We start from the raw sequence: 72,089 nt of genomic DNA on the forward strand, positions 1-72,089 counted from the left end.
CATTGACATGTGCTTACTGCTCAAGCCTGCTGAGGCTTCTGTGCTCGAGAAGTTTTTTGTTTTTTAATGGTGTAAACCATAGTGCAGGGTTACCCTGTCCTGCTGCCAGTAACCCGGACTATATGGCAATAGCAAGGATTTAAAAAGGATATCACACATCGAGGTTGGCCCGGAGGGCTGAGGGTCCACCCTATACCCCAGATCAGGGATGCTGTGACTCAGGAGTCTATGTACAGAAGAAAAGACAGAGAAAGATTGTGGGGAGTCTGTCTAGTTTTGTGGAGGCGGGCTGGGAAACTCCATAGGAACTGACGGGCATATTACCAAGGGCCCTATCGCTGCTTTAGCGGCACTTTTTGCCACTAAAGCAGTGATTTTTTTTATCGCCATATCAGCAAGCTGTCGCTAACAGGCGTTAGCGACAGCTTTCTGACAAAAGCAACCGGTTTGGGTGCTGCTTTGCATGTCAGCGATATTTATTGCTAATGACATGCAAAGTAGACGTTCCCGACCAACAGACCTGATAAACAGTCGCTAACAGGCTTATCGCCTATTAGCAAGGAGGCCCTGGCCCTGGTTAGCGATGTAAAAAGTCGCGCTAACCGGGATCATCGCCGTTTTTTGAACACGTGCTTATTTCATGACTAAGCAATACCTAACATGGGGAGGTGGATTATACTGATACGACCACAGGGTTGTATCAGCAAGGTTTTGCCCATTCCCCATGCAACATCGCTGGTTTTGTCGCGATGTTGGCCCTTCCCTCCCGCTATCGCTGGAATATATATCACCATAGCGCTAATTGTTGCTAATACAGTGTTAGCGTGGCAATATATTCCAGCGATAGCTGGCGATGAAAATGTTCGCACTAAGGGCGCTCTGCGATATTTTTCGCAGTTTCTTGCTAATATGGCCTTAGGAGTGTGCGAAATTCGCGTCAGTTGCTATTGGGTAACTGCGTAAAATTTCAGGAAGATTCCATGAAACCACTTGTAATTACATGGAATGCAAATCCAGCATTTAGCGCAATATTTTATCACAAAATACACTTGCATCCATTTTTGAGGTGAGAATGCATGTCGGTTTAAAAAATAGACCAAAAATCACTAGTCTTTCTCGCAATTGTGTTCTGGCTGTTCATGTTACTCCAGCGCTCCTGGCTTTCTTTTTGTGATGAACTGCAGCGTAATTATGCAGCATGGTGCAATGGCATAATTTTAGAACCGTCACATAACAAGCAGAATTTTAAATGTCCAAATTTACACAAATTATGCCAGCATAATTACAATTTTGCCCTAGTATAGTTATAACCTTTTACCTTCAGTCAGACAAAGCTGTGAACTCGAGGTTGATTTTGCTGCCTGAGGCCTGGGCATTTAAGTTTACTTGCACATGGATTGTAAGCAACCTTCAATTGTCCTAACACTGATCAACAACTCAAGGCTCCTGGGGCCCGATTCACAGAACTAACATAGGACAAAATCCTAAACTTACTACCATTTTGGTATTCACAGAAGGTACTTACTCATTTTGGTATTCACAGAAGGCACTTACTCATTTTGGTATCCACAGAAGGCACTTACTCCTTTTGGTATTCACAGAAGGCACTTACTCATTTTGGTATTCACAGAAGGCACTTACTCATTTCGGTATTCACAGAAATTAGGACTCCTAACTGTAGGAGTTGTAGAGTGATCTTGCAAGATGGCCGCCTGGTAGGAGCTGCCTGAAGGAGCTCCCCGTGCTTGGGATCCCTCAACCGGGCATATCCCTGCTAGCGGCAGCCATCGAGCGTCTCTGCCACAAGAGTAACAGGATGAACACCTAAGAGTAACAGGATGAACACCTAAGAGTAACAGGATGAGCCAACTTCCACCCCGAGGATCACAGTTGTGACTGGCCAGCACCACAGCAGAGGAGTCCCAGCGGCAGCGGAGGGCTGAGAGAGGTTCGGGACGCTGGTCGTTGCTACCCCGAAACCTTAACTACCGGCACCGGGATCAAAAGGCGGAACGAACACCGGAGCCCTCCCCCCTCCCGAACAGAAGCAGATGCTGGTTGTTACTCCGGGACCGAAGGGGGTCGAGTCATCGACAACGGACCCCCTCACGACAACGGCAGCAGAGGACACTGATAGCAGCACCGGGACCAGCGCGGGACGAGGCCCCTCCTCCCGCTCGCTCCGCAGCAGAGGAATCATAGCGGACAGCTGACACCGGGACCAAAGTGGAACACCGGACCCCTCTCCCACTCCCGACGGCATCAGAGGACGCTGATCGCAGCATCGGGACCAGCGCGGGACGAGGCCCCTCCGCCCGCTCGCTCCGCAGCAGAGGAATCATAGCGGACAGCCGACACCGGGACCAAAGTAGAAACACCACCGACACCAGCCGACACCGGGACCAAAGTGGAACACCGGACGCCTCTCCCACTCCCGACGGCATCAGAGGACGCTGATCTCAGCATCGGGACCAGCGCGGGACGAGGCCATGACAACAGAACTCCCCCCCCCCCACTCCTCCCGCCCGCTCCGCAGCAGTGGAATCCTAGCGGTTGGAGGGGTTGAGAGGGGCTTGGGGACGCTGGATGTTGCACCGGGAGCCCTACAGACCTGGGCGGAGGTGTCACAATCTCCCGCAGCGGAGCGCGAGAGCTAATGCGCAGTATATGCGCAAAAGAGGTACTCTTTTTAAAAGTATATACGCAAAATAGATTCTCATTTTAAATCTCCATTGTACAAAATGGCGGGGGTCTAAAAATCTAAAAACTAAGGCAATAAATCACCTCCTGTGCCTCCAGATGCCCACGAGGCTCCTTCAAGATAAGACTCCCACACAGCAATGTAGAAACTGGGCTAGCATGAAAGTGAAACTGCCCTCCCTGCTCACAGAGCAACTACAATAAACAGAGGACTACTGTCTCCTTCTCCCCTATGTGGCGGCCATTTTTGTCCAGTCTCTCTCTCGGGTGGCCATCTTGGACTAGTCATTTTCGCTGGGCTACTCATTCATTCTGTCTCACTATCTGAACTGACAATAAGATCTCACCACCTTAAACTAAGTTCAACCACCGTATTTTTGGTACACACATATTTGTATCATGTAACCAATTGTCTGCATTTGTATTCTGCTCTTATATTCTATCAGAATTATATCTCCAATTGTATTCTGCACTACTCTGATCAATTGCAACCTGCACCCAGTCTTCACTTTTCTATCCTGTAATTCATCGACTGCTACCTCATATATTTTGGTCGCTCACTAGTGGCACTCCTGCTCCCTAGGGTCATTTTTTGTTCTTGTTTGATCTTTTGATCTATGTAACTTGCTGTTTGCATTTGTATTTGGCATTCAGCACATATATGTAACCCGCACCCACTGCACTTTTCTCTCCTGTATCGCACCGATTGTACATCTTATATGCACTTTTCCTCCCGTAACGCACCGATTGATACCTTTCATTTGCTGGTTGCTCACTTATGCCACTTGTGCCCGCTAGTGCCATTTGTGATCCATGTAACCTGCTGTGTTTGCATCTGCATCTTGCTCTGGCATATCACTTTTATTCACCCTCCCGAATCACCTATACCACCATACCAACATGGATCCCATTGGCAAGCACACATATAAAATCAACTACCCCCCGCGCTCACCAAAAAAGCCGCTAAACGCTTTAAACACAACTTCCTTAGGTCCCACCCAGAAACCCCCTTTGCCGACACCTACTTCTCATCGGTCAATGGACCCTTGAACAACGATTTCATCTTCCACACCACACGCAGAGCTCAATGGAAAAAAGCGTTCCTCACCCTACTCACCGTCTCCACCACCAGGAAACACGCCCATGGCATAACACATTCAATCACACCATCCCAACTCTTCCCAGGCAGAACAACCATCACTATTTACAATAACGGGATTGTCCTAATTCAAGCGACAGACAGGAACCTGGAATTACTTGACAACCTGTTCCCCACTTTCAAAGAGCACCTATCCAATCCTCGGACGTACACTCATATCACCCCCAGTCCTACCACTCCTGACGTCACAGCACCCACCCTTAACGCTCCAAAACCAGCTCAACACCAGAACGACATTCACCTCACCTACACACCCAGCACCCTAGTCAATTTTTCACCGGCTGCAGCTACCCCTCCCCACCCCTCAATAACAGACACAGATCTCGCCCCCTCATACACCGCCCGCTCCCCCATCCCCCCACCAACACTCCTACCCCCGCTCCTCATCCCATATCCCCCCCCACACCTTGCACTCCCGCCCAGTCCTTCACACCAATGTTCTCAGAACACCCCTCCTCCCCCAACTACACCCCACACAACATGACTCTCTCTCCGCCTATGGCCCCCCCCACACCTAGCACTCCCGTCACGCCTAGCCTGACCACCTCCTTCAACCTCTCACCCCCCACTCTCACTCCCCACTCTCCCACCTCCAACCCCGCAACAGCCAGCCTCCACACCGCACCCATTTACCCTGCCCCTCCTAGCACTGATGTCCTTCCCAATAACGCCAACACCAACCCTAACACCAATTCTCTCTCCAACACTTCCAACCCCCCCACCAGCTCAACATCTCCACCCCGATTCCCCCCCTTCTCCAGCAACCTATACGCCTGTTCACCGTCAGTACCCCTCCCCAACTCAGCACCCAAAACCACGCTGGACATGATTATGTCCACCCTCCTCCAAATGAAAGAAGAACTACACTCCATCAAAGAGTTGCTCAGCACACACCCCAGACACCCCCATCCCACCACCACCTTTACACCCAATAACACCCACCCCTCACCTTCTACTCGCCTTCCCACACAACACTCCCCACAATGGACCTCTCGCAATACCACCAATCGCAATACCAATTGCAACCGCAATGCCACCAGTCGTAATACTCCCTTTACATCTAACAACACCTCCTCCTCACCTCCTACTTGCCTTATTACACAACACTCCCCACACTGGACATCTATCCCCGCTCGCAATACCACCAATCGCCCCAGACGCACTACCAATACAATCTCAGACCATGACATACACACCCTTCTCCACTCGTACATCCCAGCTCCCCATAATCGCCTAGCCACCAACCATCTGTCCATCCCAACGATTATCTCTAACCCCCTCAGGCACCAAAAGGATAACAAAAGAGGTGCCGATCCCAACAACCTCACAAATGTACCCCTTACTTTAGAACCTGCCACCACCCTCTGCACTCCTAGCCTCAAATGCATACTTCTCAATTGCAGATCGGCCCAAAGACATTCCGCGGAGGTCGCCGATCTCATCACTTCTCTGGAACCGGATCTAACCATTCTGACTGAAACATGGTTATCTGAGTCGTCTACACCTATCATGGATATCCTAGTACCACCTAACTACTGTATCATTAGACTTGACAGGGCTAAAAAGACAGGCGGTGGAATTGCCTGTATCTACAGAAGCAACCACTCAGTTATTAAAGCGTCCGCCCCATCTCTTACTTCCTGTGAATACCTCTGCCTTGATATCATCAACGATAGCAAACCGGTATGTTCACTACACATCATATACCACCCACCTGGGGACAAGCTCTCCTTCTTCCAACAACTCATGGACACAATTTCAATCAACTCAGGACGGCAAAACACCCAAATTTTCCTTAGCGACTATAATCTCCATTGGAATGACAGCAGTGACACAGTGGTAAATAGCCTCAAAAGCTTCCTCAACGCCCTTGATCTCACCCAAATATGCAATAGCCCGACCCACAAGAAAGGCTCGACCCTCGACCTTATCATCTCCAAAGAGGACGCTATTCAACTTGAGTCAATCCAACCTTGCGACTGGTCAGATCATCATATTGTCTCCTTCCTTATCAATTAAAAAGTTAAATTTAACCCGGTTCAACCCTCTAAGCCCAAAGTCTGGAAAAGAGACATGAAGAAACTCAACCCAAACTCCCTATCGCCTAACAGCTGCAATCTCCTACTTCCCCCTTCCGGCGCTACGGACGTTCAACTCCTGACTGACCATTATCTCAATGCTATGTCCACAATAATCAATGAGGCTGCACCCTTGCAACTGAAAAGAGTGTTGTCCAAGATCTCCAACCCATGGTATGACGGGAGCCTCAATAATGATAGACGGGCCATGCGAATGGCAGAGCGCACCTGGCGGTCAGCCGCCTCTGCACTGCACCTAAAAACCCTGAAGAAACAGAGAAACGCCTACTTCAGGAAAATAAAACGCTCAAAAAGAGATTTCTTCAGCCACCAGCTCGCCCAAGCAAAAAAACGCCCAAGAAAATTGTTTGAACTAATCAGAACACAATCCAAAGAACAACCCCAGACACTCAGCACCTTGGGCGTTACACCTTCTTGTGAAGATTTCTCTGCTTTCTTTAACCAAAAAACCGACAACATAAGAAGCGATCTTCTCAATGACGCAATCCTTTTCTCCAACCCCCAACACACAGCAGCATCTGAACGAAAGAACAATGCTACATGGTCGTCCTTTAGCACCTACACCGAAGAAGAAATTGGCAGACTGCTCAACACTCTGAAACCATCCAATCACCTCACTGACCCCCTTCCTGCTAACGCTGTAAAAGACTTTACCCCTTTTCTCCTCCCACTCTGGACTAAGATAATCAACAGCTCTCTCCAACAAGGATCCATCCCTAACGCCCTCAAAGTCGGACAAGTCACACCGCTACTGAAAAAACCAACAGCAGACCCCTCTGATCTCAACAATTACCGCCCTATTACAAATATTCCCACTCTCGCTAAACTGTTGGAAAAACGCGTACAACTGACTAAACACATAGATAAGTTTGATCTCCTCAACGCTGATCAATCAGGATTCCGAGCAGGGCACAGTACCGAAACTGCCATGACTCACATAGTTGACGACGCCCTCCAAATACTGGACCAAAACAATACCTGCCTCCTCATCCTTCTCGATCTCTCCTCAGCATTCGACACAGTTAAACATGAGAACTTACTCGATCTATTAAACACAAGAATGGGCATATCTGGGACTGTTCTCAAGTGGTTCACCTCCTTTTTACACAACCGTTCACAAACTTTCAAAAGCAACAACCTGATGTCCTCCCCGGTACCTGTATCGCTGGCCGTCCCTCAAGGATCCTCCCTCTCCCCAACACTGTTCAACCTAGTTATGGAACCTCTCACTACTCTGCTACAAACATCCAATGTTCACTTTCACATGTATGCCTACGACACCCAACTTTATCTCAAAATACAATCTCCTATGGACATCATGCTTCTGAACACCACGATCAGAAACACCCAATCCTGGCTTGCCGAGAATCACCTCAAACTCAATGCGCTGAAGACTGAGTTCCTCCTGATCTCACCTCCCGGAAAAATCTCTACGGCTCAAACATGGCTTAAGCACTTAACGGCTTTAAATGTTCAACCTACCATAGTAGACTAGGCAAAATCTTTAGGCACAACACTTGACGCCAATCTCAACATGCAGCAGCACATCAGCTAGGCAACCAAAGGAGCGAATTTCCAAATCAATACCTTGAGGAAACTTAAACCCTACCTTCCAGCCAAAGACTTCCAAACTGCAGTACAATCTATAGTCATCCCGCACATAGAATACGGTAGCACCGCCCTCTGCGGGCTCCCCCTAACTACAACGGCACCCCTAAGAGCGTCTCTTAACGCTGCAGCGAGACTCATCACTGGCTCAAAAAAACACTCGCATATTTCACCTGACTTCAGATCCCTGAACTGGCTACCTTTTGAAGCCAGAATACATTTGAAAATCGCCTGCTTGACGCACAAGGCGGTACAGATGAACTCACCCGCCTACCTCACTCAAAAGCTGACTATTTCTGGGGGCTCTAGAACTACTAGAAGCACAAACAATCTTCTGCCGAAGCCTCGAAAATTTCCGAAGGAAAAAACCTATAAATGCTCCTTTTCAGGAATGGCACCCAGGATCTGGAACGCACTTCCTAGTGAAACCAGGCTCATCTCCTCCAACAAACTGTTTAAGAAAGAAGTAAAAGCGATCCTCATGGCTAAATACACATGAACTATTATTCTGCATTTCTCTTGAATCCGCTTTGTACTACCTGCCTGACCTTGGTTTATTTGTATTTCTTGTATTATCGTCTTATTTGATTATATTCTCTCCCTCCTTGTATATTTTTATATTGATGACGCACCTGTTTAACATTACACACCTTACCTACTCCACCTCAACTATCCCTACTCTTGTACCACTGATGCACCTGTGTGACTATACACCCTGCACACTCCTACCTCAACCTTGCCTCTATGCTATCTTCAAAAGCATTTTAAGCACGTTTAAACATGTATAGGCTCTTTAGTTTTGTACTTTTATGTTATTGGCGCAACGGTTTGACTTTGCTCCTTGTACCGACATTACCTCACCTGCGACCTACCTCTTGTATTTTGACCTACCTATGTAACTATGCACCTTGTACCTGTAAAGCGCTCTGATATCTGCAAAGATCTTGTTCGCGCTATATAAAACTTTCAAAATAAATAAATAAATAAGTAGGATTCCTAAATGCCTTCTGTGAATACCGAAAGTCTTAAAGTTAGAATTTTTCTCAGTTTAGGAGTAGTAAAGTTAGGACTCCAAATTTTAGGACTCCTAAACTGAGACAAATCCTAACTTTAAGACTTTCGGTATTCACAGAAGGCATTTAGAAGTCCTAAAGTTAGGACTCCTAACTTCTGTGAATCCCAAAATGGTAGTAAGTTTAGGATTTTGTCTTAAGTTAGTTCTGTGAATTGGGCCCATTGGCACTGAGAGAATACCCCCTCCTCAGACTCCTGTGGAAATGGGCAGCCCGGGCCTCTTTGAGCCTCAGTGAGACCCCATAGGCTTAAAAATAAAATAGAAGTGAATGAGTGAATTTTTTACATATTTTCAGCCACTGGTAATTAGTCTGGGACATCTCAGTTTATTTTGCTCATCATGTCGCGTGGCCCCACTCCCCAAGCTTTGTTAGGCCCTGGGGACCCCATCCCCAAGGCCACTCTTTCATCCTCATCCTCAGGAACCCGAATAGCTTGTTTGGGGAGGCACAAACCCCATCCCCCACGCGCGCCCCTCCCCTTCCCAGGACCGATTTCTGCACAGGAGACAAATGAACAATTTTTATGGGGGGGGGGTGCACACTGCCCGCCTCCCCTAGCCAAATTAGGCCCAGGGGGACCCGTCTCCGTCAGTATATTCAAGAGGTAGGGCCATGACCCCTCCCTCCCTGGGCTGATTTCGACCCGGCGACCCTTACCCCGGGGCCTGGCACTATATTGAATGGGGAGGGGGCAGACAGCCCATTCCCCAAGGTCTGGAAGGATAATAAAGGTGGAGTGGGACATGAGCCATCCCCTCCTCGAGGCCAAATTTAGCCCCGGGAATCCCATCCTCTGGGGCCTGGCACAATGTTTATGGGGAGGTAACAGGCAGCTTCCCTCCCTGGGTCAATTTCGGCCCCGGGTCCCCATCTACTGGAACTTGGCATTACATTCAAGAGAGAGGAGGCACGCAGACCCCCCACCCCCCCCAGGAAGGGGAGCATGTGTCCCACCTCTCCAGGCCGATTTCAGTTCTTGGGATCCCATTCCCCAGGGCCCAGCAATATATTGAACAAGAAGGGGGGCACATGTCCCCCTCCCCAGGGTGATTTCAGCCCCAGGGATACCATCACCCGAGCCCCGGCTCAATCAAAAGTGGGTGCCCTGGTGCCCACCCAGGGCACCAATCGCAATATCCCAGGGAGTGGAACTAAAAGGCCTCCGGGCCCCAGCCTGCTCACCACGTCTAGCGGAAGCCCGCATTGCTCCCACCTGCAGGGAGCAGCTAATAATGAGCTCTCTGCGGGTGGGAGCCACGTTTACATCTGTTCCCCTAACAGAGCTAAAGTGCACTCCCAGTGGGCAGGAGCATTTTTGAAGCTCCCACAAACTGGGAGAGGACTAGGTGTTTGCTCCCGCTTGTTGGAAGTTTTAAAAACGCTCCCGCCAAGCGGGAGCAAATGCAGGGTTCACTGCCCGCTCTGCTGCTGGGCCGCCCAGGACATAGTGTCTCAAATATGAAAAGTGACGCATCGCTGCGTGAAAACAGCGATGCGTCACTTTTCACTGCGCCCTCCTTGCGACACCAATGATGCGTCATATTTACAGTATGACGCATCATGGTGCAAGGACTTACAGATACGTCAGTATTTCTGATGTATCTGTATGGCGCAAAAGTGACTCACTGCTAGAGTGAGTCACAAAAGTGACGCAACTCCAGCAATGTGTCCTTTCACATGGGGAAGCCCCATGTGAAAGGGCCTGCGTCAGTCTTACGCCTGCTGTGAGGCAGGCGCAAGAAATTGACGCATTTGTGTCCTAGAAGTGGCGCAGTGAAATCACATAGATTTCACTGCGTCACTTCTATGACCCTTTGTTGCGTCAGAACGCCCCCTTGCATACATTATACCTGGAGCAGGTATAATGTGGCGCAGGGGTTTACAAAGTGACGCATCTACCTAGATGCGTCACTTTGTAAATATGGCGCAACAAGGTACATTTTTTACGCCACTGGTGCGTCACAAAATGTGACGCACTGGCGGCGTAAAAGTGACGCACAACCTCATAAATGAGGCCCATAGTTTCTGAGCTGTCCCCGGGGGTAGGCTCTCTGGGGCCAATAATGGCTCAGGGGGAGGGGACACGTGTCCCTCCTCCTGTAAAATAATCAGACATCGGGGTGGGCTCTCTGGGGCCTTTTTAGTCTCTGGGGGGGGGGGGGGTGCAAATTGGGACAGGCCAGACATAAAAGTATGGCTTGAAGCTTTAGTCCTACTTTTATGTCTGGCCTGTCTGCTTTTTGCTTTTCAAAATCTGGTCATTCTAGCTGTTAAAAGGTTAACTCTGCATCTGCTTACAGGCTTCAGGACAGTGACCATTTCTCCCCATATCAACAGCCACTTTTCTTCCACCAGGAGAGGTTGAGTGTCCTTTGGCAGCGGTAAAAGAAGAGTCGAGAAGCTACCGCTCAAAGTAAGCAATTCGCCCATTTCATAATGCAAGGCGGGACTACTTCATTTCTTTGAAATAATCCAAAAATATGAAATGCTCTTGATGTTTTCCATGCTATCCAAAGGATGGATATTGAATCCTATTCCCCATTCATACAGAGACTGCCTCCCCAAACCTACTCAATACTCAGAGGTAGAAGTGCAAGTCCTTTCACAAAAAGGGGTAATAATAATAATAATAATAAAACATTTATAAAGCGCATGGCTGCACAACTGTGTATCCCCGCGCTGATTGCTAAAGAATCTCTACCGAGGATCAAGTCAAGGGAGCAAGAGTGGCAAGTTATTGAGGGAACAGATGGGTTTTCAAATTAGCTCTGAACAGAGTTTCCGATGGTTCCATTCTTAAATGAATAGGAAGAGCATTCCAGTATTTCACTCCAAGATAACAAAAGGAGCGACCACCAATTTTTGCTTTGTGGATGCGAGGGAGTTTGAAAAGGGACATTCCTGCAGACCTCAGGTTTCGGGTAGGGCGGTGTATGGTCATCAGGCTCCTTAAATAGGTGGGACCCTTGTTGTGGGCTATCCTATGGGCATAGCAGAGGCTCTTGAATTTTATTCTCTCCTTTACGGGGAGCCAGTGCAGTTTGGATAATGCAGTTTTAGTAGAGGTTCTTTTGGGAAGGCCTAATACCAAACGGGCTGCTGCATTTTGTACACACTGCAGCCGGTGTAGGTGTTTTAGATTGATGCCTAAAAGAAGGGCATTCCCGTAGTCCAGGTGCGGTGTGATAAGAGCATGCACGGTGGTTTTCCTGGCTTTGATCGGTATCAGGTCAATAATTTTTCTGAGAGTTCTTAGAGTGCTAGTGCATTTTCCAATGATCTTATTAACTTGGGATTTACCCGATAGATCTGAGTCGATCATGATCCCGAGATTCTTGACTTTCTCGACAGGTCGAGGGTAATCGCCGAGGGATGTGGGCCACCACGCTTGAGACCATAGGGAGGTTTTGTTCCCTATCACTAACACCTCCGTCTTATCTCCATTAAGACGGAGGCAGTTACTGTCCATCCACACTGCCACAGCAGCCATGCACTCCGAGAAGTTTAAGGCGTACTCCTCAGTATTGGGGGTGAGCCTAAACATCAGCTGAGTGTCATCGGCGTAGCTAACAATGCCAACCCCAAAGTTCTCTATGATCTGAGCCAGGGGTTCCATATAGATGTTAAATAATGTAGGGCTCAAACTAGAGCCCTGTGGAACCCCATGGCTGACGATCCGAGAAGATGATTTGAAGGGCGGGCAGTGAAGCTGGAAAGTTCTGTTGGTGAGGAAAGATTTAATCCACGCCAATGCACAGTCCTTAACTCCGATGTCTGAGAGACGGGACAGCAGCGTGGCATGTGGCACAGTATCAAAAGCTGCGCTTAAATCAAGCATGACCAACGCTGCTGTTTCACCCTCGTCCACCATCTTGCGGATATATTCCGTGGAATACAAGACAGCTGTCTCCGTTGAGTAATTTGGACGGAAACCGGATTGAGTTGGGTGAAGTGTGTTTTCTTCCTCTAAAAACGCCATAAGTTGGATGTTGACAATTTTCTCTATTATTTTGGCGCATTGCGGCAGTAGAGATATAGGCCTGAGATTTTGGAATTGCGTGATCGGAACATTGGTTTTTTTTTTCAGGGGAATGACTTGGGCATTTTTCCAAGCCTCCGGGACAAGGCATTCTTCGAAAGAGAGGGTAATGAGTTGGTTTATTTGGTCCAGGAGGGCAATGTCCATAATGGCTTTGCATTTATCTAACGGGCACACGTCGTTGGGGGAGCCAGAGTGGATACTGTTGATTATGCTTAACAGTTTTTCTTTGTCGGGAGTAAGAAAATGGGTAAGAGTGGTTTTGTAAGGAGGGGGAGTTGTCATACTGGGTGTGGGTGGGGTGGAGAAAGTAGCGTGAATTTTTTCTATTTTGTTGACAAAGAAATCTGCAATTTTTTCGCATAGATCGTTGGAGAACGTGTCCTGCATGTCCAGGCTAGACGTGTCTGTTAGTTCCTTGTAGATCCGGAACAGTTCTTTAGAAGGATTTATGGCCTCTTCAATTCTATTTTGGAAAAAGTGACTTTTTTCCTCTCTTATAAGTCTCTGATAGGTCCTTAGTTCTTGTTTGTAGGTCTCCTTCAAATCCATGGAGTAGTTCTTTCTCCATTTCCTTTCAAGCGCTTTGCAACGAGCTTTAGCTACCTTTAATTTTTCTGAGAACCATGGTTCAGATTTTGTTCTCCTAGCTGGGGGCTTGCAGGTCCAAGGGGCAGTTTTATCAAGTGCCTTGCTAAGCCATAGTTCGTATGAGTTCCAGGTTTCTTGAAGGGACTGGCCTTGGGGAGGAGGGTGGATTTTTAATTCATCTATCAGACGTTCTGGAGTATAGTTTTTCCAGTTGCGTCGCTTAGCATACAAGGGTTTGTGGACATTATTCTTAGACCTGGTCTTGGGTATATTACACATGATCATATGGTGATCTGACCAAATCATAGGGACCGGGGGTAATATGTCAATACCTTCCCAGGTGGCGAAAATGGGATCGAGAAGATGGCCATGTTTATGAGTGGGGGCGGTGGATAGCAGGGTAATTCCCAAGGCTTGTAGGGCGGTCTTTAAAAGTTGAGCTTCCTTAGCCTGTAAATCTTCGAGATGAAGATTAAGGTCGCCTAGTATCATGAAGTTGTTGTGTTTGATAGCTAGTTGCGTCGCCATTTCTATAAGTTGGTTACAGAAAGGAATGGCATTGCCGGGCGGCCTATAAATGAGAATCCCGGTGATGGTCATGCCATGGGTCACTTTAATGGTGAAAGTGCCACTTTCGCTGTTGGTGATGGGCTTGTGCGTAAGGGTGCATTCCAGTTCTTTTTTAAAGATCATAGCAAGACCTCCACCGCGCTGTATAGGCCTGTCAATTCTTAATAAGCTATAATTCTGCAGGACTGTCTCCAGTATTTCTGGGGCTGAGGATTCTTCTAGCCAGGTTTCTGTTAAAAACATTACATCGAAATCATGCTGTAATAAGAGGTCGTGGAGTTCCAATTTATGCTTGACCATGGATCTGCAGTTAAGTAACATCACTTTAAGATTGGGTGCAGGATGGTTGGGGTTGGGAACATTGCCAAAACGAAAGTTGCAGGAGTTGCATTGTAATGACAGTGCATTGGGGTCTAGGGAGTAATAACATGATTTAGTGGGGGTCTTACCGATTTCAAGTAGCTTCTCGCGAGTGTAGCGGTATAGCTGATTGGAGGGCGCTGCCTCAGATGTTAGCGTAGAAGTAATATGACCAGAGTCCCCTGCCCCGCGTCCCGTATTGTCGCGGACGGGCGCAGACGGGCAGGACTCTGGCTTGACTCCGGCGCGCGAACGGCGCGCTCGCAATGCGCGTCCGCTGCGCGGAGCCATGTACGTATGTTTATAAGCGCTAGAAGCGCGACGTGCAGCGCGAGCCCTCACTAAGATGGCCGCTGCCTGACTTCCCTGACAAACAGATGTCCCCCCTGAGGCCGGTCTGAGAGCCGACCTAATCAAGAAGAGGAAACTCGCTAAGGGAGACTGTCCTAGCGCTGTAAGCGAGCAGCGCAAATGTAGTGGGTAGGTCTTTCCAATTTAAGTTTTAAAATAAAATAAAGAGCGAGGGGGAGGGAACGGACACACGGGAAAAGAGTAAAAACAGCAACACAATTAAAAGTGGCCTCCCGGCTCAAGCCTCAGGAGGAATAAGCAGCAATCAAGAGTCCTGCTCGCATTTCCTGTTTATAAGCGCTAGAAGCGCGACGTGCAGCGCGAGCCCTCACTAAGATGGCCGCTGCCTGACTTCCCTGACAAACAGATGTCCCCCCTGAGGCCGGTCTGAGAGCCGACCTAATCAAGAAGAGGAAACTCGCTAAGGGAGACTGTCCTAGCGCTGTAAGCGAGCAGCGCAAATGTAGTGGGTAGGTCTTTCCAATTTAAGTTTTAAAATAAAATAAAGAGCGAGGGGGAGGGAACGGACACACGGGAAAAGAGTAAAAACAGCAACACAATTAAAAGTGGCCTCCCGGCTCAAGCCTCAGGAGGAATAAGCAGCAATCAAGAGTCCTGCTCGCATTTCCTGTTTATAAGCGCTAGAAGCGCGACGTGCAGCGCGAGCCCTCACTAAGATGGCCGCTGCCTGACTTCCCTGACAAACAGATGTCCCCCCTGAGGCCGGTCTGAGAGCCGACCTAATCAAGAAGAGGAAACTCGCTAAGGGAGACTGTCCTAGCGCTGTAAGCGAGCAGCGCAAATGTAGTGGGTAGGTCTTTCCAATTTAAGTTTTAAAATAAAATAAAGAGCGAGGGGGAGGGAACGGACACACGGGAAAAGAGTAAAAACAGCAACACAATTAAAAGTGGCCTCCCGGCTCAAGCCTCAGGAGGAATAAGCAGCAATCAAGAGTCCTGCTCGCATTTCCTGTTTATAAGCGCTAGAAGCGCGACGTGCAGCGCGAGCCCTCACTAAGATGGCCGCTGCCTGACTTCCCTGACAAACAGATGTCCCCCCTGAGGCCGGTCTGAGAGCCGACCTAATCAAGAAGAGGAAACTCGCTAAGGGAGACTGTCCTAGCGCTGTAAGCGAGCAGCGCAAATGTAGTGGGTAGGTCTTTCCAATTTAAGTTTTAAAATAAAATAAAGAGCGAGGGGGAGGGAACGGACACACGGGAAAAGAGTAAAAACAGCAACACAATTAAAAGTGGCCTCCCGGCTCAAGCCTCAGGAGGAATAAGCAGCAATCAAGAGTCCTGCTCGCATTTCCTGTTTATAAGCGCTAGAAGCGCGACGTGCAGCGCGAGCCCTCACTAAGATGGCCGCTGCCTGACTTCCCTGACAAACAGATGTCCCCCCTGAGGCCGGTCTGAGAGCCGACCTAATCAAGAAGAGGAAACTCGCTAAGGGAGACTGTCCTAGCGCTGTAAGCGAGCAGCGCAAATGTAGTGGGTAGGTCTTTCCAATTTAAGTTTTAAAATAAAATAAAGAGCGAGGGGGAGGGAACGGACACACGGGAAAAGAGTAAAAACAGCAACACAATTAAAAGTGGCCTCCCGGCTCAAGCCTCAGGAGGAATAAGCAGCAATCAAGAGTCCTGCTCGCATTTCCTGTTTATAAGCGCTAGAAGCGCGACGTGCAGCGCGAGCCCTCACTAAGATGGCCGCTGCCTGACTTCCCTGACAAACAGATGTCCCCCCTGAGGCCGGTCTGAGAGCCGACCTAATCAAGAAGAGGAAACTCGCTAAGGGAGACTGTCCTAGCGCTGTAAGCGAGCAGCGCAAATGTAGTGGGTAGGTCTTTCCAATTTAAGTTTTAAAATAAAATAAAGAGCGAGGGGGAGGGAACGGACACACGGGAAAAGAGTAAAAACAGCAACACAATTAAAAGTGGCCTCCCGGCTCAAGCCTCAGGAGGAATAAGCAGCAATCAAGAGTCCTGCTCGCATTTCCTGTTTATAAGCGGCACGTGTTCCCTTTGAATGGGGAGGAGTCTCTGGTATTTTCAAAAGGGTAGATTCAAAAGGTGCAATAGTAAAGTATTGTCTCTTTCCCAAGGGTTTTGTGAGCAATAGATTCTTGGTCAAGAACAGGACCTTAACTTCCACCAGTCAGAAGTTTGAGATAATGCAAACAATTCATGCTATACCAACATTACAAAACGAACATGAAAATCATAATTCCGTCTCAGATATATCATTCTCCTGGGAGATTGGAAGTTGAGAATAAATTTAAAGCATGCATATTTTTCAGTTCCCATCTTTTACCCTCACTGGAAATGTCTCCTGTTCACAGGACAGGCATACAGGTCACTACTGCCTGTCTGTCTATTTCGAGTTTCTTGATATTTAACCAAACATCCAGAACACATGCGGAAATCAAAGTGCAGGGATTTTGAATGTTAATTTACTTGGAGAACACAAAATTCCTATCTTAGGTCTGGGAAAAGATGAGAACTCACATACCCATAGCCATTCACTTGATCTTGGGTTTTGTGGTGACTTGGTAGAAGTCTACCCTTTTCCATTTATAGAGAACAAATTCCGAACTTTTTGGTAAATTCTCAATAACTCAACTCCCTCTTCCCAAGCTGACCCTAATCAAAAGTGAGTTAAGGCAGATGAAAAAGCCTTAATGTTGTTTCCTTTTTTTTGCTATCTGCTTCTTTGTAAAAGGAAGGGCAAAATGTGTAGACCTATCATGCAAGGACAATTTTACAGTAGCCACATCAACAATTTGGGAGCCCCAAATCCAAAACTTTAGCAGAAATAGGGAAGGAACTGTGGGACTTCTTTGTAGGTTGTGGCATCTCTTTCAAGATGTAATGTCTTCCAGACCCCCCACAATATGATACCATATGCATTTTCCAGTCTGAACAGACTTTGGGATCATTTCTCAGTACACTCATTTGTATCCCATTTTACATCACAACTGGATGGGTTCTACAATTGGAGACTGGAAAGTTATTGCCTACTTACTAGGAGTTGCTTTTCTTGAGGTCTGGTCATCAGGCCATCTTTATACTTTTCATCCTTTTGTTATTTTCTTCAGGTGCCAAGCTCAGTTTTTCTTATCGCACTGTTATGGAGAATTGAACTAGGGGTTCACACTCTCCTTGAATTACCTGTGGAACGTCCAATTCTTCTTTCACATCCTCTGCTCCTCTTACTGAGTCCTTGGGGGTCACTCATGCGAGATCCTTTTTTTGGAGATCCTTCCATTGATGGCCTAGAACCTTTTGGGGCAGCCTAGCTTTTCCCATCCAGATTCGCCATCAGCTGCTCACATCATCCCCTCGCTCTGAAAATGTTGCTGAACTGCGTTGCGTGAAAGGGAGAGAGCACAACAGCACCATATTTACTAAGACGTGACGCTGCTCTGCTGTCTCCCGCACTGTGCACTTTTGGCTGGTATGCACCAATGCAGACAGCCTGGCATTATAGTGCAAGGAAGTTTGTGCTGTGTTCAGCAACGTTTTTGTGCATGAAGGGGTCCCTTCCTTTATAAAAAGTATACTTTAACCCCTTGGCTGCGGGGCACATTCCCCCGCTGTGCTGGGGGGAGGGTGGGGTGCGCACAGCGCCCCGGTGCTCATGACGAGCTCAGCTCGTCATGAGCCACGGTGGTCGTGTGCTCGTGACAAGCTTAGATCATCATGACCACACCGGTTTGTGTAGAACGCTCGCACAGCAGGGGAATTTGCCCAGCGTGCTCATGACGAGCTGAGCTCGTCATGAGCATGGGAGGGGTTACGGTGTTTCCCACTTTGTATGTGTGTTGTAGAATTCATCACACTTTTAAAGAGATAAAAACGAGAAGAAATGAAAGCATTTCTCCTTGTTGTGCCTGCCTCAGGGTGGTGCAGGATTTTGACACACATCCCCATCTATATTTCTTTGTAGATAGGGTTTGCATCTAAACTCCTGGGTGGTTGCATGGACACTCCGATGCTCCACCCTTAGTACGCCCTCTTGTTACAAAATAAAGCAAGGCAGCCAAATGCCCTGCGCTGCGGTCCTTTGGGTTACAAAACAGCGTACATTGTGATTTGGGTTGATTGCAAATACTAACCCAACATTTTGCATCAGATCTGCGATAAGAAAGTATCACAAACCTGACACAAAGTTTTCATAAATCTGTGCAAAATGATATAACTAGTATACAATATTCTGTGCTACACAATGATTATAGTCCTTAAACATTATACACTTCTGTTAGTGTGATTGTTACAACAGCTGAGGCTAAGGCAATATACACACAAACTAAAGTCCCACTCTGGTGCCCCACAAGGGAAGCCTGTGGGAGTCTGTAACGTGTACTCTGTGCAGCACTCACATCCCATTGCTGCGGATTGATGGTGCTGAGGATGGCCAGAGTAGCCGGGTGAGTAGGCAATGCAATGACTGCACTGAATCAACCTGTGCCAGCGAGCAGGGCTGCTTTCAGATTAATACCAGGACCATCTGGGTCACTGCACATATGATGGAAGCAGCTGCAGTGGAACATAAAACAGTTTTGAGCAAGAAACCTACTGGCCGGAGCAGTAGAGCAGGAGGGGATGAGGCCAGGCTGAATGATGGAAGACTTAAGCTGCCCTCTGTGGCTGGAGCAAGGAGCAGTGAAGTGTGCAGCTGTCAGGGGCACATGGTATATGGTGGGAGAGCCCTCTGCTGCAGGTGCAAAAGAGGATGAGAGAGCCCTCAGAGAGGGTCAGGGCTGGTGACGGTAACGTGGGCTAACCAAGGCCACATGGCAGAGCCCTCCTCCTGCAGGTACAGAAGAGGATGAGAGAGCCCTCGGAGAGGACCTGGGATGACGGTAGAGGTGGTTATTCTTCCCGGGTCTGCAATGCTCTTCAGTTCTTCTTCTTTCTTCCTTGAATCTGAGGAGCCAAGGCTTGCGGTTCCCCTAAATACTAAATTTAGGGGTGTTACAGGGGCGTGTAGGTCGGGACCAATGGGTACCTGCCTTGGGGTGAGCACAGCCCCTATCACGCCAGCCTCCAGTGGGAGGGGGTCATGAGCCTCTTCCTAATTGGTTGGGTCCCCTCATCTCCAAGATGGAGGGGACTGAGATGTGTGCTTCACCTCACCTCCCCCACCTGAGGGGTGGGGTTGGAACAGGTGGACACACCTCTCCTCCTAGCTTGATTTACCCGTTGATTCTCCCGCCCAAGTTGGGATGAGAACCAGTGGGAGCCTTTTGCTGGGGACAGCAGAAGGCAGGGACAGCTTACAAAGGTGGCGGGTCTTTGAATCACAAAGGTGGCCGGTCTTTGAAGCCTCCCCTTTCGTGGACCCAGCCCATCCTGCAGGAGGAGGTGTGACACCTCTGCCCAGGATGGGCTTTTATTCTGGGCCCAGAGAGCAGAGGCTCTCTACCCAGGGAAGCAGAAACCAGTCTGGTGGTGGTGATGAAGCAAAGCTTCGCATATTTTGCGGCTTGCCGAAATCAAGAACCTCATTTATGTGTAATAAGGTAACCCGTGTATGTTTTACTAACGTTTATATTAAGATTGAGTAAAAGTTTAAGACGCTTGCCTATGTGTATTTCTAATGAAATTAATCCATGTCCTCTAAAAATGGCCGCCGCTTGTATTTTAGTTACTGCGCATGCGTCAGCCACACTCACGTGTCCTGACGCGTCTGCAGAAGTGGAGGGAAAGTTATGCGCATGCGTAATTCATAGCTGTGCTTATCATGTGGTACTGCTCGTGCCACTGCTCTTGTGATTGTGTCAATATAGCTAACATTTAAATTGCATAAGTTTATTTCTTGATGATGAGTTAAAAGTACAAACCCTGCGATGTGTTTTCATAATGACATTATTATGTATTAATTTGTTTTCGCTTACTTTTCATGTACCGCGGGCAATGGGGGTCTGAGTGAGAGGAGAGCCATATTGGAGGTCCCTTCTGCGCCTGTGCGACATTCGGCAGCACGAGGGACCTTGGCTAATGGAACATAGCCAGCTGGCAGTGATGGGCGAGATGCTCCTGAGAAAGTCACCTCTGCCCTGCGAGAACAGCGAATGTGGCTTCTTATATGTTACATTGTATTGATGTGCTACTGTTAGCTCATGGGAACCCAAACATGCTAGGCGGTCCCAAAATATGTAAATGAAGGCTTCAAATCGCATATTGTGATTGGTGTGTTACCCAAATCCTACCTTAGGACCAATCGAAATTGAGGGATTCTGACACTTTGCAACATTGGGGGGTGGTACACTGTCCCAAAACTGTATATCTACCCTGGGTTCACCTAGTGAACCGTCCGACTTGTCTGGTTTAGCTGACCTGTCACTGACCCAACGCACTCAATAGGTGACTGAAGATACAGAGCGCTGCAGTGCACTCTGTCCGAATTTGACCATAGACTAAGGTTTTACTGAACCTTAAAGTGCAGACAAGGCACTTAGCTGGGAGTTCGCTGACCCAATCGGGGTCTTGATCGATATCTGCAGAGCGGGTGGAGCGCAGGCGTTGCTTCCTAACTGTGGGTTCCGGTCCTGTCCTGAAGAGGGTCCTGTCCTGAGGGTTTGCTGTCCTGTCCTGAGGTCCTGTCCTGATTCTTATTCCGAGGGTATCCTGTCCTGTCCTGGGTGTCCATTCTGCACCTGCTGTCCTTTGAGGGTATCCTTCCTTGAGGGTTTCCTGTCTTTAACTGACCCGTGGCCAGGGTTTGGTTTCCACACCTTTCTAGGTAAATACTGCTCTGAAATCTCTTGAAATTCTTGCACCTTCTGAATTTCTAACTTTTGCTTCAATAAAGTTCAACATTGCATATGTGATATTTTCCATGCCTTTCCGCAAATATTGAAAGTCATTTAAATCTTTGCAAAGTGATTCCTATGTCTTCTCATTTGTTAGAAATTATATTTTGCATAGCAGTGTGTCATTTCCTGATATGGTCTAGAATTTCATTGCCTAGGTTGTTCAAAGGCCCTTTCACCTTAAGTGAAGCGTGTTATTCATTATAAGTTCTTCTATAATCACACACACTTAGTCTATCACTGTTTTAGATAATACTGACTTGTATAAGTATCTTTTCTCGTTACATTTTATTAGTACGTTGATGATTACTCTGCCATTATTTCTTTATGCATATGTGATTTACATTTTCTTGGTTATTGATTGCCTTATTTTACTGTATCTCATGCAAGAAAATATTGAACTTTAGATAAACATTTTAAAACTTCCAGTTGTCCGTGGTCATTTACACAGTATTTGAATGTTATTGGTTGGGTTTGTATTTTGCTGCCTTTCTTTACAGCTAGCTCCCTGATTCATTGTGGTCATTAGGCACCCGCATCGGTGGATGGTAAGTCGGGTGCACTGAGAATTGGTAGCAGGGAACACACACACACCAAATTGGTAGAGCTCGTGAAGTCACCTGATCGATGTATATGGTGATTTGAAAAGTATATGGGCCCTGAAGCCGGAAACGGCGAAAACTATTGGTCGGGTGGCCTCGCGCGCTCTATCAGTTTTTCTGGTAGCTAGAGGATGGTTAGGGACTAGTTGAGAGTAAGGCAGGGACTAGTTAGACTAGTTAAGTCGGAAGCTGCTATTATATTAATGCTGCTACAAGAGCGGCTGTTCTGAGGGAACTGATCACTCTCTTGTGAATACGCTGCTGAAATTTATGAATTACTGTATTGTCATTATTCTTGTTCTTATATTGTTATATGTACTAATCCATGCATTTGTAAATCGACTCGTTAAGTGTTGTCCGAACTCCCCGGGGAATTGAAAGGGCAAGTGGTGAATAGAATCCATTGTCCTGAGGTCACAGGTTCGAGGAAAGTTAGGTGCAGGTTAGGATAACCGGGAAGCACTAACTAGGGTTTTCTGAATACGTGTGTGAATAAATGACAGTAACGGGGTTCATTGGCAAAATTCCCATAGTGGCGTAACCTAGTAAGGGTCACATCGGAAGAGTAGCAGGTTCCTCGGAGCTAGCGTGAAAGCAGAGGGGTCCGCTGAGAAACCTTAAACTCGGAACATATCCCGGAAAGAAGTGGATGAGTTTTAGGGGAATAACAGGTTCACCGATGCTAGAGTGAAGGGTAGGCGGAAGAGATCTGCCCGCAGCGAGTGAAAAGTAAATGGAAGTAGTTTACTTGCAGTAATAGAATTCTTACTCTGTCTAGACACTTGAGCACTGTGGCGAATGTGTATTTGTTGTAAAATAACCAAGCACTGAGCACTTTAAAAGTAAGAAAGTTTCCGTTACCTTGTGAAGGGAGGGAGTCAGTCGCGAAGCGCCTCTGACGTCACTCTGTGCCGCGCTGGGATTGGTAGAAACAGCGGGCGGGTAGCGGAGCTGAAATTGTAAAGGAGGGGTGAGCGCCGGAGCGTGGGAACTGTCTCACGAAGGGGCCGCGCACCCATTGGCAGAGCTTATTTTGTGTCGCGCACCCATTGGTTGCACGATTTTCTGAAGCGCATTCTGATTGGAGGTGGTTTGTAAACACAGTTAGCGCAGAAGTCGTATGTGGCACTCGCGGACTACAGAGACGCGACCTGATCCAAGGCATCTAGGGTTTGAAAGGGATCAGTGGAAGGCTAACAGATACGATATTATGTACGGAACCAAGAGAAAAATGTCCCTTGTAAATAAGGTGAAAAATTATTTTAAAACGGACAAACCGATTAAATCAAGGGAAGGTGTTCTTGTCCCAGCACCCAATACTCCCGCCTCATTCATGATGTTTGACCGAGGGTACAATACCTGTGTGTGGCTGGAGAATTGGGTGAAATATACAAAAGATGACGGAGTATTGGCTTTTCCGTTAGATGGTACTTTCAATGGTAGGATCTTATTTAATTTAAGAACCCGAATGAATGAACTGCATCCCAGACCGAGACTAACGCAGTATGAGGCATTAGAGGAATGGGAGATTGAGGCTTTTGAAAGAGAAAGACCCCGAATGGACAAGGGTTTGACCAAGTGGTACCCCAGGCTGAAACAGGAGTCCAGGGATAAAAGGATGAAGCAGTGGAGGCAGAGCATGATTGTTGAGGGTCTGTTTCCCATGATGCTGGCATGTCATAACCCTGCAGCGGGGGGGAAAAGTACTGAAAAATGTAAGCATTGGGGGGCCCTAGGGGATTCAGATGATGAACTAATAGATGACATCTGTACCAGAAGTCCGCCACCTTACAGTGAGGGAACCCGACCTGCCAGTGTAGGAGATGTTCCCCGACGCCCCTTCCTAAAAGAAGAAGACAGGTCCCTGGGACTGGGAGGGGGTGGTCAAGTATTACCCTATCCTGAGAAACCCGAACTGGCGGAAACAAGGGATATATATCCCAAAGTGCCCGCAAGTCAGGAAGAAAAATATTCACGTACAAAAACCTTTTTCCCCAGACCCTTGTATGAAAGCGAAGAGAAACCATCGAATTCAGGACTGCCTTTTGTTCAACCTCCATATGGGGAAGAGCGCAGGTCCTTTAATACTGGAACTTTATTCCCGAAACCAAATTATGGTGGAGGACCAAGTGAAACGCATCCTACTGCCCAGAGTTTTACTCCTCCGCCTACTGCCCCGAGTTTTACTCCTCCATTGACCCCACAGATATTACATGACACAACTCTAAGAAGGGTACTAGTGGAAAAGGAGCAAGAGGCTCTAGCTAGACAAAGAACAGAAATAATTCAGAAAATTTCTCAGATAAATACCAGTCCTGAGGCATTGACTATTCCAGTAACTATTGGACCGGTGGTCCCATTATACGGAAATGGTCAGGGAAATCCGATTACTCCAGTCATGACCCCAGTCATAGCAACCCCGAGACAGGAACCAATCATCATAGATGATCAGTCCAGTGAGTGCGAGTCTGAAGTTGCATTCTTGGAATTGCCAAACAAACAGACCGGAAAGGGAATACAGCAGAGGTATAATCCTTTTAATGCAAAAGAAATTAAATTAGAGACAGCAACAGGTACTAGGAATGTCTCTCTGGTAACTCCGGATGAAATTGAGAGTTGGAGTCGTGAATTAGAAAAGCAGACTCCGCAAACAAAGCCTTTAGACCTCTACAAGCTGAGGGTTGAAATAGAAGAATTAATGGCAGGAAATGTGGGGTTGGATCGATTGAATACCTACTCTGAGGAAGAATTGTCGTTCATATGTAAAAGCTTTACAAGGAACACCAGAGTGCTCCACGAAAAACTGACCGAAACAGCAGTTAGTATGGGAGTAGATATCTCAAAATCCAAGCCCTTACAGAAACCGTACAGAGCAGACTTCTCAGACAAAGATATAGAACACCTGAATGTGGCAGGGAAGAAGTTGCAGATTAAAGAATTAATGGGGGTACTGCAGAAATGGGGAGATGTGGAAAGATGGAGAAGCAGGTGGGCGAAAAAGAGGGAAGAGGTTCGCTCCCGACAAGTGACTCCCGAGTTTGCTTTAAGGGAGGTAGAAAAACCTGAGCAGTTATGCCCCATGCGCGAAGTTCCAGGAGGGAAATATGTGCATGTCCCCTGGTCTAGGCAGGATATTGTGTCCTTCACGAACGATTTTCCAAAATTAAGAGAGAAACCAGTTGACTGGTACCGGCAGGTGGAAAGGTTCGTGAAGGTACAGAAATGTCTGTGGAAAGACCTGGATGGGTTTTTCGACATTGTGGTTCCAGTAGATTTATGGACCCAGTGTAAAATAAACATAAATTGGCCCAGTGAAGAGTATCCCAGAGACAAGGACACAGGGGAGCCATCAAAGGAAGTCATGCGAAAATATGAGCAGGTAATTCAGCACTTGAAAGAAAAGGTGCCCGCCAAGGAAACTGATTGGACAAAAATAGATAGAACAACACAGGAAAGGGACGAGACAGTGCATTCCTTCTATGAGAGGTTGTTGCAGGTATTTAAAACATACAGTGGTATTGACAACATCGACCTGAAGGATATGACACACTTTATTTACAGGTTTGTAAATGGTTTAAGACCTGAAATTTGTCAGTGGATAAAAGACAATAAAATCTGTTGGCATACAAAAAAAATGGATGAGGTCCTGCGGTACGCTAAGTACTGCGAGGACGAGATGGCAGAAAAGAAAAAGGCCCTTAAGGAAAAGGTGATGTGGGCTCAGGTGAAGCTCGCAGAACAGCAGGAAAAACAATTGAGTAACATGGTTAAAAATGCTGAGAACAAAAGTCCTGGGGGAGGGGGTGGAGGAAAGCCCCGGCCCAAATTTAGCAGGGAAGAGGCTATGAAAAAATTTCCCTGCCATCAGTGCGGCGAAATTGGACACTGGCGAAACGAGTGTCCCCAATTAGTCGATGTTAATGAGACAACTCCTGATTTAATTCCACAGACGCAGAAAGAAAGACCAAGAAAGACTCAACCCCAGGTAAAAACAGTTCAGGTGCCTCGAGCACCCAAACAGGTATACAGGGGAAGACAGGCAGAAAATGAAGAGATAGAGGTTTGGGAAAGCGGGGAGAACAGAAATACAGCAACTTCGCAGTATCTGCTGAATGATACCTTCCTTTGTAATGATCAGGACTGACGGGGCCTGAGAGGGGAGGACGAGGAGTGCGTACTTGGCGCTTCCTTGCCGGTAGACCAGTCTGGACCATATATTGAAGGAAAGGTTGACGGAAATGATGTCACCTTTCTGTTGGACACTGGCGCTACCCGTTCTACTGTAAGAACAGTGGACGTTCCAAACCTGCCCCTCTCGGGAGAAAACATCCAAGTAGTAGGTGTATCTAATCAATTGATTAGTACTCCTGTTACCGAACCAATGGAGATTTCAATTGGAAATTTTAAACAGATGCATAGATTTGTAGTCTGTGACACCAGTCCAGTAAATTTACTGGGACGTGATTTGCTGTGTAAAATGAACTGTACCATCTTTTGCACACCAAAGGGTGTCGAAATACAGACCCCAGATGAAGACGGCATTTATAAATTATTGTTGCTTAGACCTGACTCAGAACTTAAAAGATTGACCCTGCAGGACTTGCCCCAAGAACTACAGGAAGCTGTAAAGCCAGAAGTGTGGGATTTCACTGGAAAAGATGTGGGTTTGATGAAAGATGTGGACCCCATACAAATAGCCATCAAGGACAATGCAGTATATCCTAACACTAGGCCCTACCGAATGAATGCTGAAGTGAAAGCAGGTGTCACTCTGGAGATACAAAAATTATTGGAAGGAAACATCATACAAGAAGTGATGAGCAGCCCATGCAACTCACCGATTATGGGCATAAAAAAGCCTAGTGGCAAGTATAGGGTAGTGCAGGACCTGAGAAAGGTTAACAAGATTGTAGTTCCTTGCTGCCCTATTGTCCCGAACCCTGCAGTAATTCTGTACCAGATTCCTTGGGATGCTGAGTGGTTCACTGTGATTGATTTGTGTCATGCATTCTTTTCGATACCCCTGCACCCCGACAGCAAATTTCTTTTCTCATTTGCCTTCGAGGGTCACGTGTATTGTTGGAACCGGGTCCCTCAAGGGTATACAGAGAGCCCCTCTATCTTTAATCAGATCTTGAAGAAATGTCTAGAGACTTTGACATTACCTGGGAACTCTGTATTAGTGCAGTACATAGACGACCTTCTATTGGCGTCTAAAAGTCACAGGGACTGTGTAGTGGACACCATTGCCCTCCTAAATCACCTGTGTGAGAAAGGGCATAAAGTGTCCCCTGACAAACTACAGTTCTGTGCGAAGTCAGTGAAATATCTGGGACACCAGATAGAAAAGGGTGTCAGAAAAGTCACTTCAGAAAGAGTGAGAATAATTCAAAAGATGCAGTTGCCCCGTACGCAAAAGGAAGTCAGAATGTTCCTGGGTGTATTAGGGTACTGCAGGCAGTGGATTCTGGGATTTGCAGCCTTAGCCAGGCCCTTGATAAAAATGACCACGAGAGGAATGCCAGATGTTGTGCAGTGGGACGATGAAAGTCTAATGGCTTTCACCAGATTGAAAAACTGTCTGTGTACAGCCCCTGCGTTGGGAATGCCAGATTATTCAAAAGAGTTTTCCCTTTTCTGTGACACTCGCGATAATTGCGCATTGTCAGTCCTGACTCAAGAACATGGCACAACCAGGAGGCCTGTGGCCTATTTCTCTGCCACACTGGACCCAGTAGCTGCTGGGTTACCAGGTTGTCTGAAAGCAGTAGCTGCTACCTGTGCAAGTTTGGAACAGAGTGAGTCCATTGTCATGGGACATCCTGTGACTGTCTATGTTTCACATGGAGTGGTAATTCTATTGACCAGAACTAAAACACAGTATCTCACCCCTAGTCGGCTGACTAAATACGAGAGGATTCTTGTGGGTGCAGCAAATGTGAGCATTGTTAGGTGCGGTATTCTGAACCCTGCCACCTTACTCCCCGACCCCTCAGAAATGGAAGGTGGGGATGATGATGAACATGATTGTATTGATCTGACAGAGTTCAGTACCAAGCCACGCCCTGACATAAAAGAAGTACCATTGCCTGAGCATGATAAAGAACTGTTTGTGGATGGTTCCTGCCTAAGACATGAATTAGGAGGCTTGAGTGCTGCTTATGCAGTAGTATCTTTTGAAAAAATTGAACAAGCAGGTTACCTATATCACATCAAGTCTGCACAAGTAGCCGAATTGATAGCCCTGATAATGGCTTGCAAAATTGGGAAGGACTTACGCATAACAGTGTATACTGACAGTCAGTACTGTTATGGCGTTGTGCATGACTTTGGCCAATTATGGATGCAGAGGGAATTCATGACTTCCTCAGGTACTCCCATTCGGAATGCAAAGGTTGTTCATGACCTTTTAGAGGCCATCCAGTTGCCCAAAGAACTGGCAGTGGTAAAATGTGCTGCTCATCAAAGGAGCATGGACAGAGTATCACTGGGAAACGATTATGCTGATCGAGTGGCTCAATGGTGTGCCAAAGATCGATATATTATAAATCCAAAACGAGGGGGGCCAGGAACCAGCTGCCAGCTTCAGGTGTTTGAGGAAGTGCCTACATGGGATGAGGTGAGAGAATGGCAGGAGTCGGCTCCTTGGCAAGAAAGAGAGAAATGGAAGGAGGATGGGTGTAGACCGAGGCGTGTGGATGGTGTGATTTTGGGCCCAACTGGTATGCCTGTGTTACCCCGACACTTGCTTGGCACAATGGCAAGATTAATACATGAAGGATCACACATTGGTAGGGATGCCATGATTCTGGTATTTCAACAGACTTGGTACAGCAAGAAATTCAGGAAGGTAGCAGAGTCCCTCTGCCAGAGGTGCCTGTCATGTCAACAGATGAACCCAGGCAAGAGGACAATGGTTGAACTGAGCAAGATTGGGAGGTCAGGGGGTCCCTTTATAAGAATACAGGTTGATTTCATCACCATGCCCCGTTGTGAAGGGAAACGATATGTCCTTGTCATTGTGTGCGTATTTTCAAAATGGGTAGAAGCTTACCCTACTCCCAAGAGTGACGCACTGACAGTAGCGAAGTGTTTACTAAAAGAACTGATACCTAGGTTCGGCATACCATACATTATTGAATCAGACCAGGGTGGACATTTCCACAATGAAATAATGGCTGAACTGTGTAAGGCCTTTGGAATAAGGCAGAAACTCCATTGTGCATACCACCCAGAGGCTTCTGGAATAGTGGAACAAGTAAATGGAACTATCAAAAACAGACTAGCAAAGCTGACAGATGCTACTGGCATGAACTGGGTGAAGGCCCTGCCCCTGGTCCTGATGGGACTGAGAAGTGTTCCAGACCGCAAGACAGGCCTAAGTCCCCATGAAATCATTATGGGAAGAGTGATGAGACAAGCATGGGTGCCAGGAAACAAACTGTTGAGTATTACTGATGATTTGGTGCTTGAATACTGCAGAAGATTGGGTGACCAAGTGCGTTCTATCTCTCGCCAGATTGGAGACGACGGCATCCTTAATCCAACGACTCCTCTCCACAACTTGGTTCCAGGAGACTGGGTTAAAATAAAGAAGCACACTCGATCAAGCTGTCTGGCACCCAGGTGGGGAAAGAAGCGCCAAGTAATCCTGGTGACAACCACTGCAGTGAAAGTCGCAGGTGTTCCCCAGTGGATCCACGCCGGACACACCCAGAAGGTATTGCCAGACAAAGGATTTGAAGAACCAGGGCAACCAGCAGAGGACCCTGAAGAAGCCAGACCAGTAGCAACTGACAACGAGCAGCCCAGCACCAGTCAAGTTGCAGGAACAGCAGACGTTGGCCCAGGAGTAGTTGACTGCGAACTGCCAAGAAACCAGCCTGCTGAAGAGGTCCAGGAAACTGAGCCAGAAGTAGCTGAAGACGAGCTGCCAAGCATATGGCCAGAAGAATGGATACCGATGATTGATCTGACCGAAGATCCTATCAGAACAAGAGAACGACTTAGTGAAGGTAGAGAGTGGACTAGTCAGGAAAAGCAAGGCACAGGCGAAGAACCTCAGCCACTTGAGATTCAAATCAAAACTGAGGAAGGAGAAGGTCAGACAGGGACAGAGCACGTGATTGATACAGATCCAGTGAATAAGACTGAACAAATATCCGATACTGAGCAAGTACCTGAGACTGAACAAGTACCTGATACTGAACAAGTGCAGGATACAGAACAAGTGTTCGATACTCCTCCATTAACTCCTGATGTGGATAAGGGACAGACTAGACATAGAGTAATAGTTCGAGCAGAAGAAAATCAAGAGATCGAAGTGCTTGAACAGGATCAGATAGGGTTAGAAAAACGGGTTCAGGAAACAGAAACAGAAACAGAGACAATTGAAAGCCAAAAACAAAATATTCCTGAACAAGGCCAGATTTGCAACCAGGCAGAAGAATTCGATGCTAGCCCTGGAACTAGTCAGATAAGGGAAGTAGGAGAAGAAAGTGAAGAAGAATTACCACAAGATAAAGAGAACAAGAGAAGAAGAAAAGAAAGTGAAGTCCAAGTACCGACTAAGAGACTAAAGAAAAGAAACAACCTTGAGCCTAGGTTTGTAAAAAGATTGAGACTTAGGATAAAGACAGTGGAAGAAAAACGTGCAGAGGCAAGAAGAAGTGCTCGGATAGCAGAGCAAGAAGAAGACTCTACCAAAAGAAGGAGTGAGCGAATAAAAAGACAAAACAAAAAGTACAAGTCTCCTGAATGGACACTGGTTTTGGAAGAACTTGAAGATCTTGATATAACTGACGTGAGCGACGGAGAACCTGTCCCAGAGTACTCAGCTGAAGAAGAAGACGAACCACCGTGAATTTGCACAAAGTAAGCTAGTTGTGTAAAAAAGTAAAAAGGGAGGGGTGAGAACACTCCTACTGAGCTAAAATGTCTGATTCAACAGTGAATGGTAGTCCTAGTTGCAGCCGTTTTAAAACGTGTTGCAAGGTGTGTATATGTAGTGTAGTAGTACTGATAGTTATCTGGATAGGATTAACAATTTTCATTCCCTTTGCTGTAAGTAAAGATACTAACATTGTCCCTACTGAAGTTGTAAATACTGACAGTGAGGAGCTGACAACACAGAGTGTAGAAAGACATGAGAGAGCATTGAGACAAACTAAACGAGACTTAGAAGCATCAGATGAGAAAGGACTACATTATCATGGCATGAAGAACAGGACACATTTGAATGTTTTCGCAAACTTGTTAATACACTATGTAGAGACTATGGAAATTGAAGATTGCTATGTCTGCATGAAGCTACCTACCTCTGTGGCTGAAGGCGTGACATACCATCATCTGCCATTAACTTATGGAATTTCCTGTAGCATTTTAGCTAGTTTATTTTACAAAAGGGGACCGTTACAGTATTATTACTCTAACAATGACGTGATCTTTTCTGAACTGCCTATACGTGGGAATTTGAATCCTGTACATACCAAAACTGACACCATAAGATATATGGGAGACTACTTTCTGACTATAGGGAACATTGACATAGCAGATGCACACAGAGATAACTTGACTTGTTCTTTGCGTGAGCAGGAAAAGATGTTCCTGAACATGGCAGAGAAAAGGAGAATTAAAATTCAGAAGAAGGCTAATGACGAAAGTCAGAAAAAGCCAAAGTGGGCAGAAAACATGGAAGGCACCTCATCTGGTGGAGCGGGTCCTGCTCTGTTGCTGGATTTTGAAAAGAAAGGCAAGCTATGTCTTCACCGCGAGAAGACTAGCTATTATAATAATGTTTTCATTGGTTCCAGTGAATGCGAACATAATTACAAGGTAATTGGAGGTTGGGGTTTCAAAAATGGGTCAGAGCCTGTGTTTCCTGGAATTTATTATATTTGTGGGGACAAGGCTTATTTCAAATTGCCGGATCACTGGTATGGAAGCTGCTACTTTGGCATTGTTTTCCCGAAAATATACCATGTGAATGGAAAAGCTGGAAGCAATGGAGATACTAATGGCTTAGTGCGTAGTAAAAGAGAAAGTATAGGTGAAATTATGGGTAGTATTTTCAGTGCACTGATACCTGGAGTGGGAGTGGTTCTGAACACTCACAGAATTTGCAAATTGTCTACTATAGTAGATGTGCTGTCTACTGAAACAGCTCATGGATTTCTGCTGGTCAATACCGAAATGGTTGCGATCAGATCAATGGTTTTACAAAATCGACTTGCTCTTGACACCTTATTAGCGAAAGAGGGCGGAGTCTGCCGGATGTTGAAGGCGCAACATTGTTGCACTTATATTCCGGACAAAAGTGTACAGATCAAAAGATATGTGAGAAACATTACTAATTTGGCAAAGGAACTCAAACCACTCGAGGTTGATAGTGCCTGGAAGAGACTGGTAGATGGTCTTTCAAATGTAGGTCATTGGCTTGCTGGCATAGGTAAAAGCTTATTATTCAAAATTCTGATGCCAATTGGTATTATAGGTTTTATTATACTTTCCATTTTCTTATGCTGTAAATACCGCAAGCGCACCAGAAAGCACGAGGTTAATGCAAGAGGGGTGAAACGAAGTGTGGATGAGATTGAATTAGAGGAAGTGAATGATCAGATATACAAAAAGGTGAAGACTTCTCACCCTGCTAAAACTGAAAGAGAAAAGTTAGAGCGATTGTTGGAAGAAATAGAACTTTATAAAGTGTGAAAGAAAGTTGGCATCTGGTTCCATTATAATTTGTGATGATAGTAAATATCATCAAAGAGGGGATTGATGAAGCAAAGCTTCGCATATTTTGCGGCTTGCCGAAATCAAGAACCTCATTTATGTGTAATAAGGTAACCCGTGTATGTTTTACTAACGTTTATATTAAGATTGAGTAAAAGTTTAAGACGCTTGCCTATGTGTATTTCTAATGAAATTAATCCATGTCCTCTAAAAATGGCCGCCGCTTGTATTTTAGTTACTGCGCATGCGTCAGCCACACTCACGTGTCCTGACGCGTCTGCAGAAGTGGAGGGAAAGTTATGCGCATGCGTAATTCATAGCTGTGCTTATCATGTGGTACTGCTCGTGCCACTGCTCTTGTGATTGTGTCAATATAGCTAACATTTAAATTGCATAAGTTTATTTCTTGATGATGAGTTAAAAGTACAAACCCTGCGATGTGTTTTCATAATGACATTATTATGTATTAATTTGTTTTCGCTTACTTTTCATGTACCGCGGGCAATGGGGGTCTGAGTGAGAGGAGAGCCATATTGGAGGTCCCTTCTGCGCCTGTGCGACATTCGGCAGCACGAGGGACCTTGGCTAATGGAACATAGCCAGCTGGCAGTGATGGGCGAGATGCTCCTGAGAAAGTCACCTCTGCCCTGCGAGAACAGCGAATGTGGCTTCTTATATGTTACATTGTATTGATGTGCTACTGTTAGCTCATGGGAACCCAAACATGCTAGGCGGTCCCAAAATATGTAAATGAAGGCTTCAAATCGCATATTGTGATTGGTGTGTTACCCAAATCCTACCTTAGGACCAATCGAAATTGAGGGATTCTGACACTTTGCAACATTGGGGGGTGGTACACTGTCCCAAAACTGTATATCTACCCTGGGTTCACCTAGTGAACCGTCCGACTTGTCTGGTTTAGCTGACCTGTCACTGACCCAACGCACTCAATAGGTGACTGAAGATACAGAGCGCTGCAGTGCACTCTGTCCGAATTTGACCATAGACTAAGGTTTTACTGAACCTTAAAGTGCAGACAAGGCACTTAGCTGGGAGTTCGCTGACCCAATCGGGGTCTTGATCGATATCTGCAGAGCGGGTGGAGCGCAGGCGTTGCTTCCTAACTGTGGGTTCCGGTCCTGTCCTGAAGAGGGTCCTGTCCTGAGGGTTTGCTGTCCTGTCCTGAGGTCCTGTCCTGATTCTTATTCCGAGGGTATCCTGTCCTGTCCTGGGTGTCCATTCTGCACCTGCTGTCCTTTGAGGGTATCCTTCCTTGAGGGTTTCCTGTCTTTAACTGACCCGTGGCCAGGGTTTGGTTTCCACACCTTTCTAGGTAAATACTGCTCTGAAATCTCTTGAAATTCTTGCACCTTCTGAATTTCTAACTTTTGCTTCAATAAAGTTCAACATTGCATATGTGATATTTTCCATGCCTTTCCGCAAATATTGAAAGTCATTTAAATCTTTGCAAAGTGATTCCTATGTCTTCTCATTTGTTAGAAATTATATTTTGCATAGCAGTGTGTCATTTCCTGATATGGTCTAGAATTTCATTGCCTAGGTTGTTCAAAGGCCCTTTCACCTTAAGTGAAGCGTGTTATTCATTATAAGTTCTTCTATAATCACACACACTTAGTCTATCACTGTTTTAGATAATACTGACTTGTATAAGTATCTTTTCTCGTTACATTTTATTAGTACGTTGATGATTACTCTGCCATTATTTCTTTATGCATATGTGATTTACATTTTCTTGGTTATTGATTGCCTTATTTTACTGTATCTCATGCAAGAAAATATTGAACTTTAGATAAACATTTTAAAACTTCCAGTTGTCCGTGGTCATTTACACAGTATTTGAATGTTATTGGTTGGGTTTGTATTTTGCTGCCTTTCTTTACAGCTAGCTCCCTGATTCATTGTGGTCATTAGGCACCCGCATCGGTGGATGGTAAGTCGGGTGCACTGAGAATTGGTAGCAGGGAACACACACACACCAAATTGGTAGAGCTCGTGAAGTCACCTGATCGATGTATATGGTGATTTGAAAAGTATATGGGCCCTGAAGCCGGAAACGGCGAAAACTATTGGTCGGGTGGCCTCGCGCGCTCTATCAGTGGCAAATGGTGGACAGCCATTCAGGAACCATGCCAGGGCTGGTTGTTTGTCAGGGGGCATATCTAAGATCCCCTCTGTGTACATTTTACATTGAATCCCACACTGGCATAAGTGTGGGTTTAAAGTGCTGAAAATGTTTGCTACCAAACTTACCAAGTTTGAGTGAAGCCAATATGGAACTGTGGTGTTTTTAACGACCAACTCCCAGACCATATACTCTTTATGGCTTCACTGCACTTACAGTGTGTAAGAATGGACTTAGACACCGCAGGGGTACGGGGCTCATGCCACTTTACCCTCACCTGGGGTCTAGTGCACCCTGCTAGATGGGTGACTTACCTAGGCCACAGGCAGTGCATTGCAGGCATGGCACTCAGTGATGTGTGCCATGTCGACTCTTCTCTTTTCTTTGCACCAAAACACGCAGCCTACAAGGGCAGAATGTGGGTGTTAAGGTACAGGGCTTCCGAGGGGGACGCAATAGGTGCTTCAGCCCTGAGAGGTCTTCTCTGGTCATGGTGTTCTTGGTACCCATAGTACCTATTACCAGGGGCTTACCTGTGGCCAGAGATGCCAATTGGGAGTACAAAGGTACAGCTCTGGGAAAGAACACAGGCCTTGGGAACCTGTTTGACAGGGACCCTGGACACACAAAGTCAAAGTGCATCATATGTCGGGCAAAAAGTGGGGGGTCATCGTGCAAAAGAAGGGCACTTCCCTACAAGCCACCATTGTCGGACACGAACATTTAATTATTGTCATTTCTGATGGCCATTTCTGCAAATATGCTAACGCAATAAACAGGCCATTGTATCTCCTCGTCAAGGCACTTTACCTGTCTGTCTGTCACGGTCAATCACAAATGCAAAACAAGCATTTTCAATGCAATAGGTCTCGCATTTATCAGAGTTAGAGATATTGGTGTAGTAAACAACAATGTCTTTTATCTATGTGTTTTGTTTTGGTTTGGAGTGTAGTGGATGTATGAACAGAGACACAGCTGCAGCACTGCCCAGAAGACTTAGAATGAGGAATTACCACTGGGACCAGAGAAGCAGTAGCAGCACTATCTAGAGGACTTAGAATGAGGAATTACCGAAGGGACCAGAGAAGCAGCTAGCAGCGCTGCCTAGAGGACTAAGAATGAGGAATTACCGATGAAACCAGAGAAGCTGCTAGCAGCACTGTCTAGATGACTTAGAATGAGAAAAAACCACAAAAACCAGAGACACAGCTGCAGCACTGCCTAGAGGACTAAATATGCGGAATTACCACAGGGGACAGTGACGCAGCTGCAGCACTGTCTAGAGCAGGAGGAATGAGGAATTACCGTCTAGGGTGAAGTTGGGACTGCCACTGGTGTTCATAACAGGTCATGCGCCCAACCACTTTTATAGAACATTAGCAGCTGCAATTACACTTCTACGGCAAGAAAATCTGGATTCTACAAAATGTCCTCCTCTTACCCCACCCAGCTTTTACATTTGATGAGCTTTTTTCCCTTTTAAAGCACTGTTGACTCCTGTCCTTTGATGCTATCGAGGGTTTCTGGAGATGTGATAACAAACCACAAGGCCAAAAGCCCAGTGGTTTTCAAATGTCGCTGGAAATCCAGCATAGCTTTAGTGAACCGTAAAACTGTTCACAGCCATCATTTATTTATATACTTACAGTACTTATTAGACTTTCTAGTGCAGTCAAACATATAAATCGGTCATTCAAAATCCAAATGGCACATTTTCCAGTAATTTTAAAGGTTAGGTTTTGAAATGGCTGCTGTGTGTGAAATACCCCCAGCCTGGTCTGTGACACCGTTGATGACGTTAAGGTTAAAGTGCACAGGGTCAGGGAGGACGTCCGTCGCATAGAATGTCCTTCTCTACAAGTCACACATGGAAATCACCAACATTTTTAAAATGCAGGAATATCAGTGTAAAGTACTGATAACGATAATACTATGGTCGCCCTTTCTGCATCGCATTAGCGCAGAGAAGCCCCCGGGGGCGGCCGCCGGGTCAGCTCCAGTTTCTCTGATGTCCTCGCAAACCATTCCTGTGATTGTTTCTTGTCTGACTATCAGTTTAAAGAGCAATGGCTGGTGCTGACGGTTATTATAAATGTTAAAAGAATACAAGACGTGAGGTACAGCCCTGTGGAGCTCAAAGCAAAACAAGGGAGGAGGGAGGAGGCAGCGGGGGGGGGGGGGGGGCAGAGCCTCTACATACAGTTGGCAGAGCGAATGACCACATCTGCTAATAACTTAGAAGAGGCAGGTCAATGCATGTAGACACTCGGGGGCATATTTACAAAGGAAGTGATGAAACTGGCTTTAGTCTTGTTGCTTAACGCCGCGCTCCGCCACTTCTAAAACGCAGGGCTGCAACGTACGTGTGCTGCTCCGTGCAACACACATAGAAGTTGCAACGCGTCATTCTTTTTAATGATTGTTTATGTGACGGAAAGTGCACCTTGCTGAACATAAACAATCAATTATGATTTTGCTGATTCTATGTGTGCTCCACAACGCAGCACACTGAGGCCATATTTACAAGCCCTTATCGACACAAGAACGTCACGAATTTAGGACAAATATTTTATTTCTCCTTGTTTTTGCTGTTACTATGTTTGCTGCATTTTGCAAAATGCCCGGACATATTTACTAGGAAGTGGTGCAGTGCAGGGTTAGCCTCTTTGGCTTAACGCTGCGCTCCACCCCTTCCAAAACGCAGGGCTGCACCGTATTTAGAAGGATACAGTGCAGCCCTGCATTTTGGCGCTAATTTTAGCTGCCTAGCGCCAAAGCAGAAACCTTTGCACCATAGTGCAAAGGTGCCTGCGTTGTAGGGGAAGATTGTTTATGTGAAGGATGGTGCCATTGTGTCAGAATAAAAAAAGCATAGCACTAGAAAGAGTTTAATTTGTTAACTGATTGATTGATTGATTCATTCATTAATTTGTTTATGTACGCTCGTTCTTCCATCCGTCCATCCATCGATCCATTCATTCATCGATTCATTGATCCATCCACCCATTCATTGATCCATCTTTCTATCCACCCATTCATTCATCCATCCATCCATTCATTTATCGATTCATTGATCCATCCACCCATTCATTGATCCATCTATCTATCCACCCATTCATTCATCCACCCATCAATCCACCCACCCATCCATTCATTTATCGATTCATTAATCCATCCATCCCTTCATTGATCCATCTATCCACCCATTCATTCATTCATCCACTCACCCTCCTATCCATCCATTTATTGATCCATCTATCCACCCATGCATTCATCCACTCACCCTCCTATCCATCCATTCCTCCTCCAGGGGTTCCTTCAGGACGTGTGGCTTTGACGGTGACTCCTGGCGAGAGTGGAGAGAGAGAGTGGAGAGAGAGTGGAGAGACACGTGGCTTCCTTCAGGACGTGTGGCTTTGACGGTGACCCCTGGCGGCGCTTGTTCCCCAACAGATCAGCAGAAGAGCGTCCTTGACTCGTGAAGGTCGACCCGCCGCCGCCAGGGTTGCGTTTCTAGCAGCGCAGCTCTCCGCGCGGACGCCCCCAGGCAGAGCCGGGATAAATGCTCGTCACAGGAAAGTGTGGGTCATCCCCCACACTGAGAATCCGCTGCGGGGACCCTTTTGTGGGCCTTAATCCCCCAAAGAGTGGATACAACGCCGAGTATTCATGTTAAGTATTAATAGAGCTGAAGGATGTACCTTCTCACACCCCTCTCGGTGCTCCTGGAGTCAGCGCCGGGAGTCGCATTCCAGATCCCAAGCCCCTCCGGGTCTGTGGGCACCTGCGTAGATGAGGCCCCGCCCTGCCGGGTGAGTGACGTCCTCTCTCTCTGGCTCTTCGTTCACACGCCCCATCTGTGCACGTGCACACAGGCCCCTTCGCTGCCCCATGTGAAGAAGGATGTTGTGAACCTACAGATGTGGAGACTCCTACAGAGGGTTGAGGGCCCGGGGAGCATCCCTGGGATGGAGTTCAGGGAGGCCTCCGGGGGCGCAGATCCCACAGAGGCAAAGGACTCTGTGGCTGTAGACCAGTGCTTTAAATGGGCCAGTACCGTCCGGTACGGAGTACCGGCACTTTTTTATTTTGACAGGGAAAGTACCGGCACTTCTCTAGAGAAATGCTATACTTTAAATTGGAGAGTACCAGCACTTCTCAGAAACCAGCAGGTACTCTGCTACAGAGTACCTGCACTTATATTTTTCAATTTCAAGCACTGCTGTAGACACTCCAGAGGGCGGACAGGAAAATGTCCCCGACTGTTTAATTGCTGAAAAAATTCACATAACTGGACACAGGGTGCCCTCCTGGCATGCAATGATATGATGTCCCTACCTGATGCCTTTTGGTGCCATCCAGAAGCAGGACCACCACCCAGTAAGAACTGGGTGGCGGGTGAGATGCAGACCTCTCCATGACCAACCACCTAGGGGCTCAGGGAAGCCCAATATTCCCTGGTCAGAACCTCTGATTTCTATAATGGGCTCTCCCTTCTTGTCTACAGCTCCTCTAAGGACTTCCTCAGTCTCCAGGCACTCTCTTACCAGGTGGACTGTGGCACGCCCACTCCTTCACCTGACCAATAACATTCATCCTCCTAGGGCGGTCTCTGCCTCTGTCAACGCCCACTATTGCCAGCTAGAGGCTTTCAACTACTGCACCCCTCTACTCACATGTCCCTCAACACTGCCTCCTGTGGGCCAATGAGGAACATGCACCCATGCCACTCTGATCCTCCTAAGGCACACCCTTTGATAAGGAATGTCTTGCCACGCTCTCTCTATTCACCTGAGAGGAGGGGGGTTTATTGAGATATGTGAGGAAAATCCTGGTATCGCCCATATTGTAACTAAGGGGTCTATTAGGGTGGCGGTCGGAAAATCACTCCGACTGCCATGGACCAATTAGTATGCTCCGCAATCGAAATTCGACCGCAGCGGTCAGATCGCAGCATTTAACATTGCGGCGGTTGCTGCTGCCAGCAGCACCGCAGCGATGTCCAAAAAAGCCTGTCTTGCATATCCCTGCACTGCGTGTCAGACACTGCACAGTGCCTGCCACCTCCTATGGGGACATGTAGGGGGGTACACCCAGTGCACCCACACACACCCCAAACACTATGGGGGCCAGCAGTGGGCGCCCAGAGACATTCTCCTCATGCCTTTCCATGGCGGTTACACAGCTGTGGAAAGATTGGCTACCACCGGCATCATAATCATGCTGGTGGAGCCTGGCCCTGCAATAACCCCATTTTAGCGGTCCAGCTCCGCCAGCCAGGCAAGCGTGCGGACTACTACAGGAGAACAAGTGGTTGGCGGAAAATCTTACAGTTGCGGTTGTCACCCCTATGCTAATGGGACCGGCGGTTTTCTGGATTGCGATCGCGGGCGGATGGCCGCCGGCGGCCCGGCTGTTGCCACTGGCGGCAGTCATCCAACCGCCATTCTAATAGACCCCTAAGTGTTCTCTGAGCACCAAAATCTGCATGTTATTCCCCCAAAACTTGTAATTTGAGGGCATTTATCAGACCTGATAAATTCTGACACGGTTGAGTGAGATTTTAGCAGGTGAGATGTATATCACATCCATTACCGTCCTTATAAATGTTACTCCGGCAGCAGAGCCCACTCAAGGCTTCTTGACAAGTTTTCAGTAGATGCCACCTTTGGTGTCATACAATTGAGAGTGAGAATTACTTTGAATGGGAAGCACAGCCGGAACGTCTCCACCATGTTGGCGGTGCTCCAGTATCCATTAGGCTAATTTTGTGTCGTAAAACTGGTAAATTGATGATGTCGCTGGGACCTTCATTCTGGGCAGAAAGAAAACTCATGAAACAGATGCCCTTTGCTTGAAAGTATTGAGGCGTGTTCCCAATCCATTTGCTAATTTTTTCACTGGTTATGATTCTTAATTAATCAGGGAGCCTGAGTGCTATGTTGCTTGGCTGGTTCTGAAGAGGCGTGACTTTCACTGTAATGAGTGAGTTCGGCACAAGATGGCGGCATGTACTCCTACAAAAAGCTGGTGATGTGCGGTTTCAAAGCCGCATACAACCTTCATGAAACCTATGCAAGTTTGTTGTCCATTGTAGACCACAGTTTCTGAATGTACGTAGGCTCGGAACTGAGGTTGGCCAACATTTTTAGAACGGAGAGGCGATGCCCAGGTTGCTTTCACAGTCTACTTTCGAGGGGGATATTGACCAATCATTTGAAGGAGTTTTTCCAACACAACATAGAGGAAGATTTGCCAAAGACCTCTTGATGTGTTAGTACATTCAAAGGTGCTCCAAACAGGTTCTTCTCAATACTTCTCAGGTGGGAAATAGTAGTTGTAGAAGGACTTTGGAAGAAGGTACATGAAAGATCAGAGCTCAAAGCAGGCGACATTATTCTTGAAGCAAAGAGTTAGCTCTGATGCTGGACAACAACCATTTTCACACATTGAACACACCTCAATCTCACCAGAATGCAACACTCTCTTCAGTCTCTCGCAAACTCACCTCAACTTCACCTTATGACTCCTCAACATCAGCTTACATTCACAATACCCTCACCTTCATCCTCACCCCAATGTTATATCTTGCCACCTCAATCCTTCCCCTACCTCTCACCACCAGTCCTCACCTTCACACTCAAATCACTCCAACCTGCTCACTCCAATCTTACATTAAACCAACCTAATCTCAATTTGCACTTCATCCTAGCCTCATGTGAGCACCCATCTACCTCAATAATTCTCACTTCAATCTCACCTCATGTTAATCTCATCTGAAGCTTTCATCACCTCACCTCAACTCCTCTTCAAACTCATGTCAGCTCAGCCTTTTATCGACCTCAACAAACCACAATTTAACCCCAACTCTTCTTTTCCATAGCCTCAACCACACCTCAAGGACACCCTTTCCTCAACTCACACTTATCTCATCTTCAACCTTGCTCTGTCATTCAACCTGAATGGCCTTTGACCTCAGCATCACTTCAGTGTCTCCTCACCTCAATTAAAATTCAACCTTCTCCTCCTCAAATTACCCTTACCTCTACCTCACCTCTATCGTCCCCCCTCACCTTAGTCTTTCTCATCTCACCTTTGCTTCAACCTCACTTCAAGCATGCCACTTCACACTTCAGCCCCAATGCTGCTCCACTGGCCTCATCCTCAATGTTACCTTACCTTTACCCTGACCCTTACCATCTCCGTCTCCCCACTCTCAACATCCCTTCAACCCCACCTGATGTTATCTCCAAGTTCTCATCTTGCCCTCCTCATTTCATCTACACGCATTCATGCCTGGTAAAGTTTGCAGGTTCCGGCTGCTGTCTGACAGAGATCCGTATGAGATTTGGCTTCAATGTCCTTTTTCCATGTGTCTGTTGTCTGAAGGTTCTTGATGGGCAACCTTTTTCAATACCAATCTTCTGGATCTATGTCAGAATATGGAAATCAGAAATATGGGGCATATTATCAAGGACCGGTGTTAAAATCAGCGTTGTTTGATCGGCAGGAAACTGCCGATAAAACGGCGATAATGGGCTTGATAATACGCCCTTGTGAATTCCCATAGAAGCCCATGTTAACATCCGAACATGGGCTTCTATGGGAATTGACAAGGGTGTATTATCAAGCCCATTATTGCTGTTTTATCGGCAGTTTCCTGCCGATAAAACTGCGATAATTTTAACACCGGTCCTTGATAATATGCCCCATGGTTTGATATGATTATCGTTTACGAAAACATCAATCCACTGGGTATAGATTTTCTATTATTAATATTATCGTTATCAATATGTATGGAAATGATATTCAGGATATGATATTCCCGTCAAATTTTATTTTAACTAGAATATTCTCCTACCGCACTAAAAAATATATAGCCACCATGACAGAATGCAACACTTTAGATACAACCTCCTGGACTGCACACAATACCGTGGATGCTGCATCCTAAAATGAGCACAACACTCCATATGTGGGCCCTAGTACTGGATGCAAAACTTGGATTTGGCCTCCTGACTGGTACACAATATGTCATCAGTTGACCCCACGAAAGAGCAGATATTTAAGGTTGTGGGGCATATTATCAAGGGGGTTTATCTCCGCTTTTTTGGCTTTAAAAGCCAAGAAAGCGGAGATAAAATGATCTCCCTATTACCTAGCTGTCGCTAACACCAGTTAGCGACCGCTAGTAGGAACTAGCGACCATCTTGGGCCCCACTTTGCATGTCAGTGATATTTATCACTAATGACATGCAAAGTGGGCGTGCCAAGATGTTAGCGACTGGAAACAGTCGCTAACATCGCTATCTCCTATTACCAACTTATGGAGATATTCGCGCTAAGCGCGAATATCTCCAAAAGCTAACACCTGCCCTGAAAAAATTTCGGGGCAGATTTACAAGCCCCTTGCGCCTCTTTGCGCCGCCATTGAGTCACTTTTTGTAACTCAACGGCGGCGCAAACAAGGCGCCCTATTTACAACGTGACGCATGTAGGAAGATGCGTCACGTTGTAAAGCCCTGCGTCACATTATACCTGCATCAGGAATAATATATGCAGGGGGGCGTTCCTACGCAGGAAAACCTCGTAAAAGTGACGCAGTGTAATCTACAAGATTTCACTGCGTCACTCTTAGGACGTCAGTGATCAAAACCTTACGCCTGCTTCACAGCATAGTTGGAATAAGCCACAAAATGCATTGCTGGAGTTGCGTTGTGCTTGCGACACAACTGCAGCAATGCGTGAGTTTTGACCCAACAGATGCATCAGAATTTCCGACGCATCTGTCAATCCTTCCGCCATGGTGCGCCATGTTGTAAATACGGCGCATCCATGGTGGCGCAAGCATTTTTTAGGGTGGCGCAAGGAAAGTGAGGCACCTCTATAGATGCATCACTTTCTTGTAAATCTGCCCCTTGGTGTCTTGGCATTGATTGTATGATTGAAGTGCAGTGTGTGTTGTTATAGTGATAAGACAGCTAAAGCGTGAATAGTACTGTTGGACACAGTGGAAGTACCAGATAGGCTGTGGTGTAATGTGGACATTAGGTTTATAGTCCCTGTCTCTAGGCTGTCTTCCAGAGATAGATATGCTATTGTTCTTGAGGACAGAGTGAATGGTTAGTAATATCAGAAAAAAGGTGTTTCTGATGAATTGGTGTTTGGTAATGGAGTGGATTTAAATCTGAAAAAAATGTAGACCTTTTTGAAGAGTAGTGGCATTAGAAAGATAAAAGTAGTGCCGTATCAGCTTGAAGCTAATGTCCACGTCGAGCGTTTTAGTAAGGTTATAATTGAAACAATTGCCGCTAAGTGGCATTTCTTGGAAAAAGTCCCTGCAAGCATGTTGTTATCATAAGAGATTACCCCAAATTATGTAAGAGGAAGAACACCTTTCAAAATTTAAAAAGGAGGGAAACCTATTATGAATTTGGTAACTTGGTGGTTGGTTGGAAGACACATTGAGGTGTGTGGAGCTCTTGAGGATGTAGAAAGGAGGAAGAAAGTTGAGGGCTGCAAAGCCACAATGAGGAGAATATATGGCGGTGATGGGTTCTCACAAGTTCCAATTATTTAAATAGCGACGGATGTCAGGGAGAGAAATCCTGATGTACTGGGTTTGGGAATTCCTCATTGGACTGACCCACAAAAAGTCAAGGCAGTGTTTTATTATGCTGGTAGACTAGAGGGTGGAAAGGTATTTAATGTATGTAGACTATTGATGTGCTGAAACAAGGTTGTAGAACCACAAATAAGAGATGATAATGATCAAGTGGAGAGTGGTTATCCCATCTTCAGTGAATTGCTTATTAGTAGCATTGAAACAAGGGCTGGTGGGTTTGGAGAAGGTGGTACTGACAAGTGTTGTGGGTGTGAATGCGTTGAGAGTGTGTGTGCAATATAGTTGTGTGATAGGAAATTTCCCAAGTGGTTACATGAGTTTGTGGTAGGTTAACACATATCAGTGTTACTGGTGGCAGCTGCTGCGGTGTTGTTGGTTTGTCTTTACTGTTTTTAGTTTGTCTTTTCTTTATTTTAATGTAAAGGAAGGTGTGTGGTGTTCTTATTGTTTGTGTTGTGAGTTGTTTGATAATGTTAAATATAGAGTCACTGAGAGTTTACTGTGAAATACATAATTTGAAGTGTAGAAAGGGAAAGGGGATGGGGAAGGTGCAGGAAGGGAGAAAGGTGGTTGATGGTGACCACTATAGATGTCTCCTCCACTGCTCTTGATGTAGCATACTTGTGAACTCAAATATGCAAGAGTAAAACTCCTGTGTCTACGATCTCCGTGATGTCAACTTAACACTCTTCTCCAAAGATTGAAAGAGTGTAAACATTTCCTATATAATTAAGTATTACTAATGGCAAACCTGCCATGGGCTTCAGACATAAAACTGCATTTAAAAAGTTAAACGCAGACATTTGATGCTGAAAAATGAAAACGTGAGGCTTTAATATTCACAGGCTTTAGTCAAATGCTTTCTACTTAATAAATCATGAAAAACATTGCACAATTAATTCACAGTTTGTTAGTGTGGCTAGTTTAGATTTTGTCCAATGTGAATTGAATTTGCAAAAATGTTAAATATGTGCAGTAGTAGAATATAAATTGTACTGAATTAATATGACATTTTAACGTATAGAAACAGATAAAAAAGCTCGGCTTGACCTTCAGATAACAGAAGAATGTTTCTCCTAATTTACAGCATGTGACCTGCTAATTTATTTAGTTGTTGGATGTTGGAAATGTTTAAACAAAGCCTCAGTTAATTCTTTGATTTAGAGAGAATAGAAAACATGCATACTTTCAAAATGCATTACCATGTTATGCTTTAATGATTCTTGCTTAAATAACATATTTCTTTTGCAGCTAATGTTATATGTTTAGTTAAAATAAAGGGTTTCTCTAAAGGAAGGTTAGGAGATGAAGTTGTATTAAATAAGATGCAGAGTATGTAGTGGGAAGAATTTTCGCCAGTCTGAAGGCTGTCGTATGCAGACTGCAGAGAGGTGGAGATGAGAATGCAGCATTCCAATTGGATGCAGAACAAAGATCATGCCACATGCTTTGCAACATTTTTCTAACTTATAAACACCTTCCTAGTTTAGGAGTTTCAGATCCTTGCCTCAGACCTTTGCTGGGAGACAAACTCAGACAGATTTAAAAATGGAGGCCTGCAGAGGAGTTTCTTTGATGCAGAACTGAAGGAAGCAGACTAGATGTAATTTGCAGATACAGGGGAGGAGAGGGCAGACTTTGATGGAGAGCAGATCAGATTCAGACAAAGGCAGACTAGATGCAGGCTTTGTTCCATTTTGACTTTTATTAAAAACCCCAAGCTTTATCCGTTGACTAACTGGCTTTGCCAAGGCTTATTTGTTCAATGCTTTATTTCTCTTAACGGGAGATTCTGCAATTATTAAATATTAATTTAGCTTCATGCTGATCTCACTTTTGCTTCTATTTTTGAACACTTCATGAGTTCTGACTGACATCATTTGTGCCTCATTTCTTAGAATAAGAATTATTTCCTTTATGGAACTCGCCGTATGCAGTTTGTGATATGCTGTGTGCTAACCTTATTTTTCTATTATCAATTCTGTAACCTTATTGGGCCTGACTAATGAATGAAGAGTAAGAAACTCTTCAACTTTGATTGGAAAATAAATCCTTTTAAAGCTACTCACAACTCTCATTCTTGACTAAAATGTTTATTTGGATCTGATTACTTGCCTGTGTTAATGAAAGAGATCCTTTGGTCAAAATATGGTGGCAAAGATTCATCACCTTTAGAATAGATAATGGCATGGAAAAAGGGTAATGGTAAATAAAGGTTAATTGTGCCACATTTATTACATTTTTCAAAGAAGAGATTACCGCAAGATTTCCGCACTATCAAGATAACCTTCACCACATAACAAGATTAGTTTTCCCTCTAACACAAACCTATCAACTCGGAACATTTTTGCACATTTGTCTCTGCAAGTTAAAGTTATGTGGATCTTTTTATGTACAATGGTAACCGCAAGCAGAATCTTTCTCAACCAATTTTCCTTTTGCTGAACATTTTTCTGCCCAGTGCCCTTGGCAGTAGAAGAAGCCATCAAAGTACCCATGCAGAATCGCCAAATAACTTGAACTAAAGACTTTTGTCTGCAAATTAACTACAGTACAAAGACGCCATCCAAATAATGACCAGTCGCACACATGCTGTTTCTGGGAAATATAATCAAGAAAGCAGTTGCTTTAATACAATAAAACTCAACACTCACCAAAGGATCTTCCAATGTCATTTCAGGCCCCTTCAGAATCCCAGAAACAGCAACCATCTGTTACATAGTTTGCATGAGATATCTTTTAGGAGTCCCCTATATTGTGCATTTGTTTATTGAAGCTTTAGGTCATATAAGTAAATATTCGTCTGAAATATTTGCAAGATGCAGCACACAAGCAAAGAGGAAACAACAAGGAGAAATAAAGCTATTTCTCCTTCATTACTTGAGCCCCAGGCGGGCGCACCACTTTGATGCAATCCCATGTCTTCTACTCTTTTTAAATATGGGATTGCATTAGAATCCATGAATGAATGCATGGGTATGTCTATGCACTACCCATGAAATGTATACCTAATGCACCTCCCCCTATCTTTCCCTAAGGCTACACTGGCCGCCCCTGTAGGGTTCACAGAAGTGGGTGGTTTGTGAGTCCACACAGAGTCCTCCTGCTTGTGTCCTAATTGAGAACAATCAAAGCATTGGCATTGGAAATGGGGCACCCTGGGCCAACACCCACCAGAACACCCTCCCCTTTGTTTCTAAGAAGGGACATGGGAACTCTTTTCCCCCACATGATTCTTGGACCTGTTTGGGTCACTTTGGACCTCACCCACACTCTGCTTGGGGGAACTTGAACCACCCCTCTTGAGGTCATTCCTAGGGAACTTCTTGTGGACCCAGTTGCTGAGCCAGAGTTCTGCTTCCTTGGTAAGCTCCCTGGGGCCAGGTGGCTTTCTATCTATCAGGTGTTGGTGCAACTTTGTAAAGCAAATGTTGCACATGTGCTTTCTGCAAATCAGATCATATAGCCCATCCAAATTACTCACTTTAATGCCCTTCTCTCTACCACTCAGTGCCTTATTCGATTAATCTATTAAATTGACCAATGACTGCTCAGACAGCTTATGGCTGTCCCTAAACAACTTTAGCCTGTATTTCTAAGGGGTGAGACCACATTTATTTACAAGAATGGCTTTTGTAGAGGGCATACCTCATCTGGTCATCTACCTTTAATGTGAGTGGGGTATAATGCCCTATATTTGTCATTTGCATTCAGAGACAAGTCCCCAATCTTCTTCTTTGGCCCTAAACATTCTCAATGCTATCTCATAGGCTGAAAACCATATGTCAATGTGGTACCCCACCATATAGCAAGGCACCAGGTCTTTGGGGTTGTGAATCTTCCTTTCTCGAATGCTCTGGTTAGCACATTTTGCCCCAACCTGTTACTGGATAAAGCATATCCTTATAGAAGACCCCTCACTCACCAACCTGGTTGGTGACATGCTTCATCATCGGGGTCCCACCCCATAGGCCGAGTGCCTACAGGGTGTGCTGCGACACCTGATTACAGTGGAGCTGGTTTCGTTTTTTATGTGTTAGAGAGTTATTTTTTCTCTACCCACGAGGGGTTACTCCTTCATTGTTTTTTTCATATTAATTGGGGGACCAGGAGTTCCCACCTCACATAGTACCTGTCTTTATTATTATCCCTCTCTCTCTCCATTGTTGCGAAGAATCTTCCTTTCTCCACTAGACACTGTGTTGTTGCTGCCACCATTGCTACAGGCCTCTGAGAGCTCTTTGTCCTTTAGGTCTAGCTCTTTATGACTCATCCCATCAGCCAGCAGTATTTTCATTTCGCCCAGATATAGTTTCCTTTCCTCGGTGCCCTCTGTGATGCAGACTCCTCTCTGGAGGCTCTGATCAGTTCTACTCCAAGGTCCTCTTTGCAGCAGCCTCTCCTCTGGCTGTCTCTGTTTTATTCTCATCTGCAGCCAGTTTCCGCTTGACCAGCTTTAGTTTCAGCACTCTTCCTGCCCTAATGGCCTCCAGCTCCTCGTAGGACAGGCTGTGGGAAGAAACTTTGCATCCTGCTCTGGATCCAGCAAGATACATCACTCCTATGGTCCCTCCTCTCTCCTCTGGGGCCATGGTCAGAAGGGTTTCCTCCTCCTCCTCCATGTCCTGCTCTACCCCTGTAACATCTGCATCTTCCTCCTCCTCCTGTGTTGTAGATAATATCTAGCAAGCCTCCTCTCAGGCCCTGAGGGCTTGCTGAATCTCCCTTTTCTTTGAACTCCTATTTACTGGCAGCCCCCCTTCTTTGCACAATCATTTCAGCTCAACCACTGTGTAGATTTCGAGGTTGATGAGATTCTTCTCCATCTTGCAAGCAAGTATCAAGATGCCCAAGGGAGGTAGGAGTCAAATTTGGGGAAAAGAAAAATTATAACAATTCACAGAGAATTTTAAAAGGATTGAAACTGACCTGAGTTTATTTATATGGAATTCTTAATTTTGCACGAAAATCATTGAGTGGCACAGCACAAATGCAAGTACTGGTCCCAACCGCTGAACACCAATGTAAGAAATTGGCTACAACCGCAATCCCTGTCAGGATGAACCAGAGATAGTCACAACATTAATCAGTACTTAACCCTCTTCTAACATGGCAGAAGGCAGTCAGACTTCAGTTTGGGGCAATGTGTAAAGTATTTAAGCAGCACACAGTGGATTAAGTGAAAACTGAACACAAGAAAAATCCCAAACCAGTTTATAAAAATAGAGTACACTTTAATAACTAAAATGATACAATAGCAACATATAACAAAATAGTGAACCGGAGATATTCAATTTTAAATTTTTAAGTGCAAATATGCCATAAAGTCACAAGGTACTTGTGAGAAGTTGGCCTGGTATATGATGCTCACTAGTTCTAGTGATCACCTTGTACCATGCCAAGCAACCCTTATGATGATTGGTTGTAAGTCAACCTTATAGACCAGCTATCCTAGTAGCGTGGACAAAGCAGTCTTAGGCTAAACTCTGTAAAGGCATGTGAAGCAAGCTGTTTTACCATATACACTCTCCTTGAATACCAAATGAAAGGACACCACACAGATATATATTGAAAATATATATGTATTTATTTACTACAAGTACCCCCTATACTCTTTATGAGCACAGAAGCATGCGTTAAAACAAAACAGTGTTTAAATATACAAAAGTTGCACAATATGGATAGGCCCTGGTGGCCACTAAAACCATATACTAAAATAGTGGTATAAGTACCGCTATATGACCAGTTGTAAGGCCTAGTGCCTTCAGAATCGCTGGGACTACAAGGTGCTAACAAGAGTTAGTGACAAGGAGGCCCACGGAGTGCGTGTGCAGTGTTAGGAGTTACACGCGGGCGCCCATAGACTTTCAATGGGTGCGTAAAAAGTACAAAGTTACTGCAAAGGGAACCTTCCGGATGGACCAGAACCTAACAACTTAAAACCTAAAAACTAGAGATGTTTCTCTCAACAGGAGCACCGGAGTGCCAGCGTTACCTCACCCACAGGAAGCGGGTGCATAGGGTTCAAAGTGCGTCGGGTTTCGTCGTATGGTTCAATGGAGCCTGAAGATGATGATGCTGCAGGCGGATAGTCGAGAAGAGTTCCGGTGGATCCAAGGGTGGATCTGAAGAAGTGAAGACCTGAAAGCAGAGGGGACAATGTTCAAAGTCACTAGCCAGTGACTTCCGTGGAACCAGGAGGGAACCAGGCGATGTTGGGTGCCAACAGGTGAAGAAGTGAAGATTGTCTCTGCAGCCACGTGGACACGAAGAGGTCAGCGATGTCCAGGAGTCGATCACGAGCTGTCCCACAAAGGCTCTAGCTGATGGCAGTGTCGGCTTCTTGATTGGAGCAAACTGGCCTTGGCCAATGCAAGCCATGCAGGAAACGATGCAAGCTTCTTACTCTGACCAGCAAGGTCAGAGGGGCTGCTCCTTTTTACAGGAGCAAGGGCCAGTCTGGAGCAACCAGACCAGCAGTGTTGATTGTAGTTTTCGTCGCCAAGATGGCCACTAGCCAACGGGCCAGTAACCGGGATGACGCATCGAGTGGCAAAATGCAAAAGGGCCCCACACAGATCGTGGAGATGCTGGGGAGCTGATCTTCAGTGCAAATGCTGCTCGGTGGTAGGGCTTCTCAAACCCCAAGACACAGCATTGAGGATACCTTGGGTGCTGCGCAGTCAGCTTCTCGGGGGTCTTTCAAGACGGCCAGTCCCACGTCTCTCGATGCCTCCACGGGTCTCTTCTTTTCAGGGACTCTGGATCGGGCTTAGAGATGTCTGGGAATCCAGGTCTTGTTGGGCTCTGGGCTCGGGCTCCGGCGGCAAAGCAGATATCGAGTTGCTGGATGGGGCCTGTATTCACAAGGTGGTCACTCCTTGGCCAAAAGGGAGATGCTCTTCAGTCTTCTGTGCAGCAGAATGTTGAAGTCCAGTTTTCTTCTTAGTTGCAAGTCAAGTTCAGGATGATCTGAAGTCTTAAGACACAGCGCCTACTCTTAAACCAAATCTGGGGGCCGGATCATCTACTAGGTCCCTCCTCTGGGTGGGACCAGGAAGGGGGGGGTTACACCCCCTTTCCTTTGTCCAGTTTCATGCCAGGACTGGGGCTGGAGAGCCCCAGCACAGGTTTGAACTGGCATATGCACAGTGACACCTTGTGTGCCCCAGGCATGTCTCATTCTATTCAGCCCTCCCTAACCCACTACACAAAATCCTGTCTGGGGTGGTGCAAGCACCTCCCCTGGCAGGAAACCCTTTGTCCAAGCCTCCGAAGCTGGAAGGACTCCCAGCAGCAGGAGGTCAGACTTGTGTCTGTGGTGGCAGCATCCATTTTGTGATGCTGAGGCTCGTGTTTATCTTTACCCGGGTTTCAGGTACATGTCGTGTCCCTCTAGAAGGGTGGAATGCTACTCCCATCGCCAGAATTGGCAAGGTGGTAGTATTCCAATTCGTATGACACCTTACTCAACATGTTTTGATAAAGCCAAACCAAAGATAGCATTTAACCGCGAGGTTCATAATGCACTTAAGAGTATATGGTATTGCAATATCATGAAACAGCTGAAGGACGTTGTTCCGAAAGCTGCAGACAGGCTCAGCTCATGCCAGAGCACCATCTCACATGAAACCAAGCACTCTGCCTCCAGGATTGTCGAGGCCTTCCATAGGAGTGACTCATCTTAACATGTGTCCATATATGTTAGACATAGATATACTATACCTAAGTAAGAGGTGATTACACCAACTTACCCCAGCTGAGTGATCAGCCAGTTGTGTCAAATAGTTAGGCCAGGTCAGGGGTGGCACAATACATGCTGCAGCCCCTGGTAGGCCTTGGATACACCTATGCCCTGGGTACCTAGGGTACACTGTTACAGGGGCCTATAAGGTGAACCAGTTCCAATTGGTAATGCACCTAGAGTGCATTGGCATTAATTTAGAGAGAGTACAGCAGACTGTGGGTCTGATTAGCAGGCCCACAGCCACAATAAGTCAGAAACCATTGAAGCAAAAAGCAAAAATTTGGGGTGACCATAGGATAGCAGACCCTACTCTCCTACAGTACTACTCACAGTCATCTGGTCACAGTTCACCGGTGAAAAATTAACCAGTTCAGACTGACCGCTTTGGAGTGCGGGTTGGATACTTGGACTAGGTTAGTCCAGCTGAAGAGTTACTCCAGAGTTTGGCACAAACACTTTTATTAGCAGTGGAAGAGGCCATGAGTAGGAGGTTGAGAGTTGCAGACGGTCTTTGCTATAGCTTCACATTGGCGATTGTGGCGGGCTCTCATTGCTGTAGCTCAAAGTGCAGGGTTTGCATTTCTGGTCACCGCAGACTGTTATTGGCATGAAGAGCAAGGTTCAACATAGTTTCGCTTTGGCGGTTATTGCCAGCACAGAGTGGTGGGGTGAAGAGGTCTGTTTGTGTGGGGCCCAAATGTCAGGCTTTTCAGCTAGGCTTTGGGAGAAGTAAAATCAAATGCCAGGAACGGGTCTAGGACCTGGGGAGGCACCTCTCAGGAGTCAGGGAATTACTCAAGCAGAGACCAGAACGGCTCAGGCATGTCCAATTTGCAGGTTCAGACAGGCCAAGTTACAGTAGGCCAGCTGAGCAGTTGGAGGGAGACCTCTGAAGCTTGCTGTGTCCCTTTACTCACACATGAAGTCAGCCAACTGACTGTTTGAAGTCATTCTGGTTAACTTGGAATAAAGCAAATCAGGTCCAGTCTTTCTTCTCAGACTGCAAGTCAGTCCTTCAAGCAGCAGGGCAGTCCTCTGGCATCAGGGAAGTCCTTCTCTAATGGCCACAATTTAAGGAGTGTTCTACAAGAGTGGCTCTGGAGGCCCAATATTTATATCTTGTGCCGGCCTTTGTGTTGGGGACTTTTTCTCCTTACTCCATTTCCCATTATGGAAAGTTCCTTTCCATTCCCTAGTCAAGGCTCTAAACTGTCTGAGATTGTCAAAGGGTAGGCCAGGCCTGGTGTCTGGTTACTTATTATGTGCTGGGGGCCAAGGCCATTTGAAGTGTAAGCAGGGTGGTGCCAAACATCTCCCCAGTCATCCTGCCTGGTTGACATTTGCTAGCAACAACAAAGTCCTCTTTGTGTCACTTTCTGGAAGCTATACCCAAACCTCAGCAGCAGAGCCATTTAAAGTCATGTGACACAGGACACTGGCAAAAAGGCACTGTTGGTTGGGGCAAGAAATTGCCAACTTTATAAAAGTATCTCAAATATAGTAGAACCTCGTCAAGTCCCAACACAGGATGCAATGCCAAAAGAACACTTCCAAACTAGATGAATTCCAAAGTTTTTTCCTTTTAATCCAAATTATTTTTAAATCCCAATGCATAATCTGTTCATATCAAATAGTTCTGGCTCCATATTCAAGGAATGCCTATCCAGCCCTTTCATTATCAACACCTGGGGATTCACCCCTCCGCATAGCATGACGTTAAATTAGTTAGGAGACCCAATGCATTTCGTGCTACCTATGCCCTTCATCAGGGGTAACTGTGAGAAAACAAATGATGTATACATTACCAGTACATCCCACTCCTTATCATAATATATGTTCAAAATGTATGATAAATACAATCTGCCCCACATTCTCGTATGGCACAGCAATACATGAAAATTAACATAAAAAAGTGAATTACATTCAATGTGGCAAAATCAATTGTTAGAAAGCTAAATAAAATGAACAACTTAACTCTTGACAATGCTGAGAATAAACATGCCCCAAAACAACAATATCCCCGAAATAAATGAATCATTAAATACATCCTCAATCATGTCCAAACAACCTAATTTAAGATGTACCTCCAACCTCCTATTACCTTAATTTACCTCTGAGCACATCAAGCTGTCTCAGTCACCGAAGTGAATGTGCTAAGAAAAAGTAAACGCTACCAGTGCTTCTAAATCCTATCATGTTGTGAGACCACGTTACCTAACACAAATCCCATAAAACTAAATATAATTCTACTGTTACCCTGTGCTGTGCCTACCCCTAAATCCTACCAACTGCATATTTCAACACAAGTACTCCAAAACCAGCTCATAAATAAATATAAGCGAATGATAAAACATGTGATAGGATTTAAAAGCACTGGTAGCGTGACATTTTCTTAGAGAACACATTCACACTGGTGACTGAGACAGCTTTCTTAAAGTGGCATTTTCAGAGCAGTAACTTAAAATCTGACATTTACATCAAAGAAAATTTAATATTACAATTCAATTGAATGTAAACCCTCTATCTGCTCTGAAACTAAACTTAGCAAATATTTCACATTATAAGGTAAGCCAGTGTTAGTCAATGAGAGAGATAGGCAGTGAAAAACAACCAGGAGTTTTTTTACAGTCAGGACATATACAGCATAAACAGAAGTCCTATTTTTCAATACAATGCACCCTGCCCTATGAGCCTTTAGTGCCTTCATTAGGGGTGACGTTTAATTATTAAGAAGGAGGCTTTAGGGCTGGCAAATGGTTTGTTTTGCCTGGTCAAAAGAGCAGTTTAACCCCTCCCATGTGCCCGCGATTTTGCGGAAGTGCGGCACTTCCGCAAAACGGGCGGGCCGCGTCGGCCATTGGCCGACGGGAGCACCAGGGAGGTAGCGTTGCTGTCGGCCAATGGCCGACGGGAGCATGGAAGGGGTTAAAATAGCATTACAGTCTGCAGTGGCAGGCACTAGACATGTTTTAAAAGCCTACTTTATTGGGTTGCGCAATAAGTGCTGCAGCACAATAGTAGCATTAAACTTACAGGGTACATGTAGCACTATTTACTATAGACTTGAGCGTAAATTAAATGTATCAGGTGTATGCCAATTGAAAGAGCATGCGCCCTTTACCACTGGTTAGGAGGGAAAAAGTGCAAAGTCCTAATGCCTACAAAGATAGGTTCAGTAACAGAAGGCAAAACAAAAGTGGGGGTGGCCCTGCAAAAATGGTCATGTCCAACACTAACTAATCTTAATCAGGGTGGTCCTTGGCAATTTAATATAGTGACAAACAGACCGGCATAAGGACCTCCAGGAGGCCCAGAGGTGGAGCTGCACTGAGTGTATTCACTATGAGCATTTTGGGATCTCTGTAGCTTGTATGGAGACTAAATGTCTGCTCTTGATGGACACAGCTGTCATGGTGGTTTTGGTATATGAGGCAACTCCTGGTAGCAGAGGCCAAGTTGGTACACCTGTGCATCCTTAGATCCACTAGTGACATTGTTGTACATGTCACAGCTTCAATGCATGTCTCATGACATCAAATCATGGCACAGACTTCCAAGAGTATTGTCAAAAGAGGAGATAGTGCTTATGAGCCATGTAGAAACAACTCAGTCAGTTGATGGGTAGCTGAGTGAAGCCTGAGAACATATACCAACCACTGAGCCAATGCAGCATATACATCAATTCACCACATTCCAGGGGTGATAAATGACATCTGCAGCCTTTGATTCCTGATAAAATATGGGGAATATGCACAAGGAAGTGGTGAAGAGAGGCGTTAGACTTCCTGGCTTAATGCCTCTCTCCGCCAACTTAAAAACGCATGGCCGCACCATATTTACAAGAATAAAGTGCAGCCTTGCGTTTTCCCCAGTGATGGTGCTAAGATTAGCAACATTGCAGGGACCTGTGCACCATAGTGCAAGAGTGACTGCGTGCAAGGGACCCCTTCCTGTACATAAACAATCCTAGGCATTTTGCTTTTTCCATGTGTGCTGCACAAGGCAGCACACATGGAAAAAGCGAACACGAGGATAAATAATGCATTTCTCCTCGTTTCACCAACTTAAGACCATGTTTTTTAATTTTGGCTCTGCCTCCTATCTACACCACCCTTGTACATAGGGGGCAGTGTCAAAATGTATATGTTGCAGTGGAACGCTCACTGCAACACCAACTGCCCACCCCCTTTACGCTAACATATTGTAAATAAGGGGCAGCCCCTATCGCCACCACAACGTGGATATAAGTGACGTTGTGGTGGCGATAGGGGCTTGTACATATGCCCCTATGTGTTTGTATCTTTTACTGCTCTTAGGCCATTAACAGCAAGGGGGTAACTACCATTGGTGCAGCAGGTACAGTGCCACGAGGATCTAGAGCCCATTGAACCCTGGCAATTCCAGTATTTTGCAATGCCCAACAGCAGTGAATGGGGCCATTTTCTGGGCCTGCACAGATCCCGTGGCACCCTTGCTACACTACTGTGAACAAGTTACTACTTACTACTGGGATAGGAGAGTACAGAACATAAGGCCCTGTTTACTTTCTGATACCTATTTTTGACTTCAGGGAACACAAAGTCTATGGGTTCTGCATTAAGCATAGAAGGATGGGGGAATAAACAGAAGGATGATTTCACAGGGGAGTGAATGGAACTGGAAGGGTAAGTTGGGACAGAGGAATCTTACCCTTCCAGTCTTTGATCTGAACTCTGGTTGAGATCTCACAAAGCATTATTGTGGTGAGCGTGCAGTCTGTTTCTAGGAAGTTTCAGGGTCTGGTGGACGTCTTTGATCCACCTTAGATCTGCAGCAACCTATGTGCATCTCTCTATTTGTGACCAATTGTTTTGTAATGTGTGACTCAGTATATTGCATGCTACATGCAGATCTACAGCCCACTGAACTCCCAACGGTGGCAGGTGGCTGCTGGGGTATGGTGAATGCCATTCACTGGCACAAGTTGGCCAGACCCTCTTCTGTAAGCTGGGGGTATCTGTAACTGGTTTTCATCCTTTGACATATCAACACAGTTTGAATGTTTTTTTTTGCTAATCCACCTAGACTCATTCAGTTCTATCACAGCTGTGAATAGAAGTCTGCAAAATGTAAGCGATGCAAGATGGTGGACACAACAACTCAAGTGGAGAAGTTCAGGCCTACGCTACTCACATACATGGCTACCTAACACCACACTTTTGGTCCAGGGTGGTTGACAATGTGTTCCTATTTTAGACAGCTTTATTTTTCATCTGTGCAGTTAAAATTCTGATTTCAGTTTAGGGGGCTGAATGTGAGTTGGGTGGGCAGAGGGAACTCCATTGGGATGTTAGAGGACATTGACCTACCATCCTGAGGGCCTGCTGTCCACCAAATCTAGAGTTGGCCTCCAACTATAACTCTTTAAATTGTTAGTCATGGCTGCTCCTGTCAAAGGAGGAATAGTTTGATGGACAGCACCGTCAAACATGATGGCCAGCTGTCAAACTTTTTGAATGTTTTGCATTTTTTTAAAGTTTGGGAAAATGTAAAACTAATCACCTACACACCATGAGAGACATTTCCCTTGGTATGGGGGTCACTGTTTTATTTTTCTCCTCTATCCATACAACCTTTTTAGATCTGCACTACACATGACCTTTAGATATTACTATAACTGTATACAGTACACATACTTATAGAGACTTTCAGCTAGCATTAGACGTCCATTCGACTGTTGTTGTGACATTCACATTTTTCTTCAACCCAGCACTCGGTGGAGGCCATCTTGAGCTTATGGAGGGATGTACGTCAGTACAACGCGATCTTTTAGATCGCGGTACTTTACAACGCTGCCATTACAACGCAAGTCGTTACAACGACTTGCATTGCTGTGCACAGATTGAGGATTATTAAAATTTTATATTCCAACACCAGCCCACGTAACAGGAGGGAAGGTGTTGGAATATAAAATTACAATATTCCTTATGCAACAGTGCCATCCAGCGCAAGTCGTAGTAACGACTTGCGTTGTAATGGCATCGTTGTAAAAGTAGTGCGGTGTAAACACCGCATTTTAAACAATGTTTCCCTTATGGAGTATAAGATCATCATGGGTCACAGTGATTTTCAAAGACAATCAACAGGCAGAGTTGCTGCAGCTGGGGCCTTGTTGCCTGTGTTTTGAAACTCACAGAATGCTGCAAAGCTCCTCCAAAGCTGAAAAAGAGCTGCACAAGATACAGAGAAGTGCTCCAGGATAATACTTGTTTATAATGATTAGGACTTTGAGATTGAACATTACTTTCAGGATTCATCCCTTGAGGATTATGAACCCACACATTTGCTTCCATGAGGGGAATGAAAAAGATCTTCATCTTAGCCCAGCCTTTGATAACCTTTCTTCTGACACATGTATGGTATTATGGTATCTACTGGGATGGAAAAGGGATTGCATGCTGTTAGATGAACTCTGTATTACCAAAGTGAATTTCTCATTTTGCAGTTGATGGAACAGTCATGCTGAACATAATTTAAATAACACCTAAGGAATTTGTCAGTTGTAAGAAATGCATAAGTCTGAACGCTATTTGCATCTGTTACATACATTATAACTAAATTTCAGCCCCAGGAAGGCACAGAGCGGCTTATTTATGTGAGCCTTACGTTACTTTTGCACCACGTAAAGTGGTACATGCATGATGCAGGGCTCTCAATCAGATTTATGAAGACACGCAAAGCCACCCTGCGTCGGTTGAGTGGCCTCATACATCACGAGTAAGGCGACGCAGCACACATTGCTGCATTGTCTTACTCTGCGCCCAAGAGGCATTTCATGGGTGTTGCAGTGGGTATCCCCACGCAACACCCATGGATTTTGGTGCTGTCCCAGATTCATGAAATCATGTAAACCTGGGGAAGAGCCTAATCTTTAGGCCTCCAAAGGGGAGGCGTAATGAAAAGAAATATGTTTATCTTCATTTTGCATTCTGCAGCACACATAGAAAGATGAAACACCTCTTAGGATTGCTTCTGTGCAGGAAGTTGCCCCTTCCTGCACAAAAACAATCCAGAATGTCACAGAGCCACATTTGCACCCTGGTGCAAGGGTGCCTACTTGGCACTAGGCTGCCGAAATGGCACCAGTGCAAGGAGAAAGGACCAGAATGCATAGTAAAAATACAGTGCATTCCTACCGTTTCACTTTGGTACAGGGCAGCTCAGCAAGGTGACTTGCTGCGCTGCCTTATGCCACAATCCCATAAATGAGGGCCAGAGTTATAACAGGCTGCAGTGACTTAGATATACAGAGATTATTATAATTCATATCATATACAACATTAGGAATTAGGTGTTGAAATCCGAGTGATAAGATCAGTAAAAGTGTTCTCTTGTCTTTAAACATCTGCCCTCCTTCGGTGAATCCTGTGGTCAGCTGAGTGATTACAGATATCCAGTACATCTGTTTCTCTCTCTCATAGCACTGTCCCATTTTTGCTGGTCTGGTTCCAGCCATCCTATTGTTCATTGTATGGTTGGCAGTGGGTGAGGGAACTATTGAAGCACATGTCGCCCTGATGGATAAGAGTTCAATAGTTAGAGCAAGGAAGGCTGATCTAATAGATGCTGTATGGTACAGCGGGGAGAGGTGTGGTCTAAAGATGGATGTGTGAGGTAGCTGTGTGATATAGCGGGGAGAGGTGTGGTCTAAAGATGGATGTGTGAGGTAGCTGTGTGATATAGCGGGGAGAGGTGTGGTCTAAAGATGGATGTGTGAGGTACCTGTGTGATACAGCGGGAGAGGTGTGGTCTAAAGATGGATGTGTGAGGTAGCTGTGTGATATAGCGGGGATGGGTGTGGTCAAAAGATGGATGTGTGAGGTAGCTGTGTGGCATAGCGGGGAGAGGTGTGGTCTAAAGATGGATGTGTGAGGTACCTGTGTGATACAGCGGGAGAGGTGTGGTCTAAAGATGGATGTGTGAGGTACCTGTGTGATACAGCGGGAGAGGTGTGGTCTAAAGATGGATGTGTGAGGTAGCTGTGTGATATAGCGGGGAGAGGTGTGATCAAAAGATGGATGTGTGAGGTAGCTGTGTGATATAGCGGGGAGAGGTGTGGTCTAAAGATGGATGTGTGAGGTAGCTGTGTGATATAGCGGGGAGAGGTGTGATCAAAAGATGGATGTGTGAGGAAGCTGTGTGGCATAGCGGGGAGAGATGTGGTCTAAAGATGGATGTGTGAGGTAGCTGTATGGTACAGCGGGAGAGGTGTGGTCTAAAGATGGATGTGTGAGGAAGCTGTGTGATATAGCGGGGAGGGGTGTGGTCAAAAGATGGATGTGTGAGGAAGCTGTGTGGCATAGCGGGGAGAGGTGTGGTCTAAAGATGGATGTGTGAGGTAGCTGTGTGGCATAGCGGGGAGAGGTGTGGTCTAAAGATGGATGTGTGAGGTAGCTGTGTGATATAGCGGGGAGAGGTGTGGTCAAAAGACGGATGTGTGCGGTAGCTGTGTGGCATAGCGGGGAGAGGTGTGGTCTAAAGATGGATGTGTGAGGTAGCTGTGTGATATAGCGGGGAGAGGTGTGGTCTAAAGATGCATGTGTGAGGTAGCTGTGTGATATAGCGTGGAGAGGTGTGATCAAAAGATGGATGTGTGAGGTAGCTGTGTGATATAGCGGGGAGAGGTGTGGTCTAAAGATGGATGTGTGAGGTAGCTGTGTGATACTGCGGGAGAGGTGTGGTCTAAAGATGGATGTGTGAGGTAGCTGTGTGATATAGCGGGGAGAGGTGTGATCAAAAGATGGATGTGTGAGGAAGCTGTGTGGCATAGCGGGGAGAGGTGTGGTCTAAAGATGGATGTGTGGTAGCTGTGTGATACAGCGGGAGAGGTGTGGTCTAAAGATGGATGTGTGAGGTAGCTGTGTGATACAGCGGGAGAGGTGAGGTCTAAAGATGGATGTGTGAGGTACCTGTGTGATACAGCGGGAGAGGTGTGGTCTAAAGATGGATGTGTGAGGTAGCTGTGTGATATAGCGGGGAGAGGTGTGATCAAAAGATGGATGTGTGAGGTAGCTGTGTGATATAGCGGGGAGAGGTGTGGTCTAAAGATGGATGTGTGAGGTAGCTGTGTGATATAGCGGGGAGAGGTGTGATCAAAAGATGGATGTGTGAGAAAGCTGTGTGGCATAGCGGGGAGAGGTGTGGTCTAAAGATGGATGTGTGAGGTAGCTGTGTGATATAGCGGGGAGAGGTGTGATCAAAAGATGGATGTGTGAGGAAGCTGTGCGGCATAGCGGGGAGGGTGTGGTCAAAAGATGGATGTGTGAGGTAGCTGTGTGGCATAGCGGGGAGAGGTGTGGTCTAAAGATGGATGTGTGAGGTAGCTGTATGGTACAGCGGGAGAGGTGTGGTCTAAAGATGGATGTGTGGGGAAGCTGTGTGATATAGCGGGGAGGGGTGTGGTCAAAAGATGGATGTGTGAGGAAGCTGTGTGGCATAGCGGGGAAAGGTGTGGTCTAAAGATAGATGTGTGAGGTAGCTGTGTGGCATAGCGGGGAGAGGTGTGGTCTAAAGATGGATGTGTGAGGTAGCTGTGTGATATAGCGGGGAGGGGTGTGGTCTAAAGAGGGATGTGTGAGGTAGCTGTGTGATATAGCGGGGAGAAGTGTGGTCTAAAGATGGATGTGTGAGGAAGCTGTGTGGCATAGCGGGGAGAGGTGTGGTCTAAAGATGGATGTGTGAGGTAGCTGTGTGGCATAGCGGGGAGAGGTGTGGTCTAAAGATGGATGTGTGAGGTAGCTGTGTGATATAGCGGGAGAGGTGTGGTCTAAAGATGGATGTGTGAGGTAGCTGTGTGGCATAGCGGGGAGAGGTGTGGTCTAAAGATGGATGTGTGAGGTAGCTGTGTGATACAGCGGGAGATGTGTGGTCTAAAGATGGATGTGTGAGGTAGCTGTCTGATATAGCGGGGAGGGGTGTGGTCAAAAGATGGATGTGTGAGGTAGCTGTGTGGCATAGCGGGGAGAGGTGTGGTCTAAAGATGGATGTGTGAGGTAGCTGTGTGATATAGCGGGGAGAGGTGTGGTCTAAAGATGGATGTGTGAGGTAGCTGTGTGATACAGCGGGAGAGGTGTGGTCTAAAGATGGATGTGTGCGGTAGCTGTGTGATATAGCGGGGAGAGGTGTGGTCAAAAGATGGATGTGTGAGGTAGCTGTGTGATATAGCGGGGAAAGGTGTGGTCAAAAGATGGATGTGTGAGGTAGCTGTGTGGCATAGCGGGGAGAGGTGTGGTCTAAAGATGGATGTGTGAGGTAGCTGTGTGATATAGCGGGAGAGGTGTGGTCAAAATAAGGATGTGCTGCAGTGCCAAAGGATGCTGTGTAGTCTGAAGAAGAAGGGGTTGTGAATGGGATACTAAGTATATAATGCAGCGAGACCAAAAGTAGGTGTGTGGTGCAGCAGAAAAGAGGTGTCATCTCATGAAGAAGGGTGATCTAGAGGAGAGGAAGTGTCTATTGTTGAAGGTGGGATCTAATGTAGGCGATGTATTCTATGAGAGTAGGAAGGATCTAGATTAGGAGCTGTGTTTATTGCTCCTATGAGCAGGATTAAACATAAAATTAGAACTGCGCCTTGGTTCACAGAGGAACTAAGAATTCTAAAATTGGAATGTAGAACCGCAGAAAAGAAATGGCGGAGGAGTAAAGATCAGAGAGATCAGAAAACATTCAAACTTTTGCAATCTAGCTATATGCTTAAAATAAAACTGACAAAAAGAGCATTTCTCACGGAGCGGATAGAGAGAGCCCAAAATTCCTCTAAAGAACTTTTTCAAATAATGAAAGAATTTACTACTCCTAGTACTGCGTTAGAAATTCCGAACACTTTGGAATGGACAAACGTATTATCCCAGTTTTTTGAAGATAAAATTACCGCCATTTATCTTTCCTTTCCTGATTATCCTGATTTAACGCAGCTAAACCCTTTGGGCATATCCCCACCAGATCCTCCACACATCATGGAGGAATTTATTAAATCTGATTGTGAGGCGACCATGCTGGCCGGATTACGAATCAAGTCAGGGACACCCACAGATCTCATCCCCCCTAAACTTTTCTCTATTCGTGCACCGGCACTGGTGGAACATCTCACTGACCTCTTTAATAAATCTTTCGTGGATGCTGATTTTCTGGCAATATGGAAAGCCGCTAAGGTCAGGCCCATTTTAAAAAAAACCTCGGCTGACCCCAACATTTTGTTAAACTATCGGCCTATATCCCTGCTTCCATACTTTGGGAAAATGCTCGACTCCATCGTTAACAAGCAGCTTGTGAACCATCTTGAAAGCCATGGACTTTTGGATCCCTCACAATCGGGTTTTAGGGCACAACATAGCACTGAAACCCCATTGGTCGAGGTGGTTGATAACATCAGACTGGCGCTGGATAAACACTAGTCAGCCATCCTCGTCCTGCTCGATCTGTCGGCAGCATTTGACACCATCTCCCACCGCATTTTAATTCATCGACTGTGGGAGATTGGTGTCAGAGGAAACGCCTTGAAATGGTTTTCTGGCTATTTGTCCGATCGCATTTCAACGGTCCAAATCAGAGAAAATAGTGCAAATGAAAGACCTGTCAAAATGGGCGTTCCTCAGGGCTCCATATTGAGCCCAACGCTCTTTAATATATATATGACCCCTTTGGCCAATATATTTAGAGACCATGGTTTTGATGTCCTGTCGTACGCCGATGATACGCAGATCTTAGTCACACTAGATTATGACCCGAACGAAACCAAACAACGTTTCCAAAGCTGCCTGGTGCAAGTTAAGGAATGGATGACCATCAATCACCTTCAACTAAACAGCAGCAAGTAAAAACCATGCTCTTTGGCAAAGTGGCAGAACATTGGACAGACGACTGGTGGCCAATCAATCTGGGCGCATTCCTGGTACCAAAGGATTCAACCCGTAATTTGGACTTTCTGTTGGATAATAAATTATCCATGAACAGCCAAATAAACAACATCGTTGGCACTTGCTTTGGACTAATGCGGAGTTTGAGGAAAATCTTCAAGTGGATCCCTGTCTTGGCCCGCAAACCCTTAGTCCAAGGCCTTATAATAAACAGGATGGACTACGGGAATGCACTCCTGTCCTCTATAAATGAACACCATCTGAGGAGGCTACAGGTTCTTCAAAACACCGCAGCCCGGCTGGTTCTTAACCTCCCGAGAAAAACCTCTTCTGCTGCCTTTCTAAAAAGCCTACATTGGTTGGCGGTAAAAAAGCATATACTTTTCAAAATGTTATGTCTGGTGCACAGACAACTGTATGAAAAGGGTCCTAAATACTGGTCCAAGAAACTCAGATGGTATCAACCACAAAGGGATCTTAGATCCAGAAACGAACTCCTACTGATACCTTTGAGAATCTGAACCTCCAGAAATGGCGGTCGAGCATTTTCGTTTCTGGCTCCGGCCGCATGGAACAAAATGCCTTTCCACCTCCGTAATTCCCCTGATCATGGCCGTTTTCGCAAAGGATTAAAAACCTGGCTCTTTGCAAACTAGCCGCGCTCCCCAATGTCAGAGACTGCTGCAAGCGCCATGAGACATCCTGGATGTTATTTGTGCGCTATGCAAATGTCCCTGACTTGACTTGACTTGACTTGACTATTGGTGGGGTGTCGTAGTAGAACAGCTGAGGCGTTGTGAGACGGTGTGGTATTGTGCAGGTTGTGCCTTTCAGAAGAGATTGTGAGGCAATTGCTGTGCTCAGCCGCAAGGCCGGGGGAGGGTAGAATACACCATATTTACAAAGATGTGGGGCATTTCTGTTGCCTCCGAGCGCTAGTTGCCCATGGTGCAAGGGTGCCGTGTTGCAGGCAGGATTGTTTTTGTGCAGGAAGGGACACAATCCTACAAAAAAACAATCCTTACCAGTGTTTACCTCGTTCTATCTGTGCTGCAGAATGCAGCACACATGCAAAGAGGAAATTACTGGCACTGGGAAAGCTGTATCATTTACATTACTTTGTATATACCAAACCACACAGAGCCATGTAAAGTGGCTTTGCAAAGCTTAGCAAATAACAAAAAAAATGTTCTAATTTTACTGCGCCCCAAAAGTGTCACAACCCCAAAGCAATATCATAGTAAATCTGCCCCCTGGTGTAGAGAAGGGCTGGGATAATACCATAAGATATCCATGTTTAAAGCGCTGAGGCTTCACTTTCCATGGGGAGGTGAGGCGTGGAGGCTCACAGTGCAACATATGAAACCGATCAATGATTCCTTCATCTATAATATATATGCTAAACAATCTCTACATCTTGTGTCATAATGCTGTCCTCACTTCCTGCAGCACATAATAATTACCAGCAACATGAACACTCTGCTATGGTTTCTTCCTTTCGTGTTGAAATCCGACTTGGACACCTTAATTGAACATGTACTTGAACCAGCCCTTGCCCTGCTGATCAGAAGCGACTGAACCCTTGTGGTGCAGTTACTTAGGGCAAGCTTTTCCATCCACATGTTTAAGGTTATCCTACGTGTAAACAATGTCATTACCTGTCTGTGCTTGTAAGTGCCACCTCTCAGCACATGTCCCTGCTACGCCACCTCTACGCACTTTTCCCTGCCACCCCACCTGCCTCTGTACTTCTGAAGTATGTTTGCAGCCAGGGGCGGCCTTAGGCATGTGCAAGCTGTGCACCTGCACAGGGGCACCAAACCCAAGGGGCCACCACGCCAATATATATCTTTAATATAATAATAATTTGAGGATGGATACATATTTGCGTGGGGGCCCCTGGCAGGGATTTGGCGGCCTCCGGCTCCGTTCAACTTCCAAACACCCTGACCTCCTCCCCCCTCTTCACTGGTCTCCGCACTCCGCCCAGCCCGGACCCCTTCTTCCGGGACCTCCTACCTATGCTCCCTGCCCAGGGCCACCATGAGCCTAGAGCTGCCCCTGTTGCATCTGTATGTGTGAAAGAGCCCTGTTGCGCCATCTACAGAGTCAAACTCCCTCCATGAGTAGAACCATGAGTTCCCACTCCCAACATTCCATCTTACATCACTCAAGCAGGGTCCCGCTGGCACAGCATATATAATAGCAACCCAGGATACTACATACGTCTCAAAGGAGTATGCAGCATGTGCAATTACCACAAATGTGACAACTCCCCTGTTAGCAGGGATGCCTTAATTTTTTAGATGTTATCTGACTTCCTGTCTGTAGTTTACTCCTCTCGTCACAGAAGCTGCTCTTTTAAATCAACAGAGTCAATTTAAACATTAGATCCAAAACGCAGAAACCAGAGAATGGGAAAAAACTTTTTTTAATGATCACGCTTGACAGAAACTATGGTTGAAGGTGGATTCTTATCTATACTACTATTATAAAGGAAGAACTTTGAGGCTTTGAGGCGGGTAAACTCGGGAACCACAGTGCCAATCCACACACCCGATCCATCTTTGTAATCTTCAGGGTGTGCAGATGGACATAGGCTATATAAATTAAAAAAAATACGTTATATTTAAAAAAAAATACATTAAAAAAAAAGTAGTCCCTGAGAAGTAGCGCCGGCCGCGACCTGCGTGCTCATGCCAGGACATGGCGCGGGGGAGGAGCGGTGACGAGCGGCCGGTGAGGAGCAGCGGACCAGGGCGGACGTGGTTATTGCTTAGGGCTTCATGTCGTATAGTCCGATTTTCAGTAAGTTCATCTTGCGTTACAAGTCATGTGGTTTCTTTTCTGCGAATGAGTGGTTTTAAAACGGGAAATGTCCAAAGACTGTTGGCAGGTTTGAGCTCCGTACCCGGTCCCAGGCAAGCCAAGCACTTCACGGCTGCTGTTCACCCGAGTTTGGGTCCGTCTCTGCTTTCCAGGGCGCGCGGAGGGGAGAGAGCGGGCGCTGGACAGGTGAATCGGGCTTTCAGCAGCAGAAGAGGGAGAGAAGAAATCTGCTGCCAAATGAACCCAGTTTGTTCGTAATCCATAACGTCACCATCAGCTATGTCTCTGTTATTTCGGAAAAGTAAAGAAATATTGGCAAATAACCGTTGTTTCCACTGGTCATTACCTCAAATCTCTCACGCCATAAAAAAAGATGTCGGTATTACCATTCCAGTCCCTGTAATTTATGGAAATATTTGTAATGCTCCACTGAAAAAAAACACTCTCTGTAACCTAAACACTGCATCGACAGTTAATTACCCTATCACTTGACATTTCTGCAGGGCCTGGAAAAATGTAAATTACTATTTGTATATATATTTTTTTAAATCTCAGTAAGGTGTTTGCATGTGTTGCATTGATGGGATCAAAGTTTTTCTCATTACATGTAAGAAACAACAATGGTTGGTATAGCACTCAGTGATATAATGTTATAGGAAAATGCGGAAGTAATATAGCAAAAATATAAGTGGTTGTTTTACATGGAATACAATCGATTTCTATGTTGAACCTTTTTTTGATGACAGCTAGTGTAATGTGTTTTTTAAAATGTTTTATGTGATTTTATACTGCCGGTGAGACTATTTGTATCACAATTTATTTTAAAAAGGACAGATATCGTTTCAATAAACATGTCTCACAGTGTGGTTGGTAAAAAAAAAAAAAAGAGAGACATTTGAATGCATTCCATCGACCTGCAAAATAAAACCATTGTGCGTGATGCATGCGTCAATGTTCCAGTTCAGGCCAAGCAAAAGAAAGCAAACAGTGCTCATCTGAGCCCCGTCTCCCTGTCTGCCCTTGCAATCTCGGAGTCTGGGGGCCGCAGAGGGCAGGCCAGGGGTCGTAAGGGGCATGATGCTGAGAGAGCGCAAATTAAGAAAAAACTGTAGAAGTGCACCATATTTACAAGCACGTTGTATTAGTTTAGTAAACAGCATATAAGAGTGTCAAAATTATAGAGTGAAAGTACATAATAGTGTTTAATTAGAATAGAATACTTATATAGAGTGTGAAAAGCTAATGTAGATGTTTTTAGAGATGTTAGAGATGTTGAAATCCTATGTTATGTGACTGTAAGGGAAAATGTAATTCGGCTAAACGTAGAAATGTGTAGGCCACATGGCAGTTCACAAAGAGTTCAAGAAGCTGATGCATTTACACATAATTTGGATTTTAATGTTATTATGATTCAAGTATTACTGAACCTAGGACTAATATATGTGTTTTATAGACGTTTATATAATCATTATGTGTAATTAGTTAGAATACTGTTTAACAAAGAAAATTAAATGTTTTACAGAGTGCATGGGCCCGTTTCATGGAATCCTAACAGGCCTGAATAGATAAAGTAATTTCTTTTGATCTGCATGTGCTCGTTAGAGAAAGGTCGTGTTAGGCACAGGACGCAGAGCCTGTTACATGGTTTACGACTTAAAGATATGGTGGAGGCCGGAATTTGGGGCCCACAGAGAAAGTGTCTTTTGCAGGTGCGAGGGGGTTTAATCAGGAAAGTGATGAATAGACTTTTGTTCAAGAGAGCCTGGTACAGGCCTGGAGGGACTTCAGGAATTTCCTGGGGGTACCGTCTTGCCGGAGAGGAGCCTGGGAAGCAAGGTCAACGCTAACGATGGGCCTAGAAGGAGTACCAGCATGGAGCACCAACACCACGTGAGGGGCGTCTCTGGGGGCGTTTCTAATGTAAATGTGATTTTGTATTAGGGACAGCACCCCTGGGTGGAGGCAAGGCAGATGATCTGAGGAACCTAAGAGAGCGGATGGGTAGGCAGATAGGGAACTGCGAGACATCGACTTTGAAACAAATACTAAGGGAAGTGTGTGATCTTCTTTGGAAGTCACCACTGCTGACACCTTTTTAGGTTAAGATCTTGCTAAGTAGGGATGTCACCTAGTCTAGTGTAGGGACAGTCTAATCTGATTTCTTTTCTTTCTGTAAATGACTCATAAGCTACAGCTTGTATTTATCCTCGTAACTTTGATAATTCTAGAGTTTGTTTTGGTGATATTCTTCTGCCGACTAAGAGCATTTAGAAAATTCATGTTTGTATTGATACCCGTATATCTTTTAAATCTTATTTTGAGATGTTTGTATCTCCAGTTAAGTTTGGCTTTGTAATAAACTTTTAAAACTTTTAAGCTTCAGAGGTTCTTTAGAGTGGAGTAAGTCTTTAACTGATTAACCTAGTGGTAGATTGCCTTTTACTCAATGACAGGTACCAACGGTTCAGTCGACCTGAGTTGGGATCTAGATCTATAACTATAGACCAGAAATCCCGCGTTAACAGTTGGTAGCAGAGTGAGGATGGTTACCTTCTTGAGGAAGGTGATCTAGACTAGGTTAAGTTTACCCCAAGGTCCCTAGAGCTCGAGAGGTGGCCTGCCGAAGAAGGTGCTGACGGAGAGAGAAAAGCAGCAGAATCGGACGAGAGTGAGTATAACAAGGGTCATGCGTGGACAGATTGCGGTGTTTTGTGTTGTATTTGTATTGTAATGTCATGTGGAGTTGAATGCCTGTAGTGTGATTGTGAGAAGGTTGTGAGCGCGCGCAACCTGGTAAAATCTTAGTTCGGGGTAGAGCTTAAGTGGTTCGGGTGTATCGAACATCCAGAGTAGTTGTCGACCAGAGTAAGGAGGTCATGAGGTACCATTGACCGCCGCAGGACCGAGATAGCGGGAATGCAAGAGTGGGTGTGTGGGTAACGGACGCAGGTCGAAAGTTACTGTGTGCAAGTAACCTATCAGAGAAGGCGATTGTCTGGACGTACACGGAAAGACATTTCGTCAGTTAAGGTGACAATTACAGTTAGACTGTGGACGTACAGTCAGAGAAAAGTGATCGCTTGGTCGGAAGTAATCATTTTTTTTTCAGAGTATGAATGGGACGCATGCATGACCGGGAGACGAGCGGAGAAAGGAGGGGAACTGCTGTAAAGGGGGACGAGTGACGTCAGCGGGAGCCGCGCTGAGATAGGTCGGTCAGTGTGAAGCCGCGCTGGGACGAGAGACGTCAGCGAGAGCCGCGCTGTGATAGGGCGGTTGGCGTGATGTCCGCTAGAGCCGCGCTGTGATAGGGCGGTTGGCGTGATGTCGGCTAGAGCCGCGCTGTGATAGGCCAGTTAGCGAAAACCGCGCTGAGATTGGTGGATTGTCATCAGGAAGTAAACGAACGCGGAGAAAATAGAAATTCGTAGATTTTGAACATGAAGTGTTTTAAATGTTTAAGAGGGATTTTTAAGAGAAAAAGAAGAGAATCCTATTACGGGGAAGAGGCACTGCCAGAGGGTACACCAGCTTACTACAAGGCAACGAATGTTGGGTTGCATACTATACTGTGGCTTGATACTTGGAGTAAGATTACAGAAGGGAATGAGGAATTGACCTTTCCGAAATACGGAACGTTTAGACTAGAGGTGTTGCATCAGTTGAAAGCAGTCATGTCCTCACTGAGACCTTTGCCTAGACCAACAAAGTTTGAGGCCCTTAATGCATGGATTAGGGCGGCGCACGACAGGAGTCAGAACAGACGCCAAGAGAGGGTAAGGCGATCAGTAAGGGCAGTGCAAGATGCTAAATGGGATGAGGAAGCCAAGAAGTGGAGGGTACAGGTGATTGAGGTAGATAAGTTGTACCCCATGAGAGAGGTTGCAGGTGGAAAGAAACCCATGGAAGAGGATGATGAGAGCGAGTCGGAGGACGGCCTCATAAATAGGTTGTTGATAGATAAACCACCTCCGGACAATAGGGAGCTAGAGGGTACTGAGCTCTCAAGGAAAGGTAGGGTTGACACAGAAGAGAACAGGCCACTCCCTATAGCGGATTGGGTACCTACCAAAGGTGAGGAGACACCTCAACATAGTCCTGTACAGAGAGTAGTCGGAAGGTTTGTGGTGCAGAAGACGCCAGCAACAGAGAGGGCTGAGTCTCATGGATTGCCAGAGGCTCTTCAAGTACCTGTTACCATAGGTCCTATACGGTCGATTTATAACCCAGAGAAAACTAAAGAGGAAAAACAGGTACAGCTAGACAGAGAAAGAGTTGAGATGGAAGGAAAGAATAACACGACCAATGCCTGGAGGCAATTGCCAGGACCAATAACGTGGAGCACCCCATTGGATTCAGCAGTGGGCCCCGTAACAGAGCTAGGGGGTCAGAGAGGACCGATGGATCTGAGGGGACCACGGCCGAAATCTTACAAAGAGCTGATGGCTGACTTGAGAGAATGGGATGCGTCGACAGAAGCACAGAGCAACAGGTCAAGAGCAGAAGCAGAATGGGGAAGTCGAGGCAATGGAACATTATCTCATTGTGGGGCTAGCGAAGGCAGTCAGGAGTGGGATGGCAAAAGTCAGGAGAGTAGAGGAGTTATATGGCATACAGACAGAGGAAATGAGCAGGAGCAAAGAGGCAGAAGTACGGAGTGTGGGGAGACATCTCGTTTCATTCAAAATGAGGGAGACCGCAGGACCCAAGAGTACAGGGATAGGTTTAGGTGCACTCACCATGCACCCAGTGATAATGTACAGCACTGGAGTCGTGGGAGCATAGGGAACAGTGAAGGATCTTGCCATGTGCCGACTGATCAGAGACCACCGGCAAATGGTGAAGAGATGGGGAATAACGGAATGTCTTACCATGCACCTAGAGAAACCAGGCAAAATGGGAAATGTGGAACTATGGGGAATAGAGGAGTGTTTCACTACCCACCTAGAGAAGATGGAACTGCATGGGGCCTGGAAAGATGGGAGCATGGGAGGACTCCCCATAACACGCCTGAGCCCAGACGTAGGTCTCAGAGCTGTGATGGGAGAGATACAATTGGACTCTCTAGAGATGGCATACTGAAAGCTGTGATAAAAGCCAAAAGACTCGATGTGACCTGATCTGAACGATATAATAGACGGTACATTGTCT

The sequence above is a fragment of the Lissotriton helveticus genome, chromosome 11 (genome assembly GCF_964261635.1).
Source record: "Lissotriton helveticus chromosome 11, aLisHel1.1, whole genome shotgun sequence".
Taxonomy (NCBI): domain Eukaryota; kingdom Metazoa; phylum Chordata; class Amphibia; order Caudata; family Salamandridae; genus Lissotriton; species Lissotriton helveticus.